Below are 72,089 nucleotides of genomic sequence, written 5' to 3' on the forward strand. Positions count from 1 at the left end.
GAAGAATGATTTAAAGAAGGAGTGGGTGAAATTTGTAGGGAATCAGTTAAGAAGGGTGTTAACTGATAAATAGGAAAGGTAGAAGGTACATGAATGGATGGAGAAGGACATGGTGGAGAAGGGGAAAATACTTTATTCTCGATAAAAGAACAGTATGTAAATATGGGAATTTGAGGAAAAGATTGAGGTTGGAAAAGAAGGGGTAAGATAGTTGTGGAATTGGATTGACAGAGGAAAAGATATATATCATATTGGTGAGCCATTTGTTGGTAATACAGTAGGGTAGGAACAAAAGAACCTAAGATAGATCTTCTCTGATAGGCATAAAAAAAGGTAGAATCAAACGGATTATGTTTGGAAAGATAAGCTAAGAGATCCACCCTCAGTTGATTAGTGCTCTGGGCATAGGTAGGGGCTGTGTTCTGTCTTTGATTCAGGACCACAAAATCAATCATGGTATGCCAGGAATTATCAGGGCAATTAGCCACTTTGGAGGAGTAACTCTGAAACATGTCATCTATTCGCAACTCCAAATGGTTGACATACAAAACAGCTTGTAAAACCATGTCTCCCACATACCAAGCCATATCCACTTCATCTAGAATCAACAAGTCTCCTCGTAGATACATGTATGACATCAACATGGTATCGGTCGTGACAGAATCTTCAAACACCATCCTTGCCACCTCTGTCAGCAACTCAGGAGACCAAGCCCCACTCCATCCATCCTCTGGAAGAGGAAGATCCATCGTTGAAAGCTTCATGTAGAATGCCAACTTCTGTAATTGGTAGTGGATAAAGAAAGAATTGTCTGAGGGAACATATTCCTGGTATTGCTCAAATGTAGACCATAACAAGTCCATTCTAGATTGCAATCTTTCCACTTTATCTTGGAAGAGAGGACACAAGGTAGCTTGTCTCTGAAGAGCTGCCAAGTCCTGTTGTGAGAGAGAAGGGATCAAGGGAACATGAGGGCTTGGAGGAACAGACCGTGACTTTGCCAGTTGATCTTGCAACTGCTTGATTTGGGAGGCTTGTGATTCCACTGTGTCATTAGTAGTCTGTAAGGCTGAAAGTTTGACATCTAAAAGAGTTTGGAACTCTTGCGCTTCTTTGGACATCCTCTCCTTCTCCTCTAAAAGGCTAGTAACCTCCGATTGAGCCTCTGTTATCTGAGTCTTCAAAGAAGATATCTCATCTCTTTGGGTTGCAACCAGTTGGGTTTGTTGCTCCATCTGCTTAAACAAATCTGCTAGGTTATCCTTAGCAGAGGCTAACTCGGATGTTGCCTTATGCAACTGGTCCTTAGACTGCATCAGTTCTTCATAAAAGGAAGCGTACAGCTGTTGAACACAGGCTGTCACTGACAGTTCAATGGAACTCTGAATGTCTTTACATAGGAAAGGAATGGCATCTCCCGAGACTAGACTGTGCAGTGAGGGAACTGATATATCCAATGAACCTTCTCGATGTGCTCTGAACAGGTTATTACATGTGAGATAACCAGGGAGATCACTGCCAGAGGTAGCAGGAATGGGCACGGAAGGAAGAACTGAAGGAGCTTTATCCGCGACCCGCTTCAAGCGTTTGCGCTGTATGACCAGGGGAGGCGGAGAATCCAAATCCTCTATATCAATTGGTTCTGACTCATCTGAAGGTGGAGGAGGAGGTACTGGATCAGATGGAGGAGGTGGAGGCACACTCTTCTGTAAACCTGAGGAGGTCAAGAAGGCAGACAAATACGATCCATAGGTGACATTGGTAACATTGCCCCTAGTGACTTTGACGAAATGTTGATCCATTTTAGTGAGTAGGTAAGTGCTCCAATTAATAGCTACTCCTTTTAACACCATCCTTGAAGCTGTAAAAAGCTCTTTGGACAAGTAATGGGATGGCGTTTTTGCAGGCATAAACCTGTCTTGGAGAAACTGACAGACCAACTTCCACACAGGATCAATGATCATGGAAAAGGAAACTCTTGAAGAGTTGATCACCTTCTTAACATCCAGCATTTCCCTTGTCTGCTTTTGTAACAGCTTCAAAATCTCTTCATTAGAGAAAATCTGGCAAGTGGTAACAAAGGGTTCACCTTTGGAGGGAAGAGAAAGAGCCTTCCCTAGGCCTTGAGGTGTCAAAGTCATAGAAGTACCCTGGACCAGTCCCGACTTCTTGCTGTAGGAGGCCAGAAACTCATCACACATCGATGGATCCTCTGGAAGCAATGGAAAGGAGGTAGCTACGAAAGCAGTGAGTCCCGCCTTCGTGAGAGACCCAAAAGTGAGTAGGGAAGAGTAATCCCTACTGACTAGTGGGACATACTGGATAGGGGGAGGAGCGTGAGGTGCCATGCAGATGGTTACACACATACCACAAACACAGACAATCAAGGAGAATGCCTGCAAAAGCAACAGACAAAAACCAAGGATAAGATGTCAACCAAAACGATAAAACGTGACTCGACCAACTATCCCCAAGCAAACCACAGCCTAGAAAAAATTCGACATGACCTCTAGACATATGCGACCGAAAGCTTCATGCTATGCATCATACAAACACCCAAATCCCCGTATCAGGCAATAAAGAAAAAACTACACACCGTACCCTTAACCGTAACAAAGAAACTGAAGCAAAACATCACAACAACCCACACATATCAAGACCACAACTTTGATAAACAGGTTTGACCATGGAGACAACTCCGAAGACTTCGCATATCCATCCCACAAAACGAGTTCATTAAAAATGGGAAATAAGTGCAGTGAGGGGGAAGTAATTTAATGAAATGTTCATTTCAGTCAATTATTAAGAAATGGGTGAATTTTTATTAAGTGATAAACCTTATCAAGAAAACGGCGGTTCCTTCTTAAAAATTTTAATTACCAATTATTAGGTTAAAGCGGTGCATTAATCCGAATCCCGGACTTCGATACCCAGACTGGGTCTCTAAATGCAAGTTCATTTATTAAAAATTAAGGTGATGTGGAGCGTTTTTTTGCCAGCGCGTGCTCTTGTGACAGCTGGTTCATTTTAATTAAAAATGTTAAAGTGCCTCTTTAGCGCACTTAGCGCATGCTACGTGAATGACAGATTTATTTTTATTAAAAAATGGTGTGTTTAGCGCGAGCGTGCGTGCCATGGTAGTGTGTAGGGTTCATTTTTTTGTTTTGTTTGTTTGTTTTTTTTTTAAAAAATATTTTTTGTTTTTAATTAACCGTGGGTTTTGGGGTAGCTGAAAACAAAAATATAAAAGGAAAAATACCTGGTAGTGGGTGTATGTAAATGCAAAGAATGCGCTCTCCTCAATCCAAAAATATCTGGATTTTGTTTCGATATTTTTGAGGTTGTGTTTTGAATGAAAAATAATTTTTTTAAAAAATTTAATGAATTTAGGTGTTTAATGAAATATTTTTTCAGAGTAGAAAATATGCCAAAAATAAGTAAAAATGTGAATGGAATTTTTAGGAATTTTTCGAAAATGAATTTGGATTTTTTTTTATTTTTGGGGTATTTTTAAAAGATTGTGGAATTTTAAAATGGTCGGAAATGTTTTTTCTAAAATTTACAGGTTTAGAAAAATATGGCCATGGATTGCAGAAATAGTAGGATTTTTTTAAGATTTTTTTTGTATTTTTTTCAGAATTTTTAAATGATTTTGTTTAAATTTTCAATGTTTTTTTTTGTTTTTAAAAGGGTTGGCAGGTTTTTGAATGAAAAATCTGGGAAAATACCCAGAAATAGGTTGCGTGTCCGCAACCGGCTAACAAGCTCGCGCACCCGATCCCGCACATGAGCAATCACACTCGCATGAACAATCGCAATCACCCACACGCGCGTACACACCTGCGCGTGTGTCTGCGTCTCGAGGGTGGCGGCGGGTGGGATGGGGGTTTATGGGGGGGAGGGGGGGGGGGTTGCGGTGGGGGAGTTGCTGCGGGTCTGCTGTTCACCGATTCTACAACGTAGGACAAGGAGCTTACGGGGAGTAGGGGGGTTTTGTGGGTTAACTGCGGGTGTGCCTGTGGGGGGGTAGCGTGTGGTGGGGCCTTGGGGGGGAAAGGGGGCTTAGATGGGGCAATGTGTGTTTAGGGTGGGAAGGGGGTTTTAGATGGGGTAAGTGTGTGTGTAGGGAAGGGGTTTTAGGAAGGGGAATGGTTTAGTATGTGTTTATGGGGGTGGCGGGGGGGGGGGGGGGGGGGGGGGGGGGGGGGAAGGGGGGTTTAGTTGGGGGTGGTCGGGGGCTTAGATAGGGGGGTGTGGTTATGTGTGTGATGGGGGGCTTGGGTGGGGGTTAGGTGGATTTGGGTTGCTGTGAGGGAAGGGGGGGAAGGGGGGCGTAGGTGGGTGGGAATGGGGGTTTATGGGTGTACAGGCACACGTGGCAGGGCAGCAGGGTAGTCAACGGCGATGGCGGGGTACACGGCAAGTGATGGCGGCTCGGGGCGGGAAGCGCAGGCGGGCTTCACTAGTTGGAGGCGGCGGCGTCGAAGGCACAGCGGCCAAGGCGGCACGCAGGGCCACGGGCGGCGAGGAGGCGTCGAGGAGGAACGTCAGGCGGGGTCATCGGCAGGCGGATCGGGGCTGAAGGTGGGCAACGTCCGGCGTCGGCGAGGAGGCGGACGCAGACGGCGAGCAGGGCGTCCACACGGCGGGGAGGAGCCACAGCGCGGCGTCGTTGGCGGCCACAGCGGCTATCAGGCGCTGCAGAGGACGCTGTCGGAGTGGGAGGGAGGGTAGCATGGGCATTAGGGCGGGGAAGGAGAGATGGAGGAGGGTAGGAGAGGGAGAGAAGTAGGCGGGAGAGGAGGGAGGAGAAGAGAAGAGGAGGGGAAGGAGAAGAAGGAAATGGAGGAGAAGGGGAGAGAAGGAGTACGCAGGGAAGGGAGAGGGAGGTGGCTAGGGTGGGGCGGGGTCGGGGTAAGGGGGGGGGGGGATAGGGAAAAGTGGGGGTGGGGTAATGGGCAGGAGGGGCCCAAGGGGAAAGGGTAGGGGTCATGGGGTGGGTAGGGGAGCCCATAGGGGGGGGTGCCCAAGGGGTGGGGTAGGGGGAGGGGGTGGAAAGGTTAGGTTAGGGAGGTTAGGGTAGGGGCCCAAGAAGGTGCCCAAGGGGTGGGGTAGGGGGGTGCCCAAGGGGGAAAGGCGTACCCCCGTCCCGCGCCCGTGCGCGGGGCGGGGTAAAAAAATTTACCGTGACGGGATTGAAAGGACGCCGGAACGTCGGGACGGGGCACGGGGACGCAACCGGGGCGCGTGGAGGCACGTAAAATTGAAAACGGGCGCATTCACGTGCGGGACGAGTCGCGTGAAAACACGTAAAAATAAAGAAAATATAATATCTCCCAATCCGGACATTTAAAAAAATGTTGTAAAAACAAAAACTGGGCAGGACGACAGGGGGAAGACAGGAAAAATGTGTCACGGGGGTTTCGGGGGGGTAAAGGGCATTCACATGCAAAAAACGTAAAAAACGGATTAAAAAACACAAGTAAAAATTAATATCGAAAGATCCGTGCATCGGAACGAGGGGGAGGAAAAAGAAAAAATGTACAAAAAGATGTGCCCGACAATCCTATCACATCAAAACATAATTCTGACTGAGATAAGACGCATTCACGTGGGAAAAACCCAAAAAACAGACCCGAAAATGGGATCGGAAATTAATATTGGACGAACCGTTTGCCAGAATGACATGCAATAAAAAGGAAAAATGTCTGCAAGAAGGGGGGGTACAGGGTTGTCACGTTAAAATGTAGTTCCGGTTGAAGTAGGAGGGGTTCACATGCGAAAAACACCAAAAATACACTTGAAAACACATTTAAAAATTAATAAGAAAAAATCCAAAAGGCGAAAAAGGGTGGAGGAAAAAGGAAAAAGGTGAGGGAAGGCACGGAGGACACGTCTGTCAAATCAAACTGGAATTCCGATACAAACAAGGCAGGTTCACATGGAAAAAGGTCAAAAAGACGCACGAAAAAGTCCCGAGAAACCGCAAAATTAATATTGAACAAACTGTGCATCAAAATGACATGGAGTAAAAAGGAAAAATGTCAGGGGGAAAGTTGTTGTCAAGGCTATGACGTTAGATCATGGTTTCGAAGCAAGAAAAGCGCGTTCACATGGAAAACCGGCTAATGGGTGCAAAATGCTTCAAAAATTAATAACTCGAAAACCGTGCACCGGAACAGGGGTAGGTAAAAAGGAAAAATGGTCATTTCAAGGGGAGGAACAGGGCTAGAAGGTTGGATGTGGACTTTAGTGAACATAGGGTGCGTTCACATGGCAGGACCGCAAAATCAGGAAATAAAGAAAAACTGCAAGGGAACAGCCCCAAGGGTGGGTGGAACATGGACGAGTGGGTGGGAAGGGACCTCATCAGGGTAAAAGCAAGTTATCGCATAGAGGCATTAGCAGGTGGAGACATATGCAAAAGGGTATGCAATGTAGACGCGCAGGGACGCATTCCCACACTTAAAACATGAACGCCACTGAGAAACAGAAGTTGTAGGGCTAGAAAAACTTGGCCCATGTTATTGAGAATCAAGGTTGATTGTCGATGGCACGTCTTGTGTTGTTGTCGGCTGCAGCAGGTACCAAGGCATCTTTACAGCACACGTCCTTCATGGCAGGGACCACGCGGCAACACCCAGGGAGGTAGCTGGTTGAAGGAATCGCAGGAAATGCGTCGATGATGAGGACTATTACACTCAACTCACAATCACTCAAATGGAATGAAAGAACTGTCACTCGCCCCAGGACTAATATCACTCGAGGAATAATGATTGAAACCCATATCTCATACCCGGTTGAGAAATCGACAAGGGAATAGTACAGAAGGAGTATGCCAAGGTGCATAGTTGATGGTGCATTAGTGCGTCCAACCCATCTGGCATAAGTGCAAGGAGGAAGGCAAGGGAGCCTTACAGTGCAGTGTACAGAACAGGGTGATGTGTCTTGTGTTGACGACAGAGAGACCCACCCTGTGGGTACATAGGGAAACGGGAACATACCTAACTCCAAGTGTCGTAACGTCCCTCAATCTCACCTCTCGGTAATTGATTGAAAAAACTCCAGTTACACTCAACCCACCCTCTGTCTCACGCTCTACTGATAGATACAAGAGGGCAACCATGTCCTGAAACCCATTGATGTAATCCTCACGATCACTTGTGCAAAGGTTGTATGCCTTGTGCGCATTTGATGGTGCAATTGTGCATCCCGCCTTGTGCCGACATACGGTGCAAGAAGGAAGGTTAGGGAGCCTTATGGTGCAGTGCACAAAAACAGATTGTGCTTTGTGCATTGAGAGGCCCATCCCGTGCGTGCAACACTTCATTCACACTTCTCACCTCTCATTTGATTTGAAGGGAAAAGATTGGTCACTCGCCCCACCCTCTGTCTCACTCTCTGATAGATACAGAGGGCAACCATACTCACTTCCCCATCCGGTTAGGATGAAAGCTCACATCACTCGATTGTTTGTTGATGAATATCGCGTCGTCAGTTGTTGAAGAGGCATACCCAGGGAGGTAGGCATCAAATCGAACGTTGTGTTGGATAGGAACATGTCGTCTGCTAGAGGACAGTTAGACGCTCTGCAGAAAGACCCAGGACATAGCGTACCAAGGGAGGTAGCTTCGGAACTGGATCCTGGAAATTTCAATTGATGAATCCACTTTCTGGACTAGGTGTTGCCACCTTTTCCACAGCCAGCTTCTCGCCCAAGGGTGTTTGCCACCTTTTCGTGGAACGAGGCCTGCTATGACAGGGAATTGCTTCCTTTTCTCCCATAACAGTTTTTTTTTTCTTTCTTTCTTTTTTTTCTTTTCTTTTTCTTCTGCTTCCTTTTCTCCCATAACAGTTTTTTTTTTCTTTCTTTATTTTTTTTCTTTTCTTTTTCTTCTACTCCCGAGGGTGTTTCCACCTTTTCTCAAAGAATAGGTCGGCATGACAAGGACCTAAGTCATTTTCTCCCATGACCGATATGTGTATATATATATATATATATACTTTTTTTTTTCGAATTAAGCAAGGGAATGGTAGAAATACCACTTGTCAGAACCCACATCGCCACTGGCGCTGGTGGAAAATAGAGGATAAGAGATCAAGGCTGGAAGATGGGGTTGAGGGGATAGAAGGTTGTGTCTATCTCATCCGGAGTGGCTGAAGGATGGCTATCAGAAGTAGCATCATAAGAATTACCGTGCCATGCCAACGAGGGAAAGGATCAGGTGACCATGATTGTCAAGATCCCCAAGGAGGGAAGTACTTCTTCAGGCGATATCCATTGATCAGGAAGGGATCATCAGAGGCATCAACGGTCTGCACTTGGACAGAGCCATTAGGGTTGACAACAAGAACTTTATATGGGCCCATCCACCGTTGTTGGAGCTTACCAAGAAACTTGCCAAATCGTGAATCATAGGCTAGGACCAAATCACCTTCTTTGAACTCCTTGTGCTTGATGAAGCTATCATGGTAAGCCTTGCGTTGAGCTTGCGTGGCTTCCATGCACTATAGAGCCATCCTGCGAGTTTCGTCCAAACATTCCAGGTGCAGGACACGGCGTTGCAGTGAATCATCATCCCCCAAACGTTCTTTGATAGCCACTCTCAAAGAGGGTAATTCCAATTCAATAGGAAAAATAGCTTCTGTACCATACACCAGTTGGAAGGGTGTCTGTCCTATTGCCGCTTTATGGGAGGTTCTGTACCCCCCAGAGGGCCTCTGTAAGTCGATCATCCAAATCACGATGATGTGCGGCAATTGTCCTTGTCAGAATTGAGCAGAGGATGCGATTCGTGACTTCGACTTGGCCGTTGGCTCTGGGGTAATAAGGAGTGGACTTGCGATGGCGGATCTTATACAGCTCTATCAACTCTTCCATGACTTTATTAATGAAATGAGTGCCTCTGTCACTTACCAGCTCTAAGGGACTGCCAAAACGGGTGATGATATTCTCGTACATGAACAGGGCTACGCTGTTACCATCGTCCTGCTTTAGGGCTTTAGCTTCACACCACTTTGTGACATAATCCGTACATACGAGGATGTATCTATTCTGTTTCCTTCTAGTAGGAGGATCGATTGGGCCTACGAAGTCGATGCCCCACTTCTCAAACGGCTTTAGGGGAAGGATAGGTTGCAGTGGCATGGCACTTGTCTTCGTGGGTTTCCCCATTCTCTGACAAGCATCACATCGCTTACAGTAATCATAGGCATCCTTATGAATGGTAGGCTACCAATATCCTGCTAGCAGAGCCTTCCTGGCTATGGCTTCTCTTGCAAAGTGGCCTCCACATGGCTCATCATGGCAAGCCTTCAAAACAATTCCAATCTCATCTCCTACAACACATCTTCTGAGCACTTCATCTTTGCCTTTCTTGTATAATGCGCCGCCTAACAGGGTATAGGGGGCTTATTCTAGCATAAGCTTCTTCCTCTCCCGACTAAAAATGCCAGGAGGGTACTGTTGGGTTGCCAATAGATTGGCAATGTCTGCATACCAGGGAGTTACAGTTTCTACCAAGAATAGGGAAGCATCAGGGAGGTCTGGATCATCCTGCACCTCATCTGCAGTCTGTGGGATATGCGACAGATGATCAGCCAGAACATGGGAACGACCAGGCTTAGTAATCATCTCAAAGTCGAACTCCTGAAATAGAAGGAGCCATCTCATCATTCGTCCTTTCACATCCGCTTTGTTCATTAGGAAGGACAGGGCCCCATGATCCACATAAAATTTAAAGTGGATAGATAGGAGATAGTGGCGGAACTTCTCTAAGGCAAACACCATTGCCAAGCATTCCAGCTCTGTCACTGTGTAGTTCCGTTCCCTATTAGTGAATTTTCGGCTTGCATAATAGATGGGTTGATCCAGCTTCGAGGAGCCCTTCTAGCATAGGACTGCGCCTAAGCCTTCAATAGATGCATCAGTGTGTACATGAAACTCCTTCGTCCAGTCAGGAGGTTGCAGAATGGGTGCCTCAATCAGACACTGCTTCAGAGTGTTGAAGGCTGTGTCACATTCGTCCGTCCAAGTAAACTCTACATCTTTCCTCAGAAGCTTGTGCAAGGAGGTTGCCTTTGTTGCAAAATGGGCTATGAACCTTTTGTAGTAACCCACATGGCCTAGGAATCCCCTCAACTATTTGAGGTTGGTGGGTGCTGTCAAAGCAGCGATCTTTTCGATCTTTGCAGGGTCTGTTGATATCCCTTGTACAGAGACAATGTGGCCCAACAGAACTCCAGAAGAGACCCTAAAGATGCATTTGTCAGGGTTGATGGAAATCCCATACTCCCGGTATCGATCAAAGCATTGTTCCACGTGTCCCCAGTGTTCACGGATCAAACTATAGACACAGAAGTCATCCAAATATACCTCAATAAAGTCATGCAGATGATTTTGGAATGCGGCCATCATGACTCGCTGGAAAGTAGCAGGGACATTGCATAGCCCAAACGGCATCACTCGGTAAGCGTAGGTCCCCCATTTTGTAGTGAAGGTTGTTTTGGATTGGTCTTCTTCTGCGATTTGGACTTGGTTATATCCGCTGAATCCATCCAGAAGGGAATAAAGCTCATGTCCTGCCACTGTGTCCAACAGTTGGTCTGTGAAAGGGATAGGAAAGTGATCCTTCTTCGTCTTGGAATTCAACTTGCACAAATCCACACATATACGAAGCTTGCCATTCTTCTTGGGTACCACCACGATGGGTGAAACCCATTCACTATTTGCCACTGGATAGATGAACTCGGCTTCCAGAAGCTTTAGCAGCTCCGCTTTCACCAATGTGGAATAATTTGGATTCATTCGCCTCTGTCGTTGCCATACTGGCTTGGCATCAGGCTCCAAGTCAATATGATGCTGACATATTGTGGGATCAATTCCTTTTAGGTCTTTGTAGGACTATGCAAACACGTCCAAATTCTCTTTCAACAAGTTGTATAAAGTTGACAACTCCTCTTCCGATAGGCTGTTACCCACCTTCAAGTGGCGTTCAGTGCCATCTGCATCCACAAAAGTTAACTGCCTTTCACCTTCTACTTCACGGATGAAGGTCCCGCGGACTGCTTCTGGATACAGATCCGACTCCTTCAAAGGGGTGGTGTCCTCTTCTGATGTCCCACTAGAACCAACTTCTTATGTTGATGGAGACTTAGGTTTCTCCTTGAGATGTTGAAATGGGATTAGAGCCGTTTTGGGTTTGGTTTCACGATTAGTTACCTCTTGGCTTGAAGACTCATCTTCTGATGACACGTCTAGGAACGTCACATAACAGGGACCCTCTAATGCCTGTTGGGTTTCTGGGACTAGTGCTTGTTGGCACGGTGCATCATCATCATCTTTTCTTGGCAAGGATGGGTGAGGACGGCAAGAGCCACTGCTGAAAGACAGCTTGTTCTTTTTAATCCATTTCTTGTAAAGATTTTGCATAAGAGAAGATCTATTTACCAGACCAAATGGTACCATCGCCATTCTGTCCCACAGCATGAGCTCGTCTGCTTCTGATGCTTCTGGAACTTCTTCTTCATATGTATCCTCTTCAATTGGGATAGATTCTTCCATCTCACTTTCATAACCTTCTTCTTCCATATCATCTCCTTCCTCTTCTGTCTCTGTCTCTGTCTCTGTCTCTGGCTCTGGCTCTGGCTCTGGCTCTGGCTCTGACTCTGTCTCTGTCTCTGTCTCTGTCTGTGGCTCTGGCTCTGGCTCTGTAGGACCTTTGTAAGAGAAGAACAAGTTCTCTGTTTCATCTTCTGCCTCTGTCTCTGGCTCTGCTCTGGCCATATAACAGGGAGAGCAGTACATCCATGCTTCTATCTCACTGTCAAAAGTGATTTCGAAAATCGTTCCTAGATCAGGCAGGAAGTATTTTCCCATTGATAATGGCTTTGCATCTTTTGGGAGTTGGCTTACAGTATCCACTGTTAAGGAACGTGCCACTGTTTTCTTGGGAAGGATATGTTTGACAGCATCTTTGTCTGCTGATGTTCCATCTGTAGCCTCATTAAGGGAGTCAGAAGATAATTCCAAGGAGGTGGATCCATGACCTTTTTGAGAACCATATAGCTTCAGCACCACTTTGTTGGGTCCTCTACCCAAGGTCAAGGTTCCTTTGAACCAATCCGTCCTTGCTCTGGCTTCAAAAAGCCATGGTCTACCCAGTAACATAGGGTAAGATGTATCATAAGAGTTTGGCTTCACCACCAGATAGGTTAGCCAATAATCTTTTCCGACTACTATAGTCTTCACATATGGGAGAATGCCCAAAGGCCTGATTCTACTCTGATCCGCTAGTCTGATGAGCCATTGGATTGGTTGCACACCTTGTAGGCCTAGGTCCTTCATTGTCACATCCGTCATAATGTTCACTGATGAGCCACCATCAATCAGTGCATTTGCAATGAAGCAGCCTTCAATCCACACGCCAGTCTCTGGGGTACCCGGATCTAGGAAGGTGTTAGCCATGTCCACTTCTTTGACAGACTCTGGAGCTTTGTTGGACTTTGTTGCTGTTGAGGGAGCAATCCTTAATCCACGTCTTCTTGTCAGTATACTTTTGAACCTTTTTTGGCAACTGGGAGACAACATCAATAATTGTCGGAATGTGAGGTTTGGTTTAAAGGTATCTAGATCTCTAACCAGATCATATTCCTTAATAGGATCCACTGGCTTCTCTAACCGGTTAGGGAATGGGGCAACACCCATTTTCATTTTCCCTCTTTCTTCCAACAGGGGTATCATAGGGACTTCTTCTGCCACTTGTGGCACTTCCTCCTCTTCTATCTCCTGGACCTCTGGTCCTGTCTCTGTGACTCTCTGTGGCACTGTAGTGCTCTGTACAGCACTGTCAGGCTCTGTTCTGTTCTGTTCTTCTGGTGGAAGATTGAACTTCACTGTTCTGGCAGGAGGATTATTTTCTTTTTGGATAGGTGGTTCCTTCTTCTTTGCACTCGTGATGGCAGCAACTTCCAATTCCACTAAATTGGAGGTAGGCTCTTGGGCCTTGGCCAGACTATCAATAACACTGTTTTTTACTGGGGCTGGGCTTGGACAGTCTTTTGCAGTGTGGCCTTCTCCTTTGCATCGACTGCATAAGGGCTTGTAATCCACTGACCTTCTGGGATTTGGACAATTTGGTGAAATGTGTCACTTTTCTCCGCATCTGTAACACTCCACTTCTGATCTCTGACCACCGCCAGACTGTCTTCCTCTGTAACTTTGGGATGGAAATCTTCTTGGACCGAAATTAGGACCAAACTCTCTCGGATTAGGTCCAATATCCTGTGTTGTCATTTTGGATTCTAGCAAATTGAATCTTGCGTCTTCTTCCTTCCTTCTCCTATCATGCATCTCCTTCAGAAAGCAAATATCCTCTGTATGGTTCTTCCGTAAATAGTAGGAACAGAAGGCTCCAGGGATGGTTGGTTTTCGTGTACATTCAGTGACTAATGGCCTTCTTGATGACACTTACCACACCAAGTATTTGACCGAATCACATCTCTTCCTGCTCTTGCAACGTTGGATATGCTAGCAGTATTCACTTTCAGCGTCTGTAGCTACTCTGTAATCACATCCATCAACTCCTTTTTTATACTTGCAACTGAGTTGGATAAGTAATCCTTCAAGCTTTCTCCTCTTGAGGTACTGGCAGTAGGGTTTTGAGGAGTCTCTGTGATCACTGCATAAACAGGCTGGGCCAGTGCAGAGGGGTCTCTGTTCTGGTTCTGATTCAGAGCTCCTGTTTGAACTGTTGGTTGTTGGCTCCAGTTGGTAGGGTTCCACTGTTGCTACTGATTTGGCATTGGGAAAATATGTTGGGACCATTGTTGTTGTGGTTGAACCATCATTTGAGGCATGGATTGTGGCCACTGTGGATTTGGTGCACTGTACTGTGATACTGGGGGCATCTGTTGATAGGGGTAGGGGACTGTCCCTGGGACTACATTTGGTGGGTACATCATTCCTGGCATTAGAGGAGGTAGGACTCCTCTTCCTGGATTCATCGCCAATCTAGCTTCCACTTCATCGTACAGTCCTACACCTTCTGTTGCAGCTTGCAATGTGGCTGGTCTTTGCAGCTCCACAAACTTACGGACTTCTGGTTGTAATCCTCTGAGAAACACCCCCTTCTGAATGCCATCATCTAGATTATGGTTAGTCCATCTCTTCAGGATGGATTCCATTCATGAGACATAACCTTCTATTCTTTCTCCAGAGGACTGACTTAAGTTCATAAATTTCTCTCGCATCCGCTCTTCAAAACCTTCACACCTAAATTTAGTGAGAAAGGCCAACTTCAGGTTGTCCCATGTGCCAAAAGTTCCTACTACTTGTCTCTCATACCACTGAAACGCCGCGCCCTTGAAAGTAGCGAGGAATATTGCTAGCCAATGCTTAGGGGTTCTGGCATTGTTAGCTACACATTCTACCATAAACTGTGCTACATGAAGATCGGGGTCTTCATTGTACTCTCCTTTAAAAACTGGCAATGGAACTACATTCACTGGCCTGTCATCAATATTTCCAGGATGGATCTGGCTTGGAAGTGGACCTCCAGCAGGAGGAGAAAGGGCTTGATGTGCCATTGGGACTTTTGTAAAGAGTTCCGCAAGGGCATCAAAGACGGCTTCTATTGCGAGCTCGTTCTCAGCTTTGATTTTTGCTTTCTCTCTTCTCACGTACCTCTGGACTCGTTCTAATGCTTGCCTCTTTATTGCGTCATTCATCAGGGGTTGGCTCCGCTTTGGTGTTAGTGCTCCACAGAGGGATAACAGAAGGCTTCAGTCTCTGGAGGACTCTCTTGCCAACATTTCTACTTCTTCCTTTTCAACGTCTTTGAATTCTGCTTTCATGCCACTGCACAAAGGAAGGTATTCGGTTCTAAAGGTATCAAAATGCATATGTCTAAGCATTGTGGTGGTGCCATCATCATAGTAATGCCAGCTTCTGATGGTTTCAACAGTGTATGTTGTAAAGAACACTCTGTCTACCAACTTCCAGTGGGTTGCTAATTGAAAAAACAGAAGATTATCAGTGCACCAAGCATCCCATGTATCTTGTTGTTGAGCATCTACGAACAAATTCCAACTCTTTTCCTTCTTGTCTTTGTGAACCTCCACAGACCAAGACTCCTGAAGCTTCTTCACAATCTCCCACTTGATGATGTATGGAAACTTCTCAATGAATGCCAAATCTTCCATGTATGGTCATTCTCTCTGTTTCTGCTCTTCAGTTTGTTCCCAAACACTTTGCCACCAAGATGCAAGTTTCTGCTGCTTCAACAGGAAGAGGAAACTGTCCACCACATAGAGCATGCATCATGATGGTGATGTGTTTCCGCCATTGTGGGATGAACTTCTTGTGGAAAGTGGATTTGATTATGAGAAATTCCAACTCTTCAGTGGAAGAAGGAACTTTACAAACATCCATTGAATTCTTCTCTTCTTGGCAATGCCATTTCCTTCATTTTCAGCCTCTTCTGGTGCTTGTTGATGGCAAGTTTCCGCGGCTGCGCACCAAAAACATGGAGCCCCAAGAGGAACACCAAGGAAAAGGGAATTCTCTTGCAAGAAAATCTATCTTGTAATATCAACCAGCTTTTTTATTAGGTTTTATATGATCACAATGAAGAAAAGAACACCAGGCACAACAAATCTTCATGCAGCATCATGTAGATCTCCCACAGATTTGATAGAATCAACCATATTCTTCAATTTGTTCACAAAATCCATCAATATAACAAAGAAAGCAAAGGAATACACCATCTTTGAATGGAAATACATCACATAGTATTCATCTTCAATATCTTCATAGTCTTCTCTCTCAATCTCTCATATACAATCACACTGTTTTAGTAGAATTGGCTATCTTTGACTCTCTCTCTCTCTCTCTCCATCAATAATACATCATATCCTCACTAAAATCTCTCATAATCACTCACAATAATCCTTATTAGGTCGTGGATACCCCTCCCAAGAGGTATGTCTGATATGAAGAGGCACCAGAGCCACTACAATGTCTTTTCACAGCTCACTACTGTCACTTCACTCTAGTCTTTACTTGAGTCTTCAGCAGCTACTTCTTTCACTTCTTTTAGCTCTTTTGCACTTGTATTCACCTCTTTCCAAGGCTAGAAAACTTTCCCAAGCTACACTCTCATCCAACAAAACACATACAGAAGCATACAGAACAGTCACAGTACAGTACCAGAACAGCTACAGTACAGTTACAGTACAGAGACAGAAGCTCTACAGAAGATCTACAGAAGGTCACAGAAGGTCATCAAAACCTCATAACTCATACTCAAACCATTCCAAACTCTCAAAAACTATTCAATAAGCTTTCACAATATCTCAATCTTCATCAATCATCAATCCATCCCTCCTTACAGAAAACAATCAGAACAAAACAGAAGGTATACAGAACCAATCAGAACCTCACATCTCCACTAATAAACATCATGAACTTCCAAAACATAATCAATATCATCCAAAACACTCTCAAACCACTTCCAAACCAATCAATCATCTCATAAAATCAACCATTCAGCTCTCAAAAACAACAAAAATTTGCCAAAAAACAAGTCATTTCAACACTCAACATCCACCAATCCTCTGTAGCCAACCACATGAGCTTTGAAGTGCCACTCTTGATTGCCTTATGTGCATTTGATCATCTATGTGACATGTATGCACGCATACAATCTATCATCCATCCTGTGAAAAACCTCTTCACCGCTGTAGGTACCGGGGAAACTCCTCGTGCAAGGATGCTAGCGCATAGTTCTTGCTCTCCTCTAGTATATTTTTCCAATGGTCTAAAACGTTATGCCTAAATACTTGTTGGCACAACTCTCTCATGCGAGCCATCACCCTCATCCCCTCATCATTCACAATTACAACACCTATTTTCTCATCCGCAAGGTATATGTACCCTACTGGGGTATGTCTAAGGTGGGCCCTCTTCGACCTATGACCATGCTCTTGGGCATAACTAGGAGACCCCTATCCATCTATCATACCTGCAACAGGGGGATATCTCTTAAAGTAGCACCCATATAGGGGTGCCACCTATATCGAGCTGAGAAAAATCTAGAGTCACGAGAATAGACGCCCCTACAGGTGTGACAAATCCTAGAGGTGATAAGTGTCAACTAGATCAATGAGACTTGACATTACATCAGTGCCTCCATAATGCCCACATGAGCCACCCTCTCTGTGGAATTAGTACGAGAGAAAAGAGTAACAACCGGTCATGGGATCACAACATCTGCATCTCCGCATCACCTCCCAAAACCACTCCCTTCACTAGTCAAGCAAGGCATCACTTAGCCTCTCTCTAGGGCCATTCTAGAGTGTTGATTGTGCCTACTAAAGATCAAAGCATTAGAGTATACTGAGGTAGGCTGTGCAAAACAACCAGATGATGATGGAGACAACTCCTAATCTGCCATATCTTTAAAGTGGGCCATCTAATTTGAAGACATACATGTGAAGATCTCCTATAGCTCCTCATCTGTCATTCCTAAACTCATCCTACTCTCTAGGTATCTTCAAAGGTAACCTGCATAATCAAAAAATGATATTAACGTAATCAATATGAGGATTTAGGTAAAGCACGATAATATAACTCTATAAAAAATTATGTTAATTAAAATGCATATACTATACTACCTTTAAAAGTAAATTATCAATGAATTGAGCAAGTGGACGTAAATACGACTGATCGGGCATCTCCATGTCAAGCTCTTGGCATAGTTCAACATACACTGGAAGGTCTATACATAGGTCTCCATAGAAAGAGGAGTCCACTTCATTCTTGAAAAAATCTTGGTCTCTTGTCTCTTCATCTACATTACATGTGCTTATCTCATCCTCACAATCCAAGCCCTCCACCCTCATAACATTGATTCCTCTACCTGCATACTCTCCTCGTCCACACACTGGGGACATTAATTTCATCGTACACTTGAGTGCTTCAAGGTGTTGATGGCACAACATACCATCAATGAGTTTATTGGGGATTTGGATAGAAGATTACCTATTCAATATCAATATAAGTGTATTGCAAAGAATAAATAAGCATTTGTGCCTATTTTGTGTCACGTAAAAATTAACAAAAAATATCATGAATATGTTCACATGACCCACCAAGACAAATGTATCGTGCAAATCGTTCCATCTTTTCTCAGAATCTACCTCGAGAAATCTAAATAGACCTTGCTGAGAACGGTTGCCCCAGCTTCTTCCAACACCACTTTAAACCATAGTACATCAAATATAATCATGGAGAAGCTAATGTAATCCACTGAGATAATACTTTGCAAGTTGCCAAAATACTCTATCTCATCTACTACAATATTTGGATCTATGGCCCGATGTGGACTCTCTTGCTCGAACTTCACCAATCATGACACCATTGTTCGTTGTGGAGAGCATTTTTTTTATGTGCTCAACTAAAAAATATCACCCATGTGACCACGCCGCATTATAGATTTTGTACTATACATTGAAATGATTAGGTTAGTTATTATGTATAAAATCTAGATACAACAACAAAGAAAGCATGTAGTCATCTTCGAACTATATCCCCTCGAGAATTTTCACTCCTCCCTAAAGACCTCCACCCCTTTGTGTGAAGATGTAGTTAAAGATTCATGAAACCACCTTCGTAGGCATGAACAACAACATCTCCCTCATATCATCAAGATATCAAACCGATATAGCATGTGCTGTGCCAAAATTCAGATCGCGCTTCCTCTTGTTCTCTTCTAGCCTACTCGTACCTACCGAGCTACTTCTCCATGGATGTATGATGCAGCATACAAAAACAATTCACTTTCATCTCCATACCACCATTAGTCCTATTTTCTATCCCATTTTCAACCACCACATCTCCTATCAGTCTATCATCATCCTTTAGTGTCCATAGCATACTGTTATATGAATCCAATGTTGGTAGACACTCTGAAATATGTACTAATTCCTCTAACACTAGCTAACCTTCAACCATGTGACCCTCTAGATGAGCTCACTGTCGCATAAAGCCCTTCAAGGTTTTCATGAAGTGCTCCAATAATAATATCCACATCAATGGTCCCATAATCTCCACTTCATCAACAAGATGTACTAGGAGGTGAGTCTGTATTGTGAGCATGCTCGTGGGTAGGTACTTCTCAAAGAGACATACCATCTCCACCTCTCCACACCTTGCAAATTCAATAGAGGATGACTTGATCTCCTTTTGTGAAATCCATTGCACTAAATTCAATAACTTATAAATTGCCAAAAGTATTTATAGAGTGAGACACTCCGCAATTGCAATCGGTAGAACAAATTGCTAGAAATTTAAAGTATTATGAATATCAAATTGATAAAAAAGAATGAAATATATTTATACTTGCTATCAAGGCAGAGAAAAACCTAGCATATCTTGTGCCAATCATGGGGATTTAGTCCTGTTAGTTGGTCATCTTTAGAAATAGTAGACTTGAGGGATGCATCATACCTATCGGTGTGCGGATAGACCTAATAATTTGCTTCACCATGTGCTCTTCTTTAGTGGACAAGACCCAAGGAGCACAAGGTAGTTGTATATGATCATCATAGCTTACTATGTCCAAAGCAACTCCATCTTACCTACCTCCTTCAAATCTATTCATGCCCCTATAATGTCTCTCTTTCTTGTGATATGGTCCCATAATAAGTTGCCCACATTCTTGAAAATGTGCATGGGATCCAATAAATGATTAATGTATAAGTGGGTTCAATATGGCAACTCATAGAAAACTGAGAACCATTGGATTTTGCTTGGAAGTGACTCCTCAAGGACTCTTTTCAACTTGTACTAGCTTTGGGCATTCATTCATGATGGAGGTCATCCAAGAAAACCTAGAAGGAATGAGTAAGTTAAGGATCATGTGTCTCTTCTTCCTAGAAAGCCATTCGCAGGATGTTGTAGTTTACAAGGACTACAAGCCAAACATTGTATGAAGTTGAGCAGAGATTGAATGGATTTAGCCCATCCACATAGAAAGATTGAAGCTAAAGATTCTTGGGCTTGTGCAAAGCCTAGAAAGGTGGAGTCCATATGACTCCATGTGCGTGAATATACTGGTATTCATTGGACTCTATCTATAGATCTATTTTGCAAATGGCATGTTGTCAAGCTCACTATGCTTAACATGCAAAACATGTGACATATACGCAGTATAAGTGAAAAATGTTTGAGAACCTTCTGAGGGATGGTTTGCCCTTGCAAGTCCTATTAATACTTGTGAGAACCACACTTCAGACAAATCTTCATAGTCGCATAGTCTCCTTGAAATAACACACAATTATTGGCACATACATGCATGCTATTGTAGTCCATGCCAAGCTTTCGTAACACTAATTGTGCATTATCAGGAGACTCAGATATTGTGTTTCTAGGTGGAAATATGTGATATTTTAGCAACTTAAAAACAAAATTCCAAACACCTTTGAAGAGCATAAAAACTATTTTTGTAATGGAGTCAAAGACAAAGGAGCATAGTATGTACCTGAACAACTTGGTCACACTTGCATTGCTTCATTCATACTTTGCTTATACACTTAAGAACGCAAGTAGGGTCTTTAAGCAAGATATGTGATATCCATCATATAATGGTATGGACATCTCCTCTCTCAATGGATTAGATAACATGGCATCCATGGATAGTAATGCATGGATCATTGTCTTTATCTCAGGCTCCAAGATTGGAGGAAGATCCGAAAGGCCCCCCATCTCTTCTGATGTCGAGGGCATAGTTAACGGCATGCCTTCCAATGGATTTATCAGCTTAGGCACTCCATTCATTGCATGCCCACCAACTCTTTTTACGAGCTGCAATAGGTGCATTCCTTGAGATAGAACAACACCTCTATGTAGACATTTCCAAGGCACACCTAACATTATTGTATATGATATCTTGATGTAAAGCATGATTGATAAACACTTTTCTTACTGTTAGCTCAAACTTTGAGATTGCTTAGTCAATGATCTTCGATTGAAACTCGCCAAAGTGTTGCAGATGGTCTATAGACAAGCGATGCTTTCGTCGAACTGCCAGCTTGTATTAAGTATAAGGGCACGGGACACACTCATTGAGATACGTCTCACAATCTTGAATGTTGGAGCCATCATCATTGTCCATTTTGTCTATGATACATGGCAGAAATTATGCTTTTGTTTCCCTCATTGTTTCTCTTTTCCCATCTCTCTCTACTTTTTTCTCTCCCTCTCTTGCTCTCTATTCTTATCTTTCCCTCCATCTCTCTATTTGTGTCTCCTTCCCTCTCTATTTCTTTCCCATCCATTTCTTCACAAACAAAAGTAAATAGAGAAAATAAAAAACTTTAAAAACAAACAAATGAGAAGCAATGTCTCCTCCCTCTCTTTATCTCTCTCTTTCCCCCTCTCTCTCATTATCTTTTTGTTTCCCTATTTCTCTCTCCCTCTCTATTTTTATCTTTCCCTCCATCTCTCTATTTATCTCTCTTTTCCTCTCACTTCCTTTCTATCCCCCTTCTCTTTCTCTTCCTTTCTCTATCTTTGTTTATCTCTCCCCCCTTTTCCTCTCTCTCATTGTTTCTCTCCCTTGCCCTCACCCTCACCCTCTCTCCATCTATCTATTTTTCATGAAGCTCCCCTTTCTCTCCCCCTCTCTATTTTTATCTCTTCTCCCTCTCTACTCCCTCCCTCCATCTCTCTATTTCTCTCCCTTCCTTTTCTCTCCCTCTATTTTTATCTCTCCCCCCTCACTATTTCTCTCCCCACTCCTCTCTCTCTCTCTCTCTCTCTCTCTCTCTCTCTCTCTCTCTCTCTCTCTCTCTCTCTCTCTTCCTTTCTTTGTTTCCTTCTCTTTATCTCTCTTTGTTTCTCTCTCTTCCCCTTTCTCCCTCATTGTTTCTCTCCCTCTCTCTCTTTCTCTCTCCATTTCTCTATTTTTCATGAAGACCCCTCTCTCCTCTTTTTTCTCTCTCCTTCTTTCTCTCTTCCTCTCCCTCCCTTGTTCTTTCTATTTCTCTCTCCCTCCCTTCCTCTCCCCCTCTCCCTCAATGCATCTCTCTACAAACAAAAGTAAGGAGAGAAAATAAGAAACTTAAAAAAAAAGAAACGAGAAGCGATGTCTCCATGCCTCTCTTTATTTCTCTCTCCCTCCTCCCCCTCTACTTTTCTCTCTTTCCTCTCTCTCTCTCTCTATCTATTTTTATTTTTCCCTCTATCTCTCTCTTTCCATCTCTCTATATCTCTCTTCCTCATTCTCTTTATTTTTTCTCTTTCCCTCTATGTCTTTATTTGTCTCTCCCTCCCTCTCTTCACTCCTCCATCTCTCTACCTTCCTTCTTTCTCCCCCTCTCTATTTTTATCTCTCCTCCATCAGTTTCTCTCCCCACCCCTCTTTCTCTCTTTCTCTCTCTCATTATTTCCTTCACTTCCTTTCTCTTTGTTTCTCCCTCCTTCCTCTCTCCCTCGTTGTTTCTCTTACTTACCCTTCTTCTCTCTCCCTCCCTGAGGCTCCATCTCTCTATTTCTCTCTTCCCCTTTCTTCCCCTCCCTCTTTGTTTCCCTTCTCCTCTTCCTCTCTTTCTTTCCCTCCCTTCTTTCCCTTCCCTTCTTCTCTGTCTCTCTGTCTCTCTGTCTCTCCATCTGTCTATCTGTCTGTCATCTCTCTCTCTCTCTCAATGCATCTAACCAGAAATAAAAATAAAGAAAGAAAATGAGAAAACACAAAAACAAAGCAAGAAGAGGCAAATCTATCTACCTCAAAGGCTTGAAGATGAAACCCTTTGCGCATCCCTTTTGTGACTTCCCTTCTTCTTTTCACCCTTCTCCATCTTCTTCAGGTACGGTGGCAGAGATGGTGATGAGCTCTCGTTTGCTCTCTCTCTCTCTCTCTCTCTCTCTCTCTCTCTCTCTCTCTCTCTCTCTCTCTCTCTCTCTCTCTCTCTCTCTCTCTCTCTCTCTCTCTCTCTCTCTCTCTCTCTCTCTCTCTCTCTCTCTCTCTCTCTCTCTCTCTCTCTCTCTTTGTAAATCTTTGAGATCTCTTGCTTTCTCTTTCATTCTCTTTGACAAATGGTTTCAAGAAATGCCATGCTCAAGTTTTTTGTGCTTTTTTTTTCTCAAAGTGATGTCTCTATTTGCATCACTATCGGCATCACAAATAGCATCACTAATAAGCATCGCTATCTCCCTAATACCTAACATCACTATAATATCGTCACTATCGAGCTTTTCTATTAGTGTTGCTATGAGTATCGCTATTAGCGTTGCTAATAGTTTGTGACACTAATAGTGATGCTCATAGTGACACCTGAAATTTTTTATCAGAACTAATTGTTGCTATCAGCATATTTCCTTGTAGTGAAAAAGTGTATTTTAAAAATACTTTCTTTTGAATCTAGATGATACACTTACATATTTATGAGTGAAACCACTCTTCTTCCCCCTTGAGTAGAGGATGTAACAAATGTAATGTTTCTCTCCTCATTGGCACCTCCACCCTTACATGTAATCATTTCATTCATAAAAGAAAAGAGAGAGAGAGAGAAAAAAGAGAGAAGATAAAAGAAAAATGGGAGCAATGAGGGATAGTGACTAACAGTGGCTATCCCCACTAGCCTCTTCTCATGTGTGTGCATCCCACCCCCTCATCCATCCCTATGTGAGCCATCCTACCCTTTCCCATCCCCCCTCCCTATGCTTTTCCTGCTTGCCCCATGATTTGCCCTCTTCCCAAAATACAAGTAAATGTTGGTGGCTAGGTACATGTGGCCTTTAACCCCAATTACCTCTCACTTAAAGGTAATTTTTTCTAAGAATGAATGAAACAAGAAAAAATAAATAAAGTATAAAATGTACATAGAAGTGCAACAAGATGAGGAATATACTCATCTCATCCTACATGCATCACTTTTCTAAGGAAAGTATAACATTCCATTCGGAGAGTTTTAGTAAGCAAATCTATAGGATTCTCATCACTCAAGTTCTTGACAAGCTCTATTTGCTTGTCCTCAACCACCTCTCTCATAAAGTGATAAGGACCTCAACATGCTTGGTCTTCACATGAAAAACCAAATTACATGCCAATTGAATGGCACTCATAGAGTTCAAATGCAATGTAGGAGTCATAGTCATGTTAAGGTTCACCACCATCAGATGGCCTAGCCATAGGGCCTTGTTGCAAGCTTCATTAGCTACAATGTAGTTAGCCTTGATAGTAGACAAGGTGTGCATTTATATACCCTAGAAATCCAAGAAACAACACCTCTAGTAAAGGTGAAGACATACTCAAATGTGGACTTCCTACTATCTACATGTCCTATATAATTAGAGTCTGTGTAGCCCATTAAAAATATTCTAGCTATCATAACAAATATACATATCTATAGTGGCCTTAAGATATCTTATGATACTCTTCACAATACCCCAAAGTCTCCTATCAGGTGTTGCCATATAATAACAAGTCACATCCCTCACTACAAATGCTATGTCAAATCTACTGGCTATCATGGCATATATCAAGTTGTGCACCATGGATATATACGGAATCTTTGCCAACTTGACCCTCTTATCATCTAATTAGGGACCATTTTCTTAACTAACCTTCACATGAGAAGGTAATGGGGGTAGCTCCTAGGCTTACCACCTTACATATAAAATGGCTCAAGGACTTCATAAATATACTCCTTTTGTGATAAGTAGAAGAGTCATTTAGAGCAAAGATCCATTTGTGCAACTAATCCAAATACCAAGCGTATCGTAGTCATCTTGACCATAGAAGAGAAAATATCATCAAAATTAACTCCCTTCTCCTACTTAAAATGCGCAGCAACCAATTTGGTCTTATATGCTAGCTTAGGGTGACCAAGAGTACTCTTCAACTTGTACATCCACTTGTATGGTCATTATATGTAGAATACATGGCTCTCTCCTAAGACTAACTATTACCTCTATGCATAGCCTCCTCACATAACTGAAAGACTCACAAATATCTACCACCATGACATAATGCATAGAGGACTCAAAATTATCATAACGACATGAGGCTCTAGTGGAGAATCTCAAGAATGTTTGTGGGGCTTGTATGGCTTGTCCTATCTTCTCTATCCAACATCATGATCCTATACAAAAAGTGAATCTTGGGTCACTACATCATTAGTGGCTACAATAGGTTATCTTATTTTTGGTTGGACTCTAATAGGAGGCTTCTCTTAAAAAATTACCCTATATATCTCAACTACCTTCTCAAGTTGCTTATTCATCTTATCCTCATGAAACACAACATCATGGTTGTGGATAATCTTTTGAGCCTATGGATCCCAAAGGTGATAGCCCATCTCACATGCATTACTATATCCAAGAAAGATGCATTTGACAAATTTTAGATTTGGCTTCTTATTTTTGTCTTTGGGAATATGGTACAAAGCCTTACAACAAAGACTATTAAGTGAGCATACAAGGAAGGTTTTTCTGACCATTCCTCCTTAGCAACTTACTCATTTAGAGCAATGTTTGGGGATTTATTAATCAAATGAATGAAAGTAGTAATTACCTCAAATCCAAAGTACTGTGATGAGCCTACTTGACTAAGTATATTAGAGAATATATTCTAAATTTTCATATTCATGCACTTTGCAACACCATTCTTGGGTGGGGTCTACAAGGCAATCAACTAAAGCTTAATATCTCTCTCATCACCAAACTACTCAAATTCCTTAGAGACATATTCAACCCCATTGTCAAATTGTAGGTATTTCAGCTTATGCCCAAACCAATTCTCAAACATAACAAGAAAGCATTGAAATGTAGCTAACATCTATGATTTCTACTTAATAGGATAGGCCTAAACTTTATGTGAATAACCATCAATGAACATCATAAAGTAATCAATACTTAATGATTGGTAGGGCATGGGACCACAAACATATGAATGAACAAGAGCCAAAGGCTCGCCTTCCTTTAAGGGACATATGTCCAAGACAGTGATGCCAAAGGGATACATGAGGCAGATTAGTTATGGCCAAACATGATCAATAGATCCAAATACAAGCAAAGGGTATAGATTGCTAATCTTAGCACTTGTAGCAAAAACACCACTAGTACAAGTAATCTTCCATGTAGAACCATCCAAAGAGACATGATACCTATCATTATCTAACTGTCCAATGGAGAGAATGCTTTTAGCCAGAGTCGAGATGTGACATATATTATGAAGCCCAAATGGAGCATCAGTATCAAAATACAATCTCACATTACCTATGCCAATAATATCCAATGCATAATCGTCTCTTAGTCTAATTGAACATGTGATAGAATGATAGATATAAATCCAATGACGATGTAGGTAACATGAAATGAAGTCCCCCAAATTAAGAAGCCAATACTAAGAGTAAGAAGATGGAGCATCCTTCAATTGAGTAACATCAAGTAATGAAGTGGCAAGTATGTAGTCATTTGAGATGTACTCCAAGGCTTTTATCTCTTCTATCTTAACACTAGACTTAGGAATAATACTATAGCCATTAGAAGATTTGGTATTATCCTGTGCTTTTCCTTTGCCTTTTTTGTGCCTATCATTACACATCTCATATCTTTATAGCCTTATGTGACACTCTTTCTCATAGTAATGACAAGTAAGAGAGGACCTAAGACCACATGACTTACTGCATGATTACCCACAAGACTTAGACTTCCATCTATTGGGCTGTGAGTCTCTACCATGATTATTATTCCCATTACTACCTTGTTTGCCTCTCACTATGAGTGTATAACAAGTAAAGGTTGCATCAAAACTCTTCTTGTTTACTTCATGAGTAAGCAAAACACCCTCTATATCCTTGAGCTGAAAAATATCTCCAGGAGGATTTGCACTCATAGTAGTCTAGAATGTATCCCAAGTCTCAAGTAGTGTGACAAAGTAAGACAAGAGACTTTTGACATTCTCTCCAAACTTAAGACCCTATAAAGTAACTTGATTGAAAGTGGAATGAAACTCATTTAAATAAGAAGACATAGATGTCTCTTCCTTTATGCAAAGGTCCATCAATTTTTTATCAAGCCAATACAGTTCAGTTGTTGCAAGACTCCATTCACATAGATATTATAAATATTTTTCCATAATTCATAAGTACCATCCTTAGTCTCAATGACATTGAAGTATATCTACTTTGACGATGACAAAATGATGGTAGACTTACATAGCCCATCAAGCTCTTTCCATCCCCCTACATCATAAAGTCTTAGCTTTATGCCCTCTAATTTCAATGGTGTGACTTGCTTCTTTTACAGCAATACTTGCCAAATTTGAGTCTCCTAATATTTGAAGCTATTGCCATCCAACTTCTCTCTGTTGAAGATAGCACTATCATTGGAAGCATTTAAGGCACCTATCATTATGTCTAACAAACAAAGAGAGTTTAGATTGCTATATTAACTTCAAATCAACCCCAAAACTAAGACCAGAACAATATAGTAGAAGGAAGACTAAGCCAATACACTATTTTCCACAAGCACGAAACAGTATTTAGAGTGCTAAATGCAAGTATTTGCTCTCAAAAGAAGTGCTCAAAATTAAATTTTATCATGGCTGTCCATAAAACTACAATAAATCAACATATAGTTATAGGAAAACATGTAAAAGAATAAGCTACCATTGCCAGGAGAATCCGATAGAGATGAAAAATGCAACTAGCATAAACCACCGAGTATCAAAGATTATCAAGGCATCCAAGGTGTCAAGTATATAGATGCATACCAAATTGCATACTAAGCATGTATCCACCATTGACAACCCATTAACAAGATAAGAAATATAAGATGTCCAAATCAAGGATGAGTCAGTCCACACTCATAAACCTATGTAGTAATAGTATATGCATAAACCAAGAGAGTATACAAGAGAGTTGATTAATCAAGCTCTGCACAAAAAATACCAAGTACTCCCACTAGACCAAATCCAAAGTATCGAAAATAGCAAAGGAAGCTTAATGCATAAAGCTCATAGCATGTGCATTTCCAAAATACATCATGTATGTATCCATGAGCATATATCTTCAGTAAATTTCAAGCCCGCAAGTAAATCACTAAAGCAAATAGCCACTATCCAAATGTAGTCAATCAAGCTCAAGTACAAGATACACAAATCAACATAAGCATATCCAAACATAAACAAAAATGCCAAGCATCAACATAACCATGTAGCATACCAAATAGCATACAATAGGCATTCAATATATAAACATTAACTATGAATGGTTGCTGTCCAAACAGGAACTATTTTATTCTATGTAAAATAGAGAACTAAAATTTGCACAAAATCAACTTTCTTTAAGCTACAAAATATCTCAATCCAATATCATATACAAAAATTGTGGCCAAAATATAAAAGTGTTGTCACGTTACCATAGTTATCCCGTTACTTTTGCAGCATGCTCTATATGCACTTAAAAATGGATAGTGAGAGTGGATTTTTGGAGCTAATTTCAAAATGTTAAAAGACCGCAAGGGGCATAAAGGAACACTTTTTCATGAAAGATGAAATGATTGCAGATCCAAGAGCTAGAGTTTCCTTAGATGCATTTCGATGTCAAAAATCCAATGCAAGTGTCCGTTCGTCAATCACAATCCGTTTGATTCCCCATTTAATGGCCGCAATGGTTGGCATTATGAAGCAGCTATTGGATCCAAAAGTTGGAAAGCATGTGATGGAAATTTGAGAATCGGAAGTAACCATCGCGCTATGCATCCTATAGCATAGGGTTTGTTTACTAGATACAGCAAGGTTTGATGGTCAACAAAGAAAATAAAGGGCGTAGCTAGAAGATAATGCCAAAATTTCTTTACGGCAAACACCACAGCAACCCCTCTCTCTTAGTTGTGAAGTAATTTATTTTTGTATCCGTGAGTTGCCTACTAGTAAAGATCACTGGATAGTCTAAATTGTGGGCACCAGGCTGGCACAACACAGCTCCCACTACGAATTTCGAAGCGTCAATATGCATGTGGAAGGTTATATTCCTGTCTGGGGCTCTTAAGATTGGTACGGTGGTTAGAGCACTCTTCAATTTCTCATATGTGTGTTGACATTCCTAAGTCCATTCAAATATTATCAACAATTTGTACAGGGGTCTAGCAATCAATGCATAGTTTAGCACAAACTGTCAATAGTACCTTGTATGGCGAAGGAAGCACTGAACTCCCTTATAATCGGTTGGGGGTGGAAGATCAACAATAACCTTGACCTTTGAGAAGTCAGTGGCAATGTTGTTCTTGGACACCACATTCCCTAGGATGCATCCATGCTTTACCCAAAACTGGCACTTTAAGGGGGTTTAATGAGAGACAATATAGTCTGCATCATTCAAAGACTTCTCAGAGTTTTTCTAAGTGTTCCTTCTCACTAGAGTGAACACATAAGTCATCAATGAAGAACTCTAACTCTTTCCTAAGCATGTCCTTAAATATTGTGCATATGAGCCTCTGAAAAGTAGTAAGTGTGTTAGTCAACCTGAAAGGCATGACTATGCAGGCAAAGATGCCCCACTCGATAGTGAAAGAAATCTTGTGCCTGTCGTCAGGGTGCACTTACACCTAATTGTATTGTGAGAGGCCATCCAAAAAACAGTAGGTCTCTTTGCCCCTGCGACTCTCTCAAGCATGTGTTCAGTGTATGGCCGTGGATAATTGTCCCTCTTCATAGCAACGTTTACTTTCTTATAGTTAACACACACTCTAATCTTTCCATTCTTCTTCAATACAATTACTATGGGCGAGACCTAGTCTGTGTGCTCAATCTCATAAATGAATCTTGCTCTTGGCTGATTGTCAATTTCTTCCTTGACCACGTGAGTATGCTTGGGATTCATAGGGTACGGTAGTTTCTTGACTGGCGTTGCATTGGGGGTCATGGGGATATTATGAGTTATGACACTCAGATCTACCCCTTTTAGCTCATCGAGGGACCAAGCAAAGATGTTCATGTACTCTCACAAGAGAGCAATGAGACTTGCCTTCTCTTCCTCAGTCAAGTCATCGACAATAAAGACATGTCGAGAAGTCTCCCCTTCCTTAGCTAGATTAACCTTCTTGACTTTGGTTGTGGTTCTTCTATTGGTTCACTTGCTTGCCCTTGCCGTTTGGATCCTAGCAAGATCACTACCCTATCACCTTTCTCAAACTTAGTAAATCGCTTCAGCAAGTCTTGCGTCTTCATTTGCTCTTTAGCCTGTGTATCCCTAGGTTGTTTGTGTTGTTTTTCCTTCAACCTTCGGTGCATGAGATGGACTGGTAGGTCCCCTTTGGTGCATCTGGTCTTAGGTGGTTGTGGCACCTTAGAATCACTATCTGAACTTACCTTAGACTCCTCAGAATCAAACCCTCCATCTTTCCCTAACATGCTTGGGAGGTGGCTGATTTGCAGCTTTAGACAAATCTATACTTCTTCTTGTCCCTTCCTTAGATATCCCTGCATTATCTTCATCTCTCTTTTGTTTCTCTTCCACAAGTACATTCATGTTTTGCCCTTTTGATGAATATGCATCCACTAAATATGTATCTGCTGGTGATTCCCAGCCAATTATGTCATAAATTTCTTGCCTTGCATGAGATATTTCACTATTAGTAACTTTCCTCTTTTCAGCTGCATGCAAAGCATGTGTCCATATTGTAGCCTTCGGACGAAGCATGTACAACAGCATAAGAATTTCGAACAACCAAGTCTTCCAACAACTTTTGCGTACCTCCCTTTTCAAAATTGAAAGCAAAAGGCAATCTCGTTTCTTGTGCATAGATCTTGCCATGTTTCCAAAAGATGAGCTATCGTGCCAAAGCCTCTTGATAAGTAGCATAATCCTTTCTCTCATGCTACAAACTATCACACCACATATACCTTTTTCCTAGTTTAGGGGTTGTTGCCCGTCCCCTTTCCTCTTGTCCTTTTTCATCCGATTTTGCGACCTTCAATTGAAGATCCCGCATGCCTTTGACCAATTCATCTAATACATCTTTCTCCCTAACATTGGGAAAAATAGTAGGTACAACCATAGGTTTAGCCACAAAAATGGATGGCTTATTGGATACGTCAAGTGTTTTGCATGTAATAGTGGGCAAGTTAGAGACATGCAATCTTTCTCTTCTTCTATGCTTTTTCACAAGTGCAGTAACAGCTTTCTTGACATGTCTCCACTCTGTTTTAAGACATGTCTCTATAGATTGATCCTCTAGCAAATCTTCGAGCTTCTCTTGAAGCTCAAGATCTGTTGCTTGTAGAAACAATTCAATTCTTGGACTTGCAAGAGCTTGTTGTTCTGCAAGATCTAGCTGCTCAAATTGGCTTTTAAATTCTCTTAACAATTCTTTATAGCCACAAGACCCTTATTGAGTTGTAAAACCCACTCTTGAAAAGTCTTGCGCGTAATCAAACTGGTGTCTTGAATGTAAAATTCTTCCCCGAGTATCTTCTTGAAAGCTACCCAGTCAGCATCTTGCATGTACAATTTAGTAATTCCCGCTTGCAATTCATATACATTGATCTGAACAAGATATCAATTGGGGATCACAGATAGAAAGAAGAGAAGAAAAAGAATAGACATGAGGTAAACACAATAAAGGCAAAGCAAAATGAATCAAATCAATATGTATTGATAGAACTTGTTCTTTGTCTTACACCACTCAGAAACAATCTCCAAGCATTAGATCTCATGGAGCTCCCTTATAGACCAAAAACTTGTATCAAACAACTTTCTCTCTCCTACTCGAAACCCAAATCTGATGGCTCAGTTGGCTTCTGATGCCAGGAGGCATATTATGATGCCAGGAGGCATATTCCACGGTGGATTCCGTGAGTTTTTGCGGTGGATTTCGTAAAATTTTATTTATTGCCAGGGCTCATACACAAGGTGGATTCCTTGTGTGAAAAGTCGATAGGGATGCTTGTCCTTTTTGAGCGTCTTGTTAATTTAATGTGCAAGTGGGTGATTCCATAGCGGGTGATTCTGCAAAATACATATTTAAATTAATAGACGTTTATGAGTTTAAAGTGCACACTCGTAATAAATTAAGGTTAGGATTGAGTTCTAACCAATTTATTTATTTTGTAGCTGAAGATTACTAGGTATTCACTTTTATCAGTTTAATTTTTTTATTTTCTAATAAGTGTGAATGCTTCAGCTGATGTGTAGAGCAGGCATCGGTGGTGTTGGAAAGCACTAGGTGATAACATGTATTCAAATTATCATCATTTTTTATGGGTGCGCATCTTAGGCGTGGTGCCAATATTTATTTTGACGCGCTTATTCATTGAAGCACTTGATATTTATTTATTATTTTTGTATGCACATGGACGTACAATTTAAATATTTATATAGGATATTGTATTTGGGTACTGTCCGACTCCTTGGACGCCCAATAGATTTAATTCTTTAGTGGGACAAAAGCAAACACAAAAGCTAAAGCGTGCTAATTGTAAATTGGGCTATTTTTTTGAGCTTGGAGATGAATAATATATCAAATACATGCTTTGTGGAGCGCTCACACAAGGCATGGGGGGAGATTTACCCAATTAGTCTCTTGCTTCATGTCGTGTAAGCTCTCTCTCTTGTTTTTTGTGCAAAAGTAGAGTTCTTTTGTTCTTGGGGACCTTCCGGTGCTCACTACGCGCGCATACATCATCTGATCTGTGCACTAGCTTCAAAAGGGGGGTAAAACTTCAAGACACCTGATATAGAATCTCCCAATTCACTCCTTCTTCTTCTAGTTCAAAGTGTTGTTTTCAGCCTCCCAACTGCGATCGTAATGTGCACAATTTTGCCCATCTTTCTTTTTTATAAAAAATCCAAAAACTGGTTGAAAAAGTAACTTGCTTTTTGCATGCCATCCTGTTCTAGAAAATTTCCTATATTTTTAGGATACTTACAATAAATAATATCCAAAATATCAAAATTACGCTAAATTTGTCTAAAAATCTAGTATTTTTGGACCATCCATGCCACAAACACTAGTACTAATAACTCAGATGACATTGACTCTCTAGATCAATAAGAAAGTCAGACGACACTGCACTCTAGAGTTTTTCGCATTGTGTCTGCGTAGTGGCACAATAGCGCGCAAGCGCTCAAGGCTCGAATCCGTTGATCTCGGCAACGGAACTAAATGTTGGGAGCTCATACTCAACCGCCATTAAGACCCATGGACCGCTTATTCTTTCAAGCGTTTCAAGCCGAGCACTAACGGTGGGTACCTCTCACATAGCCGATATGTTATCCCTCTCTACGAGTGTAGTGAGCTTACCTTGATGCCCCATTGAGTACCCTCCTCCCTCGTGCACACCGGTAGCTCCACGATTCATGATGCAAGCTCGAGCAACCTCAATCCCTCTCCCTCTATCTACATCCTCCATAGGCGCCCGAGAGAAGAGAAGAGAAGAGAAGAGAAGAGAAGAGAAGAAGTGAGGAAATGATAGAGAGCTTCTTCTCCAAGATCCCTCACTCTCACACGCTCACTTCCTCACACTCCCTCGCTCAAGCACAAGCAAGAAGAAGAACAAGAACAAGAACAAGAAGAACAAGAACAAGAACTTTTGCCACACATCAAAGAATGAGCTTCTCATTCACTTTTTGAGCTCAAATACAAAACCCTTATCCCTTTTGGGCAGTCATCCCCTCTTTTATATGGCCGACTGTGGCCTACTAGGCCCTCTTTCCTATTGTCCTCCTATCTTCCTAGCTTCCTTTCTACCGCCTGTCGTCTACCCTTACAATTTGCAGAGGGAGCGTGATGCTCTTTTACAAGGATTTTGGCTCCACCTTTACATTCAAAGGTGTGCCTTCTCTTTTTTAGTACTTTTTGGGCTCCGATGGCTGTGCCTTGGACTTCTTATGGCCATGCATGCACTTTTGGGCTTTTCGAGGTTTGATTTCCTTCTGGGCTACCTCTTTTAACTCCTAACTTATGCTTTTCCATTTTTTTCACTTTTTCCACTTTTTCTTGTATTGAGGTTAACACCCCTAGTCTTGGAGCCCTGATCTTTGAGGACTCCACCAGTATACTCTCTCCTCATTCAACACACCCTTAGACTTAGAGCCCCACTCTAGCCATGATACAATTTTGCATTGATAAAAACATTATCATGGACTTAATAGGGTCAAGAGAGAAAGAGAACACACACACACACACATTTTTTTATGAGAGAAGAGGAGATATATGGGAGTCTTAAAATAATCTTTGATGAGAGAGAAGAGAAAAATAATTACTAGATAAGAATATCATATTATATATTTATATTTATATTTATAATATGTTTTAATATGAGATATAATGGATTGAGACTTTATGAATTAAATATATTTAAATGCTTGAATCTTAAGAAGAAAAAGTAGTCCTCTTTCTTGGAAAAAAATTCTTCCTAATATAGAAAACTACAATTAACAGAATGTATAATGGCTATTGCCTTTGCATTGTGTATTTGAAAAAATAAAGACCTTATCAAATATTTAAAGAAGTTTTATACTATTGAAATTATATTCAAAATGTGCCTTTTTAGTCTAATTGTACTTAGGCAAAAAACTTGTAAATAGAGAAATTTGATCACATTGGAGAGACAAAGAGAGATAGAGAGAGAGAGAGAGAGAGAGAGAGAGAGAGAGAGAGAGAGAGAGAGAGAGAGAGAGAGAGAGAGAGAGAGAGAGTTTTGATAAAGATCCAAAGCTATAGCTATATATATATATATATATATATATATATATATATATATATATATATATATATGAAATATTGAAACATAATATTGTAAGAGAAAGTTGCTATATTTTTTTAAAGCCACACACATACAATGTATATGTGTATTTTTGATAAAGGTCCAAAGCTATTAATATAGTAGAAGCCCAAAGGTAGTATTTTAGTATATTATATGAGAGAGTTCCTTGAAATTTTTTAAGCCATAAAGACAATGAGAGAGAGATTGTGTGTGTGTTTTGATAAAAATTCAAAGCTATTAATGTGTAGGAAAGGCCTAAAGATAATATTGTAGTATTAAGAGAGAGAGAGAGAGAGAGAGAGAGTGTGTGTGTGTGTGTGTGTGTGTGTGTGCGTGCATGGATAAAGATCTAAGGTTATTAATGTAGGAGAGGGTCTAAGGTAGTATTATAAGAGAGAGTGTTAGAAATTTTTTAGGCTCCAAAATTTTCTAGCACTCTCTCCTATAATACTATAATTCTACTTTTGGGCCTCTTCTACATTAATTTTAAAAAGGTGTCTCTCTATCCAAACTACTTTTCACATTTCTTTCTCTTCTCTCTTATCAATAATTTTTAAAACTAGACACCTCTTTCTCTTGTCTCTCATCAATAATTGTTTTAATCTCCTCTCTCTCTCTCTCTCCCCTAATATCCTTCCAATTAAAATTCCTTACATTTAAAGTATGTAGAATATATTTTTAATTTTAAAGATTGGGCATACCATTGATGAATTACCTAGTCAAGATGAATTAGATTTTTTATGAGTAATAATCTTTAAAGCTATATATTTAGTCCTTTAATATACACTAGACAAACCTACCTTGATTGTTCTCTTTGTGTGTATGTGCATGCACATATGTGCATACATGTTTGTGTCTCATTAAGGACTTGTTTCTATCTCTCTCTTATTCAAAAACTATCGTCACTTAAAATCTCTATCTTTCTCTTCCTCTCTCTCACTAATATATATACATATGTATGTATACATGTACTTGTGTGTGTATATTGGAAGTCCTAACACATGCATACACACATGTATACACATATGCTTAGTGTGTGTGTAGAGAGAGAGAGAGAGAGAGAGAGAACTATTTGCAAGTAAAAAGTAAACTATTTATTGCAACACATTTCATAATCCAATGTAATACAAGTTCTATCAAACCTAGAGTACTCATATGAATGTTTTTGTACTACAAACAAGAGAGAGAGAGAGAGAGAGAGAGAGAGAGAGAGAGAGAGAGAGAGAGAGAGAGAGAGAGAGAGAGAGAGAGTGTGTGTGTGTGTGTGTGTGTGTGATAAGAGAGAGAGAGAGGGAGGGAGAGATAGAGAGAGCATGCAATATGTATTATTTTTTATCACCAAGAAGGGGTCACCCCGTCAGTAGACCCTCCTTGGACAGAATAAAAACGTGACAAGTCCACTTGTGGCTTTATTTTTCATCCAAAAAGGGGGTGATCGACGGTCCTTCTTGGGTGAAAAAACAAGTCACAAGTCTAAGAAGAGACTTGTGGCTTTGTAAAAGAGTGATGAGAGAGAGAGAGAGAGAGAGAGAGAGAGAGCATGTGATATGTAGTATTTTTTCTTGCTAAGAAAAGGTCATCGACAGTCCCTTGTTGGGTGAAAAATGAAGCCACAAGTCCACTTGTGGCTCGAGAAGGAGCTGCTAACGACCCCTTCTTAGCAAAAAAAAAGACATGCCAATTCTTCATCTCTCAGAGTAGAGAGATATAGAGAGAGAAACACAAGGGAGGGTTACCAACAACCCCTTTCCAGTAAAGAGAAATTCCACTAAGTCAAAGAGTAATTTTTTATGAAAATTGAAACAGTTATGGAACAAGGAGCTGGAGATTTCCTAGATACATTTCAATGCTAGGAATCCAATGCAAGTGTTTGTGTGTCGATTGAAGTCCATTTGACCCCCTATTTAATCCCTACAAAGTTTCATGTTATATAGCGGCTACTGGATTCGGGAGTCGGAAAGTGTATGATGGAGGCTAGATTGATAGATTTCAATGCCACTAAGCTAGTTCTCTAGTCTATTCGCAATTCTAAGCTTGTTTGCCCCTTTTTCTAGGTTGAAACCACTTCAAGAAAGTGTGAAAATGTCAAAATAAACTAGTTATTTGAGGGATTAAGTGTAAAGCTTGATTAAGAAGAGGAATTGCATGGAAAAAAACATGAGGAAAAGGGGTGCCATTTTTTTAATGCCTCCTTAAACCCCCCAAAAATGGCATTTTTGGGACTTTCACCATTCTCTCCATGCTCTTGGGCCTAAGTTCCATCAAATTTTTGCTCTCCATCGCTCTAATTCTCGTGAAGAATGACGTAGTATTCAGCAAGATCCAAAATTAGTCTTTATCTCTCCTCTTTCTCTCTCGCCATAAATGTAGTTCTTATGGGCTGAGAGAATGAGGGGGAATGGGTGCCATTTTGCAATGAAATGCAAGAGACAGATCAAGTTACAAGGAAGCATCAACAACTTTTTGAACATGAGATACATATGGATTTTTATGTGATTTAATACATAATTGGGATTGTTCATTGTTTTATGATGCATTTGATTTCATATGATTGAAAATGATTTCTATAACTTGAAAAAAAAATTATCAGAAACATTAGAAAGAACAACAAAGATTAATCATTTAATAATTTTATGCTAAACATGCAAAATCCACAAAGTGCGATTTTATGGAAAATAATGAGTTTTACATGTTTTGTTGAGTCATATTATGTTCCTATGGTACGAAATAGTGAATGCTAGCAAATCTCAATATTCACAATTATTTTAAATTACAAATTTAAGAAATATCAAAAATATATGTAAAATAAATTAAAAAATAGATTTTATGCCTTGAAAATTACAAAAAACTATATATGTATTTGTGAATGAATATTGGACCCCTAAGGCATGAGATTTAGCCTTAATCTTAGCCCATTTCCATGTTATAATATGTGATTTATTGCTTTTTAGACAAGAAAAACACATGAAAACACTCTCTACACCTACCACCGCAAGCATACCATTAAACTGTAGGCAAGGGAGGGGTCATGAGTGCTGAATATATGTTAAAATATGATTTTTATGATGCATTTTACATATAGGATGTGTTTATCTTAAAACTTAAAGGGTTTAGTAATACGAGTATTTTTAGTGTTGTCCTCTAAGCAATAAAGTAAGTACGCTGGTAGTATAAAATCATGGAAAGAATTGGTTGTGCACATCCACATTACTCATTTGATGAAGTAAATTGTTTATGCACTTGTGGACATTCACCTTTGCATTGCATTCCATATGCATGCTATTGACAAATGAATATCAGCTCCTAGATTGATAGCACTTGGTTTCCTAGATGTTGACCTACGTTGATAGTGTGAGGAGTCCCAAGCTATAGGGTTAGTACATTTGTTTCTATGGGGACTAATGAAGTGAGGATACAAACTATCTCCTCGAATGATTTTAATAAAGAGAGGACTATGTGTCATATGTGCTTTATGTTTGGATGATGCATCTTGGGGCCAATCCTCGAGGTGCAAGAGAGTCGTAAAATAATGAGGTCGTAGCAATCAGTTGAGGGATGCTCTTGTGTATGTACTACGAGATGCTAGGCATCGATCTATTTGGATACTCTCTATGAGGAGTTAGGAGGGGATCCCTTGGACTATAAATAGTACAAACACATGTTTTAGTTAGATCTGTGTGTGTATCTCTAGAGGCTCCTAGGGCCACGAGGCCATAGGGTGTTTTGGTTGAGCATAGAGGCCTAACTAGAGGCTTAGAGCTAGTGTCAAGCCCATTTTCGGTCTTGACACCACCTTATGGCATAGTGCAAGACTCTATTTAGAGACATAGGGTTTGTTCCAAGGGTAGGAGTGTCAAAATGTGAAGGGGGGACATTGAATGAGTGTCCATGGTTGGGACAGGAGCTTGAATGAGCAACATGAGGGTTGTTGATGGAGCTAGAGGAGTAGGGGCAGTCGGCACAAATTGCACCACAATTTTCAGGGGCTATCTTGTAGGCCACAAGGGGCAATCCCACTGGTCAAAACAATGCTTAATCTCAAGCTGAAGTGTTGGTTGCTGTCTTGGAGAAGGTTGAAGCAAGACCTTTAGTGTTTCTTGGAGCTGGCAACTTGCAAGAGTAGAGATAGAAAGGGACTGGAACAAAAAGTAACTAGGGTCTTATTCTCTTCTAACTCTTGAGCCTCCAACTTTGGTCCTAGAACTCCTAAAAGTTAGATGAAAAGGAGTGACAACTTGCTAAGTTAACCATTTTACCTCCAAATATGTCAAGACTTCCAACCATAGCTCTTGCTTGCTCCAAGAAAAGATGTAACTAACTATAGTCCTACTTGTTGTACCTATACCTCTGACTAATAGGCTAGGGTTCCGGATTTGAAAAGGGAACTAGATAGAGAAATAGGAAAGGAGAAAAGGACCAAAGCTTGATGCTCTAATATCACTTATAATGAATGAAGCTGAGAGGAGAGAGGACAATGAGCTGAAGAGAGAGAAAGAGAGAAAGAAGAAGAAGAAGAAGGAAGACTAGAAGAGAAGAGTGAAAGACAAGAAAGAGGGGAGAAAGGAGGAAGTCATGGAAGCTTGAGATGAAGATGAAGAGTCGATTCTTAATAATATATGGATGTCCTAAATTGAGTCTCTTATACCTTATATACCCCAGTCAGTGTGAGTGGGCGTCTAACCCCTAGTTCTTATGTATCCCATTCGTTACATGTTATTATATTTCTCTTTAACCTTTGCATTGAATGAGCAGACATCTTTTTTTGATTGTATAGGTCACCACACTTGGTCCAAAGAGCACTATGAGTGGATAGTACATAGAAAGGAATTGGAGCACATTTTCATGCATATATCTCCAGATTAGATGGCCTGTTTTAGAGATAGACTAGATGTTGAGTTGTCCGGGTTGATATCCTCACATTTTTCATTGGTATGATTTGATGCATTAGTTTCCAATAGGCATAGTCAGCACTCTAGGTTGATCACAAAGAGAGGCTCAAATATGCCTTGCTTGGGATTGTGGAGCAAGTGGCTTTGGTGGATATTATGGAGATGCATAGGCTATGTCTCCTCAACATACTTTGGCTCTCAGGGATTCTCTAGAGATGTAGATGCTATGATCTCACAATAAATTGGTATTGCTTTCTCATCTAAATGCTTAAGAGGGTGGCTTCAATGCTTACTAAGTAGAGACAGAGGTGTTGTGACCCATATTTACCACACCCATAGATCCTTTCTCCCCTATTACACGTGGATTTGCTCAGCTATCTACAAGTTGTACACTTGAGGTAACCTAATGTACAAAATTTCTCATGGTTATGTTGAGTAATATACTCCTAGGTGGGAGAGAACCTAAGTTACACATTGTCCACCAGGATACATGGACTTGGTAAACAAGACCATTGGTGAGTAGATGCATGTAGACATATCCCATAGGTGATCAAATGCACAGAAGAAAAAAAATTATGAGAGAGGATAGCCCAAGTGAAAGGAGATAGATGATTGGACATGACTCAAGGAGGAGGCCACTTCCTCTCTGTAGGTGGCGAGGGCACATCTAGAGGCAAGAGTCATGCATCCCCTTGTTGCAAGTGGCGGCCATAAAACCTACCTATAGAGTTTTATAATTTTTTTATTTGCTATGAAGACTTTATTATTTTTTGTATTACTTATAGTACTAAAGTAATTCTAATAATACTAGTTTGTGCTCTTTGGTACAACACTCTATCACAAATCAAAATCCCATAGGGCTTAAAACAACATATATAGAAAGATATGGTCTAACCACACTCGTCTTGGCAACCTCTATGTGCACAGTGATCCAATGTGTCATGTCTATTTTGATAGTATAGAAAATTTATAGTTCTCCTTATGTCCCATCTAAATTTAAGAGAATGTCAGTTATATTCCAATACCCTTTTGGTGATCCATTGCATCAAGATGAACTCTCAAATAGCAACTAGCTATAATAGATCTTATAGAGCACTAGATTTTGGCTACGTGGAGCACCCTTCTCTTATTTGCCTTGTGCTCTATATTATTTCTTCATTCACATAAAGCCTTATGGCTTACATCTTTATTATTTTTTAGTGCCATCATTAATTGATTATGCTTATTTTAATATTCATTACATGCAGCTTACATTGAGCAAAATTTGTAAATAATTTTTCTTATTATAGTTCTACCCTATGGCTTTTTGTAGTTCTACCCAATCCACATTATAATTGTATATATTGATACATTAAATCGATAATAATTTTTTTTTAAAAGAAATTTACAATCTATCAGATAATGTACACTCTTTTAAATTTAATGGCATGTTGGTTCTTCCTATAATATAGTAATATATGGTTCTTAGCAATGGTAATAGTGATGCCAATAGTGAAGGTTCTTTGGTAATGTTTTTAATGATGGTTCTAGACAAAGGGGAAATTTCATCCATGTGAACAAGGGAGTTTCTTCTAAACTAAGAAATACTCAAAATATACTGAGAAATATTACAACAGCCATAGCCAAGGTGACCATAGCTTGAAATCTCAATATCATGAAGAAGTATTACAATAGAGAAAATAAAACAAAGCCAACAAGGTACCCACCTCTTCCTATAGTGGAACAAGGTACACCCCTTTTTGCTATGGTGGGAATCCCAAACTTGGAGTCCTCAATGAGAGGTTGATTAATGTGCCAAAAATATGTCCACAAGTTACAACTCAAGCCTTTTATACTCAACCCTAACTTATGATTTATTACAAGCCTACTCGGCCTAAAGAAGATTTATTACAACCCTACCCGGCCTAAACAAGCTTTATCCTCAAAGTTTGGAATTTGAAAAAGAATCACAATGAGAATTTATAACACTAAAAATGAAGCTTATATACTAAAAAATATCTACCTAAAGGAATGAAGTACGAGTGAATGTCTGCATACTACTACAACTATCCCAACAAGACTATTATAAGGAAAAGTACCATAACATTGGATAGATATGGCTAATTTTAGCAAATAAATTTCATGGCCCTTTCTCTGACAAATCTCGCAATTCTTTTCCTTCTTCTTAGTTTCAAAAAGACCCAAATCTTTCAACTTTTGTTTAATCATCTTATCCAACTTGTTGTCCTCTGACTTCTTCTTATCTTTATCCTTTACTTTTTCCTTTTTTAGTTTTGGCTGATCCTGATTTCTTCCTTTTCTTCTTATGCTTTTTCCTACTAGACTCTTCATCATCAAAGTCACTCGAATCATCATCTGAATCTGAACTCACTGTGTTGTCCTCATTAGCACTATCTATATCTGAATCTGAATATGTCTTCATCTGATCTAAATCTAAAGAATCCTCATCCTTACTGGTCTTAGATCTAGAAGTACCAAGTCTCCTTTCCACTCTCATAGAGGCCCTAATCAATGTATCCAAAGTATCATTTTGACCCATGTCTCCACATTGGCAATGGGGTTCCTAATCTTACCCCTCATGCCCTTCATAAAATAAGCGATTTGCATTTCCATTGAAGGTGTATCATCAACATCCAACCTATTCGACAGATTCTTAAACTTTTGGGCATAGTCCTCCACCAACATAGTCTTTTGTTTGATCTTCTTAATCTTCCTAAAAATATCTCCCGAAGTCTTTTCCTTACAGAACCTGCCCAAGAATGTTGTTTTTACAGCATCATATGAATTGAAGGTTGCCATACCATAACTGGCAAACCAATCCATGGCCTCTCCTTGGAAGTAGCAGCAAACTGCTATTTTTTAACCTGATCCCCATACATCTAGTTGAATCCACTAGCTATCCACCTTGTCTCAAATTGTGCCACATGGCAGTCAGGTTCCTCCTTTCTTTTGCCTAAAAATTCAGATGCTTGAACCTTTGGATTAACTAACTGATTCAGATTCATTACGATTTTCTTCTTAGGCTTCCTTTGAGGTGGTAAAGGATTAAAGTTCAAAACCCGCTGAGTTGGAATTCTAGCATTCCTCAACAAAATTATTCTTCCTAGAACTATATGTTGTAGCCTCTCAAATGCCTACCAAGGAGGAGTATCTTGCTATTCAAGAGGTAATATTACCTCATCATCTGAAAATTTTGGAATGATATGTTGTTGAGGTACCTACCGAGATACCCCCTGCCACACAGAAGTATGCCATGCCTTAATAAACCACTTGTCATCCAGCCTGCCCAAGCCTTTTAATTCACTCTTTTCATTCAGCCCTGCAACCTATTGTTGCTGTCTTGCTAAGGCCTCCCTAATTTCTTGAGATCTGCTCCTGGTGAGGATAGGATTGGATAAATAAGGGTAATTGTCCAACATAAAGGCTGCCCATAGAAGGAACCATATCTAGTCTCAATGCCATCAGCATTCCAACAGCCTGATTTAATAACTGTTCATTCCAGATATGCGCCTTAATCAAGAAATGACTTCCATGAAAACTAGCAAGGATTGAATATTAGAGCCACTTTATTTCTTGAATTGAGATCAACCACAAATAGCACTTGATTTGCAAGAATGACATGCAAACATATAATACATGGCATAATTGTTCACAGCAATATACTCCTAAAAATTGGATATCAAATATTTCTTATCTTTGAACTTCATGACCGCCTTTCTTTATCAATATGCCATCCTAAAATCCTGATATGATGGCTTCATCCTGCAACTCTCAAAATGATTAGAGATATGAAAATTTCAACCTGAATTAGAAGCAAGAAATTCAAATTGGAAGATAAAACTTGCACGATCTGCCTTGAATCCCCAGCATTGAAAACTTTTGAAGAGATTGAATTCTTCGAAAATAAGAACTTCAAATTGTCCTCCAAACAACTTGATTGCAGGATGTGTCTTATGCAGAGATGACATGATACCTACAACTAGTAGAAGTGTGAAAAATTGCCTGAAGATGCAAAAACGCCTTGAATTTTTAAAAAAACTTGCTACATTTTCCATTTAAAAAAGAAACCATATCTCTCACATCTTCTTAGAAAATATCATTAGCAATTACATAACTGCCAGTACTGTCCTCATTCACATGCTGACCCTGACAATTTCTTGCTTCATTGGCAAACCATATCCCTTTCTTTCTTCCTAGGCCTAAAGCCTAAATCATGAGAACTTTTCCCATGAAACTAGCTGGATCGCCAAAGTGTTTAAGGCATGCTCAACAAGAAAGTAGAGAATACATAAACACACAATCGGGCTAGAATAAAGAACATAAGCATAGATATATTTTTTGTACACACTTTAGCATCCATAACCAAAAACCTTTTATGATCCCATAATGCAGAAATAGAGATTCATACACTTAAAGAACATGACTCAAACATTGAAAACAACCAAGAATGACCATAACCGCATGCCAGTGTTGTTCATTCCTATGTATTAGAATCCACACACTAACATCATGAATACTCACCCCCGCATAACAGAATCAGCGTGGCATACAAGTATTCTGTCCCATGACATTTAAAGATGCAATTACATAGGCTAATCTCAAACCACTATATCCATATATGAAAGTAAGAAACTAAGGTCACTAATGGAATTCAAGTCCTAGGGATTTGAGCCCCTAACAATATTTTGGAAAAAATTGGGCCTTCATTGGGATGAAATGGGTTGATTTATTTAATTGGTCCATAACTACATAAATGTTATTCCACATGTGCTTTGTAGTAGGAAATCCTATGAGAAAATCCATGCTTATATCAGTCCACTTTCCTTTAGGGATGAGTAATGGCTAAATGAAACCATCGGGTAGAAGTGTGGAATCTTTATTTTGTTGACAGGGTAAACATCTCATGACATAATCTTTGATATCCCACCAAATTCCCTTTCAAAAAAAGCTCTTATGGATATTGTTAAATGTCTTGAACAGGTCATGATGTCTTGCCAATAGTGAGAAATGCATTTTTTGCAAAATATAATACTTGAATGATGTTCGGGGCATCAAATAAACCCATCACTTATACCATATAATTATATTATGTCATTTAAAATTGGGATACTCTTTCCCTCTTCCTTGCTAAAATTCTTTCTCAATTCTTTCATCATAGTGGTCGTTTGCTCATTAAGCAAATACTCCTCTTATATGTCATGAATCCAATCTTTGTATAGGGTAGAGATTGTAGAAAGTGAACTAAGAAGATGGGGGGAGAGAAGGGACTTGAGCTCTTGTAAGACACATAACACATAGAGAATACGCACAAGATATGAAGCTAATGACCCTAATCTTTCTTTTTCTCCACTATACCAATCTACCAAGAATAATGAGAGAGTACAATATACATAATATATGCACAATCCATAGTGTGAACATGCTAACTAGAGTGATGATTAGATAGATATCCCATAAATCAAATAGGTGGACTGATTGATGTACAACTATAAAGTATCATTAGAACAATATACCAATGTAGGTACAGATCATGTTGGTGATAAATGCTCAAAATTAGCCAAAAAATCCAAATTTCAAGGAAAAGATAGACTTCGCTGAAGGTGGCATAGGCATTTGGGACGATTTTAAGTAACAAGCAGTCGACGAGCTCCAAAAGTGTTTTAAAGACCCATCAAGTGACGGTTGGGATTTCTCAGGATGTCGAAATGGACCTCAAAAAGAGCCAAGCAATGTGGGACCTCGAGACGGATGCTTAGAATTTTTCAAAAGCCGATTTGGATACCGAACGCGAGACTGGGAGTGCTCGAGGTGGAGGGACAAAAGAGAAGCAAGTGGAAAAGGACTTTAAGAAAAAGGGTGTGACCCTTGGGGGCCCCCCTAGAAAATTTGACAATTTGGGGGGGGGGGGGGGGGGGTTTGCCATGGCATGAAGGAAAAACTGACGCCCTTCTTGTAGGCACTAATTTTTAGGAAGAGATAGAGATACAATGCAACCCACCCCACCGATTACATCCCTGATCGACATTATTCCTATGCTCTCCATCGCCATTCTCCGCCCATCCAATGGCTGCCCGGATGAAGAGATCGTGTTCTAGTCTTTCTCTCTCCTCCCTCTCTCTTCCCTCTATGGGTTGTTCATGTGCACTACTTTGAAGGAGGAATCGGGAAGGAGATTGAAGCAAATGATGATGGAGATTAATGCAGATGTTGAAGCTTGATATGCAAGATGGAATTGAGAGCAATGGAGGCTCCATCCGCTGGTCATGCAGTCATTTAATGCATCTCAAGTTTCATAGAAACACGGTATGACTATTTTTTATGAAGGAAATGAAGCTTTTTGGACATTTTATGATGGAAATGGTGTTCTTATGCGATGAAAAATTATTTGAGTGTTGGTTGCATCATGTTTAATTGTTGTCTATCAAAAAATTTTGATTTTCTAATTATTTACATGCGCTATTTAAATCCCATAAAACCCAAATGCAGTTTTTAAGGGTAAAATGATGGTTTTGTCGTTTCGAGTGGGTGAAATGTGTTCCTATGGGGGAAAATGGATAATAAAATTGAATTAGTATGCTAGAATGGTTTGCATGAAAAAATCAAAAAATAATAGTGATTATTATCAAATAAATGCTTTAAAAAACAAAAAATAGGGGGAAAATAGGAATACACTTCATAAAAATAAGGAAAAATAAAATGAGTGTTTGTGAATATATAGTAGTGGTGGAGCATGAGGTTTAGCATCAGTTTGCCCTACCTCTTTGTCAAAGTTTGAGATTTATCGCTTTTCCTACATCAAAACATGACAAAATGAATCCCTACACCTATGCAACAGAAGCACTACCTAAAAGTAAGGGGTGGGGTGTTTGAATGATGCGATTTGGGGGCTGTTTATTGCTGATTTTGCTAACGCATAGCATGATATAGGGTTCTTTGTATTTTAATTAAGAGGATAATATCATGAGCATTGTCTCGGTGCTATCCTTACATCGCCGCAACAAGTTAGTAAATGAGCATTGGAAAGCCTGGTTGTGCACGACACGTTTTTGATTGAAAATTATGTTTGGGCACATTAGGATCATCCACTTTTTCATGTGCATATCAACCATGGTATCGAAATATGAAGAGATGGACGCATAGCACCTATTTTCCAATATGATGATCGATGCTTGAGTGGGAAGATGAGCTAAGCTTTAGGCTAGTTGATCATTTTCTTGGGGAATTATTTGGTAAGGACACATTGTATCTCCTGGAATACGTTCAAAATGAAAGAGTGGAGCTTGTCTCATGTGTAAGAGCAATACATCTTGGGGCCAATCCTCAAAGTGTAGGAGAGTCGCAGTGGAGCCACGGCAATCAGCCGAGAGGTGCTTCCTTATATTTGTGCTACGAGGCACTATGGCTATACATTATGGGATCTCCATCTGAGGAGAAGGGATGGTAAACATTGGATTTTGACCTAATACAAACGCAGAATCGACATTAGCATTTAGTATAGAGTGAGTCTCAGACACTCCTAGCCTGCGAGGCCGTGTGGTGGGGTTGTCTGTTGTGTGCATGAGAACCGGCTAGTTCCATAGCCGGCCCATTTTAGGTCCCATCAGTGGTGCAGTTGTCGGGAGCCGCCAATAAGTGGTGGTTCCGAATCTAGGGTTTCTAGGGACCGAATAGTTTATTTATGTCCTCTGACAATAGCCATGAAAGCCGAAATACAAAAAGAGGAACATGCTAAGAGGGCTAGATGACAGTTGGAGATTTTAAGGCACTATTCTCCTCAAAGGAGCAGCCTAGTACACATAAGCAAGAGTGGTTCTACTAACCTAAGTATCACATGCGACCCTTTGAGTGTAAGAGAAAGTCTTAATACTTCCCTTCTTCCGATCAATCAACCCACTTCAAGTGGTGGTGTAGTTTTACCTACACAAATTCCTATTGTCAATCCAGTTGTAGCCATGGCACAACCTATCGCAATTCCAATAAGGGCACCAAATTTACTGGCATTAGGAGCACCTTTGCCCATCTTCCATAGGTTATTAGAAGAAGACGGAGAACTCCACCTTAAGGAGTTTCAAACACTCATGTTCAACTATCGAATCCAAGACGAATGACACCTAATGATGTTCTTCAATATGACATTAAAAGGAAGGGCAGCAGTGTGGTATCACAGTCTAGAGGCCGGAACCATAACTAGCATTGACCAATTCTTCACGGCCTTCCGTAGAGAGTTTTCTCCTAAGAGAGGTGGACAGTATTGGTTGCATGTCTTGAATGTAACACGCCAAGAGCCAAACGAGAATGTCCATGCCTATGCCAAGAAACTAAAGCAAGTTATTTGCGAACTTAATACTTATATCCCCATTCCAAACCAGCTGTACAGTTGCAATATTTCCTACATGGATTAGATTTCAATATCCAAGTGTAGCTGAGTAGTGTCTCTTTGGTCGACATTGACACTGCTATTATCCAAGCAAAAGGAGTAGAGTCGTGCTTGCAAGCGGCTTACGCAACAAGGATAAATTGGAATGGTAATAATTGTTAGAATATCAATCTCCCGCTACTTTTCAATCAGTCTATCTTTATGTGTGTGATCGACATTAGCTAGATACAGCTATACACATGTGTGACATTCAATAAGTCGGTGTAATCAGTGACTTAACCACAGTTAGTCTTGGTTAGTCATACCCATGTGTGTAAGTCTCTTTCAGTTCGTATGATGGAATAATAATGGAAGAAGAACAACAATGAGCTGAGGCTCATCTTCTGCTCCACTCTGTCTCTCTCCCTCTCTTCCAACATGGTATCAAAGCTTGAACGCCTGAAGCCTGAAGGCTCGGCAGTGGCCATTTGACATCAAGGCATCAGATATCTGAAGAAACATCATCAAAGGAGACTGTGTCTGCAAGCCGTTTTTTTGCAGATGCTATATCTTGCTACATAAATGGTTTTTAAAGAAACAGTTTTAGATTCCTAACCATTTCAATGTGGTCTACAACTTTGTAGAGGAAACTTTTTTCAAATTCCTCACAAATTTTGAGATATTCAACACAAACTTGTGCAGACTGGTTGTTTGCTGCAATAAACAACAGGTGATAGCATCAATGCTTGACTGAGAGCTTGACTGAGAGCTCATCTAGGAGCTTGAAGAACTTATTACAGATCTGAAATAATAGTGGTCTATTGTATACAGACAACCTACAGCATGTATGCACCTTTGACATGAGCTTGGAACTCTCAAACTTATTCAGGAGTACCATTGAACCATAAGTATATGCTTGGAAGTCATATGGACTTGATGTCATGCATTGGAGCTGGGACTTAATGCTGAAAAATATTCAGATCTGGAATTTTTTTAATGGCTAGAAAATGTCATTGAATATAGGCAACAAGCATTGTCTCTTACTGAAGAATTACATGTCATTTTGGAGCTCCTGTCATTTATATGACCTGACATATGTATGTTGAATGCTTGGAAGACTAAAGAGAGCATTGGATGCAAGTGAGGATTGAAATCTAGAGATGAAACAAATGCCTTGATATCTACTTGGTTGGTCATTTACAGTAAATGTAGTATATGACATTGCCTCTCTAACACTCCCCCTAGTACACACATAACCATGTGAACCTACAACCATCGCATCAAACCATTCTCCATGGGATGTCATATAATTTGAAGCCCCCGAATCAATGTACCTCTGTTCTTCCTAGATACATTCTTAGACATATGCTGCATGGCAAACAATCTGTCACCCTGATCATCAGGCACTCTGCTACATGAAGCATAATTTCCATGCTGTCTACCCTTGGCTTTTGTGTCAACCAGCTTCTTATGACAATCTTTGGCTATATGCCTATATCTACCGTAATAATGACAGTCCTTGTCCTTGTTGGATTGATCATTTGACTACCAGGATCCTCCTTTGCCTCTAGGGAATCTCCCGCTACTCTTTAGTCAGTCTATCTTTATGTGTGTGACCGACATCAGCTGGATATAGTTGTACACATGTGTAACATTCAATAAGTCGGTGTAGTCAGTGACTTAACCACGATTAGTCTTGGTTAGTCATACCTATGTGTGTAAGTCTCTTTCAATTAGTATGATGAAAGAATAATGGAAGAAGAAAAACAATGAGTTGAGGCTCATCTTCTGCTCCACTCTGTCTCTATCCGTCTCTTCCAACATGGTATCAAAGCCTGAACACCTGAAGCCTGAAGGCTTGGCAGTGGCCATTTGACATCAAGACATCATATCTGAAGAAAACGTCATCAAAGGAGGACTCTGCATGCAGCCCATTTTTTTGCAAAAGCTATATCTTGCTATAGAAATGGTTTTTGGAGAAAAGGCCCAAGATTCATGACCATTTCGACGTGGTCTACAACTTTGCATAAGAAACTTTTTTCAAATTCCTCACAGATTTTGAGATATTCAGCACAGACCTGTGCATATTGGTTGTTTACTGCAATAAACAACAGGTGATAGCATCATTGCTTGACTGAGAGCTTGAACTGAGAGCTCATCTAGAAGCTTGAAGAACTTATTACAGATCTGAAATAACAATGGTCCGTTGTATACATGTATGCACCTCTGACATGAGCTTGGAACTCTCAAACTTGTTCATGAGTATCATTGAAGCATAGGTATATGCTAGAAAGTCATGTGGACTTGATGTCATGCATTGGAGCTGAGATTTTATGCAAAAAAATATTCAGATCTATAATTTTTCAATGGCTGAAAACTGTCACTAAATGTGGGCAACAAGCATTGTCTATTACTGAAACATTACATGTCATTTTGGAGCTTGTCATTTGTATGTTGAATGTTTGGAAGACTAAAGAGAGCATTGGATGCAACTGAGGATTGAAATCTGGAGATGAAACAAATGCCTTAACATCTACTTGGCTGGTCATTTACAATAAATGCAATATATGACATTGCCTCTCTACACTCCTGAAGAAAATAGCATCATTTATCACTCATGATCTCAAAGGAGTTGATTTCCTAAATGTCAGGAAGATGCCTAAATGTCAAGTTACATGTTTTAAACTGCATATTCTCTTCACTCCAGTAAGAATACATGAGACAAAGATACAGTACTTCTAGAGTCTATGTATTGACAAAAATACCTACAAGTTATCCCACATGCTTATGGATGTTTCTGAGGTTGTAAAGGGCAGAAATACCCTGTTTCTTTGGTGTAGAAAATTATTGCATGAAACTATCCTAAACTGTAGGAAAATGTCTTGAACTGCAGGAAACTGTCCTGAATAGCAAGAAACTGGTCTTGAATTGTAGGAAAAGGAGTCAAATACTTATAGATTATATAGATCACTAAATACCTAAGTTGCAACTATGGCAAATTCTCAAGGCACTAACAATATCACTCAAATTGTGGGCGAAAAGCTGGACAATAAAAATTTTGCTTTATGGAAGTTCCGTATGAAGAATTTTTTGGTTGGTAGAGGTTATTGGAACTTATGTACAAGTGATGAGGTTGAACTTGAAATGCCTGAAAGGAATCCGACAAATGATCAAAAAAGGGCCCATAAGCTATGGACTGAGAGATCATGCAAGGTGTTACATTGGCTTTCATTATGTATATTAGATTTTATAATTATATAGATTACTAGATGTAGTTCCCCAAAGGATGCATGGGACATACTCATGAAGAATTATGAAAATGTAACACATGCAAGAAAGATTTAGCTGAAGCAATAGCTCAATAACATGTCTAGGAATGGCAGAAGCATTCAGGCCTACACTACAAAGATCAAGAACATAGCGGATTAGCTTGCCATCATTGGATCTTCAGTGTCTAAGGATGATATGATTGCAGTGACATTGAATAGACTTGGCAAAGAGTATAAAGCATTTGATACATCTATTTCTATGAGAGCTAAATCCCCTGATTGAGATGAGTTGATTGATTTGCTCCTACATGAGGAAGTTAAGATTGGGCTGAATACAAGTTCTAGTACGTCTCAAAGCAAAGACATTGTTCTTTACTCTAGCTAGCGTGGCAGAGGCGGCAGAGGCCATGGCTCTTTTCGAGGTCGAGGAGATACTCAAAAAACTTATGGACAGCAACAGCACAATGCCTGGCATGGCACGAATACATAGGGCCTAACAGTTTTTGAGGCAGGGGGAGATTCCCTAGAGGCATAGGAGGATCCTAGTAGTCAAACGATCAGTCCAACAGGGATAAGGACTGTCATTATTGTTATAGATATGGGCATATAGCCAAAGATTGTCATAAGAAGCAGCCTGACATGAAAGCCAAGGGTAGACAGCATGGAAATTATGCTTCATCTAGCAGAGTTCTTGATGATCAGAGTGACAGGTTGTTTGCCATGTAGCATGTGTCTAAGAATGCATCTAGGCAGAATAGAGATGAGAGATGGTACATTGATTCAAGGGCTTCAAATCATATGACACCCCATGGAGAATGGTTTGATGAGATGGTTGCAGGTTCTCATGGACATGCTTGTATTGGGGATAACACCCAGCATACTATTCAGCATAAAGGAGTTGTACCTTTGTTGATGCTTAATGGCAAGAAAAAGAGCCTACATGATGTACTACATGTACCTACAATAACCAAAAATCTTTTGTCAATTGCACAGATGGCAGAACAAGATCTGTAGGTGAGATTTAATAGAGATGGATGCTTTGTTGAAGAATATGGTAATGGCTGCAAATTAATTGCTAGAGGCCAAAGAGATGGCAAAATGTTTACTCTTGATGCGTCAATTGCAGACTTGAAAGCAGCCATGTTTCCACATGATGATGGTACTATATGGGATATTGAGATATGGCATAAGCGAATTGGCATGTGAATGTACAAAAGTTGAAATCTATGCAGCAGAAGGAGATTGTGCTTGGATTGCCTAAGTTCAAGTATCATGACTTTGGATATGTATGTGATGCATGTCAGTTTGGAAAGCAACCACGGTTTTCATTTATGGTGAGACATGTACGGAATAGCTCATGACCCTTACAATTGGTACATTCAGATGTATGGGGTCCCTCTCATAATGCTTCATTTGGTGGTGCTCATTACTATGTATCTTTCATTGATGATTTCAATAGGTACACTTGGCTTTACATACTAAAACATAAGGATGAAGTGTTTGATGCATTCAAGAACTTCAAGAAGCATGCTAAAAATGAGTTGAGATGTAAAATTTCATGTCTTAGATCAAATGGAGGTGGAGAATATGTCTCTATTTACTTTGACATGTACCTTGCTAAATATGGGATCAAAAGATAGTTAACTTGCAGCTATATACTGCAGCAAAATGGTATAGCAAAAAGGAAAAATAGGGTATTGATGGAATCGGCAAGAGCTATGCTGAATGAGAAGAGTTTGCCAAATGGTTACTGGGCTGAAGCAGTAGTGATTGTTGTCTATGTGTTTAATAGAACCCCTACAACAAGGATTCTTGATGTAACTCCATATGAGAGGTTGTATGGTCATAAACTTGATATTTCACACTTGAAGGTATTTGGCAACATTGCATATGTGCATGTTCTGATGCAAAGAGGAAGAAATGGGATCCTAAAGTTGTCAAGAGTGTGTTCCTTGGTTATGCACAAGACCGAAAAGCTTACAAGTGTTATGTACCGTCTACACATGAGACATTGATTAGTAGAGATATTATTTTTTATGAGCTGGCATTGTGGTATGGTAATACGATTGGAGTGGCTACTAATGGATCAGCCAGCACTAGTAATGTTGAAAATACATCTACAGTGAGTACATCTATGGGTGGTCCTATAGGTGATGGGTCACCTACACTAAGTCCTTGGTCAGGACGCTTGCGGAATTGTACTTCTATGTCCACTGACACGGATATGTCAGTGGGGGGAGATTGGATAAGGGAAAATAAAAGATGCTTGAGGATGTGATAGGTCCACTTACAGCAGGTCATGAGTCATCCAACAAAGATAGTTTGGATAGTGAGTTGGGCATTCAGTCTATTATGATGCTTGGAGCAAGGCAGAGTCATTATGTACCACCTCATGAGAGGCAAGCTCAGATTTAACCACATTTACCAAGAGATGAGAGAGTCAGGAAACCAGTTGACAGGTTTACATACACTGGTTATTCAGCCTGCCATTATGCATATATGGCAAGTGTGACAGGTTATGAGAGCGGAATTTTGGTGCCGAAAATTGCTTAAAAATAGTTAAAAATTACGAATATTAAGGAAAAAATATTCACCGTCAAAGGCGGCGGCTCGATCTAGGACGATTTTAAGCACCAAAGTGCTTTAAAGGCGCCGGAGCGACACTTGTTGATTTTTCATAATTTTTCAGACAGTCGTGTGGGTTGACACGAGCTACTCGCCAATGCGTGATGCCAAGCCAGACGCTCATGATTTTTCAGAGCTCAATTCCGAGTCCGGACGGGGAAATGGCCACAAAATGGTCAAGATATGAAAAGGTGGACACTTAAGAGGCCAAATTTGAGCATGCCTTTTGAGTTTGGACCCCCCCCCCCAAAAAAATTTATGCACCTTATGAAGCAAAAGACGTGGAGAGAGAATGAAGAGGGATGAAAAAACGTGGAGAGAGAATGAAGAGGGATGAAAAAACGTGGAGGAAGATGGCGCCCGAAAAATGCGCCATGGAGGATGGAGAGGCAACTTGCCTGCTACAAACAACCCCCTCAATGGATTATGGGGCTTCATTCCCTCCTGAATGCTGACTCTATCGCTGCTCTTCGCCCGTCAATTGATGGCCTGAATGCTGAGACGGAAATCTAGTCTTTCTCTCTCCTCCCTCTCTCTCTTCTAAGGGGGAATTCATGTGGGAAGAAGAAGGAAGAAGAAATAATGAGTGAGAGACAGGACACCCTAAGCCATAGGCTAGTCGTGGGGTCTAGGGAAAAGAGAAGTAAGGACATTGGTACATTTCTGTATACGATTAAATGGTACCTTGAGTGGATTTTGTACGAAATGTTTATATGTTGAGCGACGCACCGAGGGGCCAATCCCCAAGGTGTAGGAGAGTCGCAGAGGGGTGGTGGCACTCAGCCGTTGGAGGACCCCCTATGTCTGTGCTTCGTGCCATTAGGCAATGTGTAAGGGACTCCCTCTGAGGAGTAGTGGGTGAGAGAAAAGTGGACTACAAACAACGTAATACAAACGCAAGACATTTAGGAAGGCAATGTATGTGTCATCAACGCTCCTGGCTGCGAGGCCGTGGGGTTGTTGAGCACGTGAGATAGAGGTCCGGCTAGTGCACGAGATAGTGCCGGCCCGTTTTAGGTTCCATCAGTGTTGCGTCTACCGGGAGCCGCTTAAAAGTGGCGGTCCTCGAATCCTGGTTGTCTAGGGACCAACTTGCAGTTTATGCCAAAGGATACTAAGATTGATCCGTTATTTAGCGATAAGCATCATCTAGCAAAAATCCAAAAGCAAGAGAGAGACGAAAGAGCTAGGTGACGTGCTGAAATTTTTAGGAGATATTCCCCTAAGCGTAGCGGTGCTGAACCCTTACGAGGGAGTGGATCTAGTGGTCTTGGGGCCACAAGCAGTAAGTTAGGAGAAGGTGGAAGCTCTAGTGCTCCCCTTTCTGCCATAAGCCAATCTACATCAAGTGCGGGAGGTGCAACCCCACCGTCCCCTATTCGTAGTGCAAATCCAATTTTCGTTATGGTGCAGCCTATTGCAATTCCAGCAGGAACGACGGATTTGCCGGCTCTAGGTTACCCGCTACCCATCTTTAATGGGCTAGTTGAGGAAGATGCAGAACTCCACATTAGGGAGTTTCAAAAGCTGATGTTTAACTGTCGCATCCAAGAAGAAGGACATTTAATGATGTTCTTCAATATGACTCTCAAAGGAAGAGTTGCCATATGGTATCATGGTTTAGAAGCCGGAGCCATGTTGAATATTGATGCATTTTATGGAGCTTTTCGAAGGGAGTTTGCCCCTGAAAGGGGTGGGCAATATTGGTTGCGTGTACTCAACGTGACCCGCCAAGAACCACATGAGGATATTCGTGCTTATGCGAAGAAAATAAAAGAGGTTTTCCGTAAGTTGGACACCTCTATTTTTATCCCCGCAGCTACCCAATTGCAATATTTCCTACATGGTTTGGACTTTAATATCCAATTGTAGTTGAGTAGTGTCCCCTTGGGGAATATAGATACTGCCATTACGCGAGCACAAGAAGTGGAATCCCGACTACAAGCAGCCTATGCTTCTCGAGGTAATTCGAATATGGGTTTAGTATTGGGAAATAATATGGCGATGGCCAATGGCAGTAGCGGTCAAGGGATAGAGATGGCTAACCCTAATGGGAGAGGGAACATGATGTAGAATGTCCCTTTATTACCAGCTCCCCCTAGCATATCGATGCCTACGAGCAGTCAAATGGCTCCAAATGGTGGAGGCCAGGTGGTCAATTCTAATACCATGCCTGTGGTTCAACAACCAGTTCCTAATTGAATTGTTAGGCCGATGGAATGACATGGTAATGACCAAGGCTATGAGTCGAGCGCTTCCAATGTTCTTGGTGAGGTTAAGGACATGATGAAGCATTATACCGACATGATTATGGAGCAGTATCGACAAATAGCCATTGATGTTAACTTCCTTAAAGCTACCCAGTGGGAGTGGGGTTAGTTTGATTGAGGCTGTACGTGTTAATGATGCTGAAACCTCTAATCTGCGAGCTGTTCTTACAAGAGGTCAAAAGGGTAGAGAGGCCGACAAGGATAAGGCTGTCGACGAAAACCCTAAACAAGGCGACAAAGGAACACAAGTTTTGGATCCTGCCATGGAAAGGGGACCTTTGAAGCCCGTGGAGAGTAAAGCCGATAAGGAACCACCAAAGAAGAAGGTGAAAGTTAAGAAAGAGGCAATAAAGCCAGTTCAGCGACCTAAAGAGCGGATGGTTTGGCGTGAAAAGCGAGCTCTATCGAACTATCATGAATTCGATTTGGCGAGCTCTCTTTGTGAAGTCAAGCCGGATGTGAATCTTCTGCAGCTTATTAAGCTTTCCCCAGGAGTACGCAAGGAATTTAGAAAGATCCTACGTACCGGGTATATCATAGAACCTTTGGGTATTGCGCGAGTTGGTGATGACAAGTTCGAGCATGCTGAGAAGCATTGCCCAAGGGTTGCAACCTATGTCGATGGGATATTAGTAGATTATGCCATTGTCGACACGGGATCATCTGTTAACATTATGAGTTCTAAACTGATGGAAAGGTTGGGTCTTGCGATCCAGAAAGATACCTCCACAATTCTCAGAATGGCAGATGATAGTTTGAGACAGCCGGAAGGTTGCATTACTAAGGTCCATGTCACTGTTGCAAATGTAGAATTCCTGTTGGACTTTAGGGTGATTCGTTTTGCAGGCCGTCCAAGTTACCAAGTATTACTCGGACGATCTTGGATCTTGCAAGCGGACTGCCAAGTAGATATACCCGCTGGTTGGCTGATATTTGGCAGAGGTACCCAACGTGTGGTGGTTGATGCTTATCCTGAGTCTCCGCAGAGTGAGAGAGCTCCCCTATCTTCTACAGAATTGGAGACATTAGAAGATTTATCTGCCAGTGAGACATCGTCGAGTGATGAGTCCAAAGAGGATCCGGATCCACCACGGAAGACATCTATCAGATCACTTTGAACGAGCCGATAGAGGGCCAAGATCGTATAAGGGATGCAGATGTTATCGAGCTAGACCTTGGTACTCCTGATGATTCGCGGCCAATCAAATTAGGTTCTATGCTCAACATAGCAAAAAGGGAGGACTATGTGGCCTTGATTCAGGAATTCCGTGATATCTTTGCCTGGAGTTATGATGAGCTGAGAGGCATTCCTCCTAGTCTTGCTGTTCATACAATTCCGTTGAAAGAGGGCAGTTGTCCTGTACGACAGAAAGTAAGGCGTATGCCTTTCGAACTAAGGGACGGGCTATTTGAAGAGTTACAGAAGCTTCGAAAAGCGGGTTTGATTTTTCCTATGCAACACACGGAATGGTGTTCGCCAGTTGTGATCAGAAAGAAGAAGAATAATCAAATTCGATTATGTGTAGACTTTAGAGAGTTGAATAAGCAGACAGTTAAGGACTACTACCCGTTGCCATTTATTGACCAGATTTTGGATCAATTAGCGGGTAGGGAGATATATTCGTTTATGGATTGCTTTGCAGGATATAACCAGATGGCAATTGCAGAAGAGGATAAGTTGAAAACAACTTTTATTACTGTATTTGGTACTTTTGCGTACCATGTGATGGCCTTTGGTTTATGCAATGCGCCTGGTTCGTGGCAACGAACAGCAGATAAGACATTCGATGACATATCCCCTGAAGAGTTGAAGGTGTTTATTGATGACTTAGGGGCCACCACCGTGAGAGGAAGGCAGTTGATCATTTTAAGAAAATGCTTTGAGCACTGTAGACAATTTTGCATCGCCTTAAACCCGCGAAAGTGTGTTTTTGGAGTACCTTATGGGCTATTGCTGGGTCATGTGGTCAGTTCAGTAGGAATTGCTACAGACCCCGAGAAGGTCAAAGTTATAGTTGCCATGGGTCCACCACGCACTCCGAAAGAAGTCCATAGCTTTCTATCTTCAGTTGGTTATTACCGTAGATTCATAAACGCATTGGCAGAAAGAACGTTGCCGCTTACAAATTTATTGTCCTTTAGTTGTTCGTTTGTATGGGGTGACCCTTGTAAGATAGCATTTGAGGATGTGAAACAGGAACTAGCAAGAGCTCCCGTTTTAAAAGCACCTAAAAGAGGTGAGGTGTTCTATATATTTTCGGCAGCCACCATGTATAGTATCAGCTGCTGTTTAGCCCAAGTTTGGGAAGAGAAGTGGTACCACCTGATTGCTTTTGCTAGCCGGAAGCTGGGGGTATCCGAAATCAACTATACCTACATGGAGAAATTGTGTCTGGCGATGGTCTTTGGGACCAAGAAATTCAGGCATTACATTCTCTATGAGAAAGTCGTGCTTTATACGAAGGCGGAGGGACTTTGATTATTGATGAATAAGCTATAGCCGCATGATCGTCTAGCAAAGTGGTTGATCACTTTGCAGGAATTTGATTATGAAATCAGGAGTAAGCCACCAAGGTTGCAAGGCATCGTGGAATGTCTTGTAGACTTTGGGGAGCCGAAAGAATTTGTAGCTGAAGGTAGTGACATGGAGTTGTTATTTAAAATAGATACGGCATCTATTCCCTCCTGGTACGCTGCAATAACGCATTATTTATCGACGGGAGAGGCAGGATCCGAATTATCTAAAGCTGAGAGAAGGAAAATTAAGCAGCAAGTGTTAAAGTTTGCTTTGATCGCAGGTACATTATATCGGCAAGGGGTTGATGACATCTACCGCCGATGTGTGATGCCTGACGAGGTGCCATTCATTTTGGAAGAGTGCCATGATTCCGCTTGTGGCGGCTATTTTGCTGGACATCTTACAGCACAAAAGGCTTTAAGAGCAGGTTACTGGTGGCCTGCCATCTTCCAGGATGCGTTTGCGTATGTTAAGAGATGTGATATTTGTCAACGACATGATAGTCGAGAGAATAGAAAACGACCACTCACCCCTATTATGGCGATACTTCCATTTGAGAAGTGGGGAATAGACTTTGTGGGTCCTATTACTCCGTCGTCGACTACGCAAAAGAGGTACATCATTGTAGCAACTGACTACTTCACAAAGTGGTTAGAAGCACGTGCAACAAGGAAAGATGATGCTAAAGAAACTGCTAGTTTCCTTTTAGAGCAGATAATATGCCGTTTTGGTCCGCCGAAAGAATTAGTGTCGGACCGCGGAACCCATTTCCTGAATAAGGTGATCGAAGGTTTGACAGAGATGTGGCAAATCAAGCATAACAAGACAACCCCATATAACCCGCAAGCCAATGGGCAAGTTGAAAGCACCAACAAGCAGCTTGTGGGCATCTTGTCCAAAATTGTATCGGAAAAGAAACGGGATTGGGATAAAAAGTTATATGTGGCAGTGTGGGCCTATAATATGACCTTCAAACGAGCCACTGGCTATACCCCGTTCAAGTTAGTATATGGGGAGGAGTGTGTCTTGCCTTTAGAGATTGAGCTGTCGACTATTCGGTTTGCCATCAATCATTCTTTGAGTGATGAAGACGCACTTTTTGAGCGCTTGATGACACTAGCACATTTAGATGAGCTTAAGCTGCAGAGCTTATTGCACCAAGAAGTGGCGAAGCGCCGAATGAAGCAGCTACACGATCTTAAAGCCAAGAAATACACCTTCAAGAAAGGACAGCTTGTTCTATATTATGACGCACGACATGAATTATTTCCAGGCAAGCTAGAGCCCAAATGGGATGGGCCCTATAGGATCGTGAGAATAGGAAAGAATACATCCACAGTTTTGTTAGCTGACCTTGAGGGGATAGAATTTAAAAATAAGGTTAATCTTAATAAGATTAAACCTTATTATTTCTGATTGCACTAATACTATGACTGCCTTGCAAGTCTAGGCGAGATCGATCAAATATCTGCAAGGACATTGTGATAGAGGTTGATGGGTCGTCTGATCCCTTATTTAGAACACCCATATTTAGAACAGAGGTATCATCAGGGAAAGCTCATTTGGTAGAGCAAAGGATACAAGGTGACTGAGCAAGAAGGCGGGACATTTATTTGGGAGATCAAGGTCTTCTGCCATCACTGCCTACAAATTTTGACGAGCATCCCTGTTGAATTCAATGATGATGGAGGGATGGAGCCTACAGTCCACCCGTTGAATATGTTGAATTTCAATTACCATAATTACGAGTAGAGTTCCGGATGGCGGGATATGTAAACCCTTTATGGATGTACACCTTGTACTTTGATGGGGCGTCCAGGGGTGCATACAAAAAAGGAAGTGTAGGAGTTGTCATCCGAGACCCCCGACTATGCATTGTCATGAAGTTAGCTGCTTATCTCGGGGTGAATTTTACCAATAATATGGCAAAATACAAAGCCCTGATTATGGGTTTGAATATTGCAGAGAAGGGTGGTATCCGTCAATTATTGGCGAAAGGGGACTCTCAGTTGGTTTTAAATCAACTCAATGGGACGTATATGGTACGAAACCCCATCCTTTGCATGTACCATCATACTGCCATAGCCCTGCTAGACGAATTTGATAGAGTGTCTTTTCAGCTGATTCCACAAAATTGGAATCAGTTTTCCGATTCATTGGCTAATTTTGCGTATGAAGAATACCTCTTCTTTAATTGTGGCCCTTGTCTCGATATATCTATTGATGGTGAGACAGGACCTGGTCATTTGTGGGGTATGCTTTCTGAACATGCCCTCTTTGGCAGACGATGGTTGATCTGGGTGATGCAGAGGGTAGGTGAGACTCATCTGCCTTTATTATCTTGGACCCACAGACTGGTTAGACGACATGTGATGCGAACATCTATTGCGATATACGCAGGAGGGATGGGTCATAATCTAATGCACCTAGTTTAGGGCTACGAGCCTCTGTCCCCCTGGGAATGGTATGCTTTGATGTTTATCATAGTTGTTTCCAAGAGGATGTTATGCGTAGTATTGTTTGATTTCATTAGGCCAAGAGGGCCGATTCAGTTTTGTAGTGAAGTATTTTATTTCATTAGGCCAAGAGGGCCATTTCCCTGTCTAGTGCGGGTGTGTTTAATCGAGTTTTTGTTTTAAGTGTTGTGCTGGACAGGTTTCGTGTTCGTGAATGTTGGTGGAGCCTGGAGGAGCCTTTGGTGCGATGGAAGCTTCTTGTGGCCAATCCAGGTGATACCTCTCCTTTACGAGTACCTTTCTTTCCTGTTATATGTGTATTTGTACTTGTCGAGGGAATACATTTTTGTTGGGGACCGGCAACCAAGGCATGAAGTCCCAGGATTAGGCTAAGTATGTTTGAGGGAGGTCGAAGTAGTCATTGCCTCCTGTAAAGACATTGTCAGGCATCGAAAGACCTGTTTTAGAAGGGAGTCCTAGTGGCCCTGTTCTGCTAGCCTGCTAGGCAGCCGTTCTAGGAGTTCTTGTTAGTAGTGAGGCAGTTAGAGAAGCCTACCAGAAGTTAATAATGATGATGCCAAGAAACCATGAACATCCTGTAAGATGAATATAAATACGAAGGTGTGTAAAAAGGGGTTCTAACCCCTATCAAAGAAAAGAAAATGAATGAAAATATATAAGCAGTTGATCATTGCCTTGCGAAGGCCTGGTAGGTTCCTGGGGACGAGTCAAACCCGCGGCCGATACCTTGTCTTCCTAGGGGTGGCTTTGCTGAAGAATGAATGACAAAACAAGGAAGGTTGGAGCGAAAAGAAAAGTGAGCGTTAGAAAAGGATTAAGTGTCGCCTTACGAGGGCTTGGTAGGTTCTTGGGTGGCGAGACAAGTCCTAAGACCGATGCCCTATTCTCCTTGGGTCACTACGCTCAGCTCCCTCCTTTTTACATGCCCAAGTATGTCAATAAAATAAAAACCCTAAAAGAAGAAATGTACTGAAAGCAAATACTCCTTGATCAGGCTATAGGAGTCCTCGCCTTGTAGGAGCTCCTAGTTGTGTTGTCTTTAGTTGGTAAGTAGTTCAGACTACCACTTAGGGCAACCTCTTTGGCAGGTTTTTTAGTTTGGTTGTGTTGGAGCAATTGGTTAGCGACTCACTTCGGATCTTCTATCAGATGATGCTAGGCCTACTCCTTGTGGATGTCATGCCTTGGTTCTGTCCAGGGGTAGGGGGAACATTGTGCTGAGTTTTATTATATATTTGTTTTGTATCAGTTTGATGCTTCTTTGGTTGTTTATGTGCAGATATGTTCGTGGATTCGACGGGCTGAGTCGCCCTATCCCGTGGTCGCCAATGAGAGCGGAATTTTGGTGCCGGAAATTGCTTAAAAATAGCTAAAAATTACGAATATCAAGGGAAAAATATTCACCGTCAAAGGCGGCAGCTCGATCTAGGACGATTTTAAGCGCCAAAGTGCTTTAAAGGCGCCCGAGCGACACTTGTTGATTTTTCATAATTTTTCAGACAGTCGTGCGGGTTGACATGAGCTATTGGCCAATGCGTGATGCCAAGCCGGATGCTCAGGATTTTTCAGAGCTCAATTCCGAGTCCGGACGGGAAAATGGCCACAAAATGGTCAAGATATGAAAAGGTGGACACTTGGGAGGCCAAATTTGAGCATGCCTTTTGAGTTTGGACCCCCCCCCCCCCCCCCCCCGCCCCCCGACCCCCCAAAAATTTTATGTACCTTATGAAGCAAAAAACGTGGAGAGAGAATGAAGAGGGATGAAAAAACGTGGAGAGAGAATGAAGAGTGATGAAAAAACGTGGAGGAAGATGGCGCCCGAAAAATGCGCCATGGAGGATAGAGATGCAACTTGCCTACTGCAAACAACCCCCCCAATGGATTATGGGGCTTCATTCCCTCCTGAATGCTGACTCTATCGTTGCCCTTCGCCTGTCAATTGATGGCCTGAATGCTGAGATGGAAATCTAGTCTTTCTCTCTCCTCCCTCTCTCTCTTCTAAGGGGGAATTCATGTGGGAAGAAGAAAGAATGATGGAGGCTTGTCCGGCATTGATCGGATTGCTCCACGGGCTGGGAATGGTGACTTGTGATCGTCATGAGCATAAAGTGCTGCTGATTTTCAGATTTGCAGCCATGGACATGAAACCCGAAACACGCAAATAAGCAGTAATTCAATTTTTTTCAAATGAAATTTAAGATTTCATGGCTTTTGATTGATAAAATGTTGTTCATGTGGGCTAAAAATTGTTTATGTTGCTGTTTCCCATGAGTACTTGCTGTTCATAATCAGAAAATCAGAAAAATATGCATCTTGTGACTTAAAATAATACACTAAAATACGTAAAATATGGAAAATCAAGGAAAATTTATGTTTTTGGGTATAAAAATGGGAAAATGAATAGGAACACCAACTAAATTTTCATTTTTGCTGCAAGAAGGAACTAAGGGCCACAGTCCATAACCTATTTTGAATTTTTAGTAATTAAATAATGCAAAAAATAAGGAAAAATACAAGAAAAATAGAGAAAAATCACTAAAAATAGGAAAAAAATACATTTTGAGTGCGGAAAATTAATGAAAATTGAGAACAATATTGATGAATGTTTGTGGGGACTGAAGCATGAGGATTTGCCTCAGTTCATCCTCACCTTCTTGTTCTAGTGTGTTTTTCCCGCTTTTTACACATAAAATGATGGCAAAATGCCTTATAAATCTATACAACAATGCAACATTTGATCGATGGGAGGGTAGAGTGGTCAAAATGTGTCTAAATGCGGAGTAAAATAATGAAAACATTGCTGGTTTTTGTTTGCATGCCATATAGGTCGGTGAATAATTATAGAATGAGAGCCTAGTAGCACGAGGGTTTCCTTGGTGCTAGGTTCGTGCAATGCCGCATAAGAACGGTAGTTGAAAATCATTGAAAGGATGTTTTCCGCATGTGCACAGTATTGATGTTATAATTGTTTGAGTACTTGGCATCCACAATATGCATAAGTCATGGAAATATTTAAAGGTATCAGAAATCCTGGATGCACAGCAATTGTTTTCATTAGGACCTTGACCCACATTGAGTGAGAGACAGGACACCCTAAGCCATAGGCTAGTCGTGGGGTCTAGGGAAAAGAGAAGTAAGGACATTGGTACATTTCTGTATACGATTAAATGGTACCTTGAGTGGATTTTGTACGAAATGTTTATATGTTGAGCGACGCACCGAGGGGCCAATCCCCAAGGTGTAGGAGAGTCGCAGAGGGGTGGCGGCACTCAGCCGTTGGAGGACCCCCCATGTCTGTGCTTCGTGCCATTAGGCAATGTGTAAGGGACTCCCTCTGAGGAGTAGTGGGTGAGAGAAAAGTGGACTACAAACGACGTAATACAAACGCAAGACATTTAGGAAGGCAATGTATGTGTCATCAACGCTCCTGGCCGCGAGGCTGTGGGGTTGTTGAGCACGTGAGATAGAGGTCCAGCTAGTGCACAAGACAGTGCCGGCCCGTTTTAGGTTCCATCAGGTTACAAAGAACCTACAAAGTTTGATGATGCAGTTACAAATGATAACCGGTGTGCTACCATGGATGAGGAGCATGCAGCCTTAGCTGAAAATGAGACATAAGAATTGGTTGAGCTACCTAAAGGCAAAGTACCCATTAGTTGCAAATGTGTATACAAGGTTAAGTGCAAGTCAGATTGTTTGTTAGAACGCTATAAGGCCAGGCTAGTTGCAAAAGGGTATGCTCAATTGTATGGCCTTGACTATAAGGAGACTTTTAGTCCGGTGGCGAAAATGGCAACAGTCAGAACTGTCATTGCTTTGGCAGCATGCAAAGGCTTGAAATTATGGCAAATGGATGTCAAGAATGCTTTCTTGAACGGTGATTTGGTTGAGGAAGTATATATGGAGCCAGCCTGAAGGCTATGTTCACTCGAACTTTCCTACACAAATATGCAAGTTGAAGAAGGCTTTATATGGGCTTAAATAGGCAACTAGAGCATGGAATGCTCGAATCAGTAGTTATTTATAGCAACATGGATTTAGATTGGGTGATGCATATCACAGTCTATTCATGAAGAAGACAAATCATGGATATGTGCTTCTAGTGGTTTATGTAGATGATCTTATCATCACTGGAGATTATGAAGAGGGCATTTCTAAAATTAAATCATGTTTACAGGCTGAATTCAGAGTCAAAGACCTTGGTGAGCTGAATTATTTTCTTAGGATTGAGGTAGTCTCTACGTCTCAAGGTATATGGCTGCTACAGAAGCAGTATGCTCATGACATGTTACAGAAGTATGGTATGGTTGAATGAAAGCCTATGGAGACACCTCTTGATCAGAATGTCAAGCTACAGATTGATGTTGGGAATGACATAGAGAATGTGACCATGTATCGACACATGGTGGGCAGCTTGATATACTTGACTATTACTTGTCTTGACTTAAGTCATGCATTGGGGCTGACTAGTCAGTTTATGTAAAAGCCTTGCAAACCACATTTAGATGCAGTCAAGAGGATCATGAGATATGTAAAGGGTACTACAGATTATGGGTTGTTTTATGCATATGAAAAATCCCTTGACTTAATAGGATTTATTGATGCTGATTGGGCTAGTTGTGCCTATGACAGGAGGTCAACCAATGGTTATGCATTTAGATTGGGTAGCAGTATGATCAGTTGGCAAAGTAAGAAACTGCATATTATTGCATTGTCTAGTACAGAAGCTGATACAGAGGAGCTACCTTAGCGGCTTACGAAGCAGTTTGGTTGATGAAACTACTGAAAGACTTGGAAATATAGTTGGAAAGCAGAGTGAGATTGCATTGTGATAACCTCAGCAATGTTAAGTTGGCTAGCAATCCTATCTACCATGCTAGGTCCAAATATATTGAGGTTCACTACCATTTCATTAGAGAAATGGTTCTTCCATAATAGATTGACTTGATTCATGTGAAGACTAAAGACCAGGTAGTAGATATATTTACCAAGTCTCTTGGTAAAGAAAAGTTCATATACTTCAGACAACTAATTGGAGTTTATCAGATGGTTTGAGCTTGAGGGGGGTGTTAGAATATCAAGCTCCCACTACTCTTCAGTCAGTCTATCTTTATGTGTGTGATCGACATTAGCTAGATACAGTTGTACATGTATGTGACATTCAATAAGTCAGTGTAGTCAATGACTTAACCACAGTTAGTCTTGGTTAGTGATACCTATGTGTGTAAGTCTCTTTGAATGTGTATGATGGAATAATAATGGAAGAAGAATGAAAATGATTTGAGGCTCATCTTCTGCTCCACTCTATCTCTCTCCCTCTCTTACTGGGGATGATACCCAACATGACATTTAGCACACAGGAACTGTTTCGTTGTTGATGCTTGATGGCAAGCAAAAGAGCATGCATGATGTGTAACTACATGTACCTATAATAACCAAGAATATTTTGTCAGTTCAGAACAGAATCTGTAGGTGATATTTAATAGAGATGGATGCTTTGTTGATATGATAATGGCTGCAAATTGATTGCTAGAGGCCGAAGAGATGGCAGAATGTTTACTCTTGATGCGTCAATTCCAAAATTGAAAGCACCCATATTTTCACATGATGGTGATGCTATACGGGATGTTGAGATATGGCACAAGCGGATTGGCCTTGTGAATGTACAAAAGCTAAAATTTATGCAGTAGAAGGAGATTGTGCTTGGACTACCTAAGTTCAAGTATCATGACTTTGGATATGTATGTGATGCATGTCAGTTTGGAAAGCAAGCACTGTTTCCATTTATGAGACATGTATGGAATAGCTCATAACCCTTGTAGTTGGTACATTCAAATGTATAGGGTTCGTCTCATAATGCTTTTTTTCGTGGCGCTCGTTACTCTGTATCCTTCATTGATGATTTCAGCAGGGTACACCTAGCTTTACATACGAAAACATAAGGATGATGTGTTTGATGCATTCAAGGATTTCAAGAAGCATACTGAAAATGAGTTGAGATGTGAAATTTCATGTCTTAGATCAAATGGAGGTGGAGAATATGTCTCTATTTACTTTGACAAGTACCTTGCTAAATATGGGATCAAAAGATAGTTAACTTGTAGTTATACACTGCAGCAAAATGGTGTAGCAGAAAGGAAAAATAGGGTATTGATGGAATGGGCAAGAGCTATGCTGAATGAGAAGAGTTTGCCAAATGGTTACTAGGCTAAAGCAGTAGTGATTGTTGTCTATGTGTTTAATAGAACCCCTACAGTACGGATTCATGATGTAACTCCATATGAGAGATTGTATGGTCATAAACCTGATATTTCACACTTGAAGGTATTTGGAGGCATTGCATATGTGCATGTTCTTGATGAAAAGAGGAAGAGATTGGATCCTAAAGATGTCAAGAGTGTGTTTCTTGGTTATGCACAAGACCGAAAAGCTTACAAGTGTTATGTATTGTCTACACATGAGACATTGATTAGTAGAGATATTATATTATATGAGCTGGCATCGTGGTATGGTAATCTAGTTGCAGTGGCTACTAATGGATCAGCCAGCACTAGTAATGTTGAAGATATATCTACAATGAGTACATCTATGAGTGGTCCTACAGGTGATGGGTCACCTACAATAAGTCCTTCGTCAGGATGCTTACAGAGTCGTACTCCTACGTCCATTGACACGGATATGTCAATGAGGGGGATATTGGATAAGGGAAAAGAAAAGATGCTTGAGGATGTGATAGGTCCACTTACAGCAGGTCATGAGTCATCCAACAGAGATAGTTTGGATAGTGAGTTGGGCATTCAGTCTATTATGATGCTTGGAGCAAGGCAGAGTCATTATATACCACCTCATGAGAGGCAAGCTCAGATTTAACCACATTTACCAAGAGATGAGAGAGTCAAAAAACCAGTTGACAGGTTTACATACACTAGTTATTCAGCCTGCCATTATGCATATATGGCTAGTGTGACAAGTTACAAAGAACCTACAAAGTTTGATGATGCAGTTACAAATGATAACTGGTGTGCTACCATGGATGAGGAGCATGCAGCCCTAGCTGAAAATGAGACATGGGAATTGGTTGAGCTACCTAAAGGCAAAGTACCCATTAGTTGCAAATGTGTATACAAGGTTAAGTGCAAGTCAGATTGTTTGTTAGAACGCTATAAGGCTAGGCTAGTTGCAAAAGGGTATGCTCAATTGTATGGCCTTGACTATAAGGAGACTTTTAGTCCGGTGGCGAAAATGGCAACAGTCAGAACTGTCATTGCTTTGGCAGCATGCAAAGGCTTGAAATTATGGCAAATGGATGTCAAGAATGCTTTCTTGAACGGTGATTTGGTTGAGGAAGTATATATGGAGCCAGCCTGAAGGCTATGTTCACCCGAACTTTCCTACACACGTATGTAAGCTGAAAAAGGCTTTATATGGGCTGAAATAGGCACCTCAAGCATTAAATGCTTGGAACACAGTTATTTACAGCAACATGGATTTAGATTGGGTGATACAGATCACAGTCTGTTCACGAAGAAGACAGATAATGGATATGTGTTTCTAGTGGTTTATGTAGATGATCTTATCATCACTGGAGATTATGAAGAGGGCATTTCTAAAATTAAATCATGTTTACAGGCTGAATTTAGAGTCAAAGACCTTGGTGAGCTGAATTATTTTCTTAGGATTGAGGTAGTCTCTATGCCTCAAGGTATATGGATGCTACAGAAGCAGTATGCTCATGACATCTTATAGAAGTATGGTATGGCTAAATGCAAGCCTATGGAGACACCTCTTGATCAGAATGTTAAGCTACAAATTGATGTTGGGAATGACATAGAGAATGTGACCATGTATTGATAGATGGTGGGCAGCTTGATATACTTGACTATTACTTGTCCTGACTTATGTCATGCAGTGGGGCTAATTAGTCAGTTTATGCAAAAGCCTCTCAAACCACATTTAGATGCAGTCAGGAGGATCATGAGATATGTAAAGGGTACTATAGATTATGGATTGTTTTATACATATGGAAAATCCCTTGACTTAAGAGGGTTTACTGATGCTGATTGGGCTAGTTGTGCCTATGACAGGAGGTCAACCAGTGGTTATGCATTTGGATTGGGCAGCAGTATGATCAAGTGGTAAAGTAAGAAACAGCCTATTATTGCATTATCAAGTACAGAAGCTGAGTACAAAGAGTTTCCTTAGCGGCTTGTGATGTAGTTTGGTTGATGAAACTGCTGAAAGACTTGGAAATACAGTTGCAAAGCAGAGTGAGATTGCATTGTGATAACCTCAGCAGTGTTATGTTGGCTAGCAATCGTGTCTACCATACTAGGCCCAAACATATTGAGGTTCACTACCATTTCATCAAAGAAATGGTTCTTACACGATAGATTGACTTGATTCATGTGAAGATTGAAGACTAGGTAGCAGATATATTTACCAAGTCTCTTGGTAAAGAAAAGTTCGTATACTTCAAACAGTTACTTGGAGTTTATCAAATGGTTTGAGCTTGAGGGGGAGTGTTAAAATATCAAGCTCCCATTACTCTTTAGTAAGTCTATCATTATGTGTGTGACTGAATTAGCTAGATACAGCTATACACGTGTGTGACATTCAATAAGTCGCTGTAATAAGTGACTTATCCACAGTTAGTATTGGTTATTCATACCTATGTGTGTAAGTCTCTTTGAGTTAGTATGATGGAAGATCAATGGAAGAAGAACAACAATGAGATGAGGCTCATCTTCTACTCCACTGTCTCTCTCCCTCTCTTCCAACAATAATTTGGCATTGACCAATGGGATTCAAGGGGACCCCATGAGGAATGCGAATGGAAGAGGGAGTATCATGCTGAATTTGGCTATGTTACCAACTCCTCCCAGTATACCTATGCCTATGGCTAGTCAAACAGCCTCACTAAATAGTGAAGGCCAAACAACAAACCCAAATGTTGTCCTGGTAGGTCAACGACCAATTTCTAATCAAGTGGTTAGGCCGATGGGATGACAGACAGATGGTCACGGCTATGAGTCAAGTGCCTCTAATGTCCTTGCAAAGTTAAGGACATGATAAAGCACTATACCGATATGATTTCTGAGCAATATAAACAAATAGATGTGGATGTCAATTTCCTTAAGAAGCAGTAGAATTTGATAGGGATCTGACACCTTGAAGAGGGTGCCCCCTCAAGATTCAACTATAATTGGTGTGGCGGCCAACATTTTCCTAGGAATTGTTCGAATGTCAAATGCGATATTTGCGGAAAGTTTAGCCACTTAGCTACTACCTATTGGAGGAATATCAGTTCTCTCCAACAAGGGAGTAAACTGCCATGTCCAATTAACCATCACGTACAAGGGAATAATCTCCAGCAAGATGAGGGACCAAGACACATACTACAACGAGGAAAGGCTAATTTAGAGGAGTTGCCTCATGGCAGTGGAGTTAGTCTTATTGAGGTCGTACGTGTCGATGACGCTGAAACTTCTAATCTACGAGCCATAACAAGAGGTCAAAAGACTAAAGAGGGTGACAAAGGAACTGTAAAACCTATCAAGGGAAACCCTAAGCAAGATGCTAGTGGAAAGCAAGTTCTGAACTCTAATATGGAAGATGGACCTCTAAGCTGTGTTGATAGTAAATTTGATCTCGATAAGGATAAAGGATTGCCAAGAAAGAAGGCAAAAGTTAAAATAGAGGCACCAAAGTCGGTCCAAAGACCAAAGGAGAGACTGGTTTGGCAAGAGAATAGAACTTTGTAGCTAACTAACACAACTTTGATTTAGCAAGTTCTCTTTGCAAAGTTAAACCAGATGTGAATCTCCTAAAATTGATTAAACTGTCTCTAGGAGTACCCAAGGAATTCAAGAAAATCCTTCGTATTGGGTATATTGTAGAACCCTTGGGCATAGCACAAGTGGAAGAAGATTGGTTTGATCATGCTGAAAAGCATTGTCCCAGGGTTCCAACGTACATGGATGGAATATTAGTGGAGCATGCTATCGTGGACACTAGATCCTCCGTCATTATCATGAGTTTAAACTTGATGGAGAGGCTAGGTTTAGAAATCCAAAAAGACAGCTCCACACTTCTTAGGATGGCTAATGATAGTCTAAGGAAACTAGAAGGTTGCATCACTAAAGTCCATGTTACTGTTGCAAGCGTGGAATGCTATCTGGACTTTAGGATGATAAGGTTTGCAGGACGTCCTAGCTATCGAGTTTTACTAGGTAGGCCATGGATTTTACAGACACACTGTCAAGTCGATATACCCACTGATTGAGTGATTCTAGGTAGAGATGCCAATTGTGTAATAGTGGATGCTTACCCTGAGTCTCCTCAGAGTAAGAGAGCTCCTTTATCCTCCACTGAACTAGAAATAGTAGATGATCCATCTGGTAGTGAGACGTTATCGAGTGATGGATCTAAAGAAGGGTCCACTATAGAGAACATTTCATCAAATAACATTGAATGAGCCGATAGAGCCTCAAGATCGAACAAGAGAAACTGACGTTATTGAGCTAGATCTTGATACGCCTAATGATTCGCAACCAATCAAATAAGGTTCCATGCTCAATTCAAAAGAGAGAAAGGACTATGTGTCCTTAATTCAAGAGTTCCACAACATCTTTGCCTAAGGGGCATTCCCCCTAGTCTGGTTGTGCATACTATTCCTATAAAGGAAGGTACCCATCCTGTACATCAGAAAAGACTACTACCCATTGCCCTTTATTGACCAAATTTTGGATCAATTAGCAGGTAGGGACATATATTCGTTCATGGATTGCTTTGTGGGGTATAATCAAATGGCGATTGCTAAGCAAGACAAGCTGAAAATGACATTTATTACTGTCTTTGGTACCTTTGCGTAACATGTGATGGAATTTGGTTTATGTAATGCACCTGGTTCGTGG

This window comes from Lygodium microphyllum, chromosome 12, assembly GCF_053477565.2.
Source record: "Lygodium microphyllum isolate KBCC chromosome 12, Lygodium_microphyllum_v1.1.10, whole genome shotgun sequence".
Taxonomy (NCBI): domain Eukaryota; kingdom Viridiplantae; phylum Streptophyta; class Polypodiopsida; order Schizaeales; family Lygodiaceae; genus Lygodium; species Lygodium microphyllum.